This window comes from Musa acuminata, chromosome BXJ3-11, assembly GCF_036884655.1.
Source record: "Musa acuminata AAA Group cultivar baxijiao chromosome BXJ3-11, Cavendish_Baxijiao_AAA, whole genome shotgun sequence".
NCBI lineage: Eukaryota > Viridiplantae > Streptophyta > Magnoliopsida > Zingiberales > Musaceae > Musa > Musa acuminata.
The window spans coordinates 21,173,191-21,243,847 of record NC_088359.1 but is presented as its reverse complement, the minus strand read 5'-3'; the positions used below and the strand labels follow the sequence as shown (position 1 = coordinate 21,243,847).

The following is a 70,657-nucleotide window of genomic DNA, read 5'->3' as shown; positions in this document are numbered from 1 at the left end:
TTACTAAAGTTCTTTTATTAAAAACCCGAAAAGCTTTAGAAACGGAAGAGTAACCAAGAAAGATGCCTTCATCGGATTTAGCATCAAATTTTCCTAAGGCATCCCTTTCATTTAAAATAAAGCATTTACAACCGAAAACTTTAAAATAGGAGATGTTTGGTTTTTTGTTATTCCATAATTCATAGGGAGTTTTTGATAAGGATGGTCTTATTAGGGCTCTATTCATGATGTAGCAAGCCGTATTTACGGCTTCGGCCCAAAAGTACTTAGGTAAACTATGTTCATTCAACATAGTTCTTGCCATTTCTTGTAGGTTTCTATTTTTTCTTTCAACTACTCCATTTTGTTGGGGATTTCTTGGAGTGGAGAAGTTGTGATTGTATCCATTAACTTCACAAAAATTTTGAAAGTCATGGTTTTGAAATTCGCCACCATGATCACTCCGGATTGATGAAATCATGAAACCTTTTGCGTTTTGAGTGAGTTTACAAAATTTAGAGAAGCACTTGAAACAATCACTTTTGTGAGTTAAGAAATAGGTCCAAGTGTATCTAGAGTAGTCATCTACAATCACAAAAGCATATTTGCTTCCACCTAGACTTGTCGTATCAATTGGTCCAAATAAGTCCAAATGGATCAATTGTAATGGTCTAGTGGTGCTAATTTGATTTTTTGGTTTGAAGCTTGTTTTTATTTGTTTCCCTAGTTGACATGCATCGCATACCTTATCCTTAATAAACTTCATATTCGGAATCCCTCGGACTAATTCTTGAGATGAGATTTTAGATATTGTTTTCATGCTTGCATGACCTAATCTCCTATGCCAAAGCCAAGCATCATCATTTACGGCGGAGAAACACATTTCATTTCTTAGTTCATCAAGATTGATGGTATAGACATTATTTTGTTTTAAAGCAATCATAATCATGTTAAGATTTGGTTTTTCAATAATGCACATATTTGATTCAAATCTAACGATATAGCCTTTATCGCATAATTGACTAATGCTCAATAGATTATGTTTCAATCCATCAACTAGTAACACATCATCAATGGAAAAACTTGATTTGTTACCTATGGTTCCCTTGCCAATGATTTTGCCTTTGTTGTTGTCTCCGAAGGTGACATAGCCTTCGTCCATGCTAGTGAGCTTGGAGAATTGGGATGGATCTCCGGTCATATGCCTTGAGCATCCACTATCAAGATACCATCTCTTGCTCCTAGCATGTGATGGTGTATGTTTCTACAAGAAGGAATTATTTTTAGGTACCCATTTACTTTTGGGTGCCTCAAAAACTAATCTAACTTGTTTATCATGTTGCATAGACTTGATCATGGTTCCTTTAGGAACCCAAATCAATTTGTTCGGACTAATTTTCTTGAATGGACATTGGTAAGTTATATGTCCATATTTGCAACAAAAGTTGCAATTGCTTTGGTGTTGAACATGTAAGATAGGACATTTAATAAAGGTGGTTGGATTTTGGTGAGTACTTCTCACAAATCCGATTCCACTCCTTTTGGGAACGTGACCCTTATTTGTAAGGATCATGTTTAAGGACTTGCTACCGACCTCGAATTTCTTCAAGGTATCTTTAAGTACCAAGTTCTCAATTTGGAGAGTTTCTAGATTATGGCATTTAGCACATGGAGCTATACTATCATGATATTCAGTTTTTAATTTATCAAGATCACAAGTAAGGTTATCATGCTCCTTTTTTAGCATTTTGTACTTTCTACTAATTGTCTTACATTCATCAAATAACTCATGGAAGGCATTTAATAATTCATGATAAGGTAAATCTGCATTAATTAAATCCGTTACCTCTTCTTCGAAGGCCATTAGGGCGTAGTGAGCAACTTGCTCGGTGTTGGACTCCTCTTCTTCGGACGTGCTTGAATCATCCCATGTTGCCTTGAGCGCCTTCTTCTTTGATGCTTTCTTTTTGGCTTGTGGACAATCGTTCTTGTAGTGTCCCGGTTTCTTGCACTCATAGCAAATTACTTGGTCCTTCTTGTGTTCGAATTTATTTTTTGTATTATTTTTAAATTTGTTCTTTCTTAAATATTTTTTAAATTTTTTAGTCAAAAGTGCAATGTCATTGTCACTGTCCTCATCACTTGATGTTCCTTTCAAGTGGTCTTCTTGTGATGTGAGTGCCATATCCTTCCTGTTCTTTGGAAGGGGGTTCTCAAGCTCGTCATGAGCTTGACATGTCATTTCGTAGGTCATTAGAGACCCAATGAGTTCTTCAAGAGGGAATGTTTTAAGGTCTTTGGCCTCTTGAATGGCCGTAACTTTTGGATCCCAACTTTTAGGGAGGGATCTTAATATTTTAGTTACTAGTTCAAAGTTAGTAAAATCTTTACCAAGAGCTTTGAGTCCATTGATGACATCCGTAAACCGGGTGTACATGTCTCCGATGGACTCACTTGGTTTCATTCGGAAAAGTTCGTAAGAGTGCACAAGAATGTTGATTTTGGACTCTTTCACTCGGCTAGTACCTTCATGAGTGACCTCAAGAGTTCTCCAAATATCAAAAGCCGAATCACAAATTGAAACACGATTAAATTCATTTTTGTCTAGTGCACAAAACAAGGCATTCATAGCCTTTGCATTTAAAGCAAAAACCTTCTTCTCCGATTCATTCCATTCGCTCATCGGAAGAGAAGATTTTTGAAATCCGTTTTCAACAATAGTCCAAAGCTCGAAATCCATAGAAATGAGGAAGATCCTCATCCGAGTCTTCCAATACGTGTAATCCGACCCATTAAACATAGGTGGACGTGTGATAGAGTGTCCCTCATGCATGCCGGAGTAAGCCATCTCTCTTGGGTATTAAACCAAATATGAGAGTGAGCCTCGCTCTGATACCAATTGTTAGGATCGGAGCGGCACTAAGAGGGGGGGGGGGGGGGGGGGGGTGAATTAGTGCAGCGGATTAAAACGTTGATTTCGACAAAACTTTCGTACGAAAAGAACGAAACTTGAAAAGCTTAACTTGAAGGCGTATTCTTAAAGTTGTGCAGCAAAGATAATAAGGAACTAAAGCATGTAAGAAGGTTTGCAATAATGTAAATGGCAATAATGAAATGCAAACCAAGGATGACGCCGATTTTAGAGTGGTTCGGTCAAATGACCTACTCCACTTGCGAGGCCCCTCTTCGATGAGGCTCCCACCTTCCACTAGCAAATCTCTTGAAATAGAAGGGTAAATACCCATCTTACAACCTTTTACAAGCAGTTCAACCTTTTACAAAATTTCAGCAAGGAAGAATGAGGAGAACTCTCTAACAAAATGAAAACAAGACTTGCTAAGACTTTCTAAGACTTTTTTTCTCAATCAAATTGCTTCTTAAAAGTTGTAATCTCAGCTGAGATTTGAGGGGTATTTATAGGCCTCAAGAGGATTCAAATTTGGGCTCCAAATTTGAATTCTCGTGGAGTTCCCGATGCTGGCGATGCTACCGCCTGTCAGTGGCGGTTCCACCGCCTGTCAGTGTCAGGCGCTGACAGTGCTGGGCGGTGCCACCGCCTGGCTCTCGGGCACTGGGCGGTGCCACCGCCTAGCTCTCGGGTGCTGGGCGGTGCAACCGCCCAGTCTGGCAGCGCCACCGCCAGACTCTTTGGTTGACTGGTTGGGCTTCAAACTTAGCCCAAACCAAGTCTAATTTTGGGCCCAGTTGGCCCCTAACCAGGATATAGGATTATCTCTTAATCCTAATCCTAATTACAAGTTAACTACATAACAAAAAAATACCTCCTAAACAAGTTTTTCAACCGCGAACGTCGAGTCTTGTTCCGGCGAGCTTTCCGACGAACTTCTTCCGACGGGCTCCAAGCACGCTCCCGAACTTGTGATGACTTTAATGAGTAGCCGAGCCTTCTCGTTGATCTCCGTGAACCTCCGACGATCTCTTCGGCGAACTTCCGAAAATTCCGACAGGTTCCCGATTTCTTCTCGGTTGGTTCCGGCAGCATCTCCGACGATTCTTCGAACTCTTAAACGTCCATCGAACTTGACTCCGGTATACTTGCTTTGTGTTTTCTGATTTATCGTAGTTAACCCTGCACACTTAACTCAATAATATGGATTAGATCAAATAACCCATCAATTGATTTTATCATCAAAATCCGAGATTCAACAGGGGGGGGGGGGGGTGAATTAGTGCAGCGGAAAACTTTCGACGATTAAAACTGCATTCATACGTTGAAATCCGATTCTGACATAAAATTCATTTCGTGCAGATAATAACTTTGAAAGCTTACGGAAACGTATTTGAAGTAAAGGAAGGCAGTTTGCAGTTAAGATAGAAATCAGAATGTAAGCGCAAACTGAAATATGATGTTCGTATGATAAAACCTATTTCCATCTTAACGCCGATTCAGAAAATACTTAACTATGAAACACGTTCGTAAATGAGCAGAAGGTAGTAAGCTATTGAGGAGGTTTGCAGTAAAGATAATATGCTCAAAGTAAATGCAAACCGAGATTTAGAGTGGTTCGGTCAATCTTGACCTACATCCACTTTTGACTTCCTCCACCAACGAGGTCACCAACGTCCACTAGAGGCCTTTCTTCAATAGGCAAAGGCCAACCACCCTTTTATAGTTTCACTCCTTTTGACGGGCTTAGGAGACAACCCTTACAAACTTTTCTCTCCTCTCTTGAAAGATCAAAACTTGGAAAAAGAGAGAGGAGAACTTCTAGCCTTTAGAACACTTTTGAGCTCTAAAAATCATATAGTAAGATTGGATTTTTCAGTGCCCTTTCATGCAGGAAAGGGTGGGGTATATATAGGCCCCAAACTAGTTTGAATTTGGAGCTCAAAGATGTCTTTTCCCGGATTTTCGGGGTCCTGGCGGTACCACCTCTTGACTGGGGCGGTACAACCGCCTGGCAGCTCGGAGACTGAGCCTCTGGGTGGTGCCACCACCTAACAGGGGCGGTTGCACTGCCCAGTCTCGCTCGGAGACTGAGCCCTGGCGGTGCCACTGCCTGACTAGGGCGGTTGCACCGCTTGGCAGAGCTCGGAGACCAAGCTCAGGTGGTTCCACCGCTTGTCAAGGGCGGTTGCACCACCTAGTCTCGCTCGAAGACTGAGCCTAGGCGGTGCCACCGCCTGCCTGGGGCGGTTGCACTACCCAGCTTTCCTGAGAGACCCTCTCCTGGGCGGTGCCACCGCCTAGCAGGAATTATGGTTCGAATGTGTTGATCTATTCGACCCAATTTGGGTCTATCAAGGGCTCAATTGCCCCCAGATTAAGTTAATGGGATCACCTCCCATTTCGAACTTAATCTACATGCTAACTACGACATTTCTTAAGACATTTACTACAACTTGCTCCGGTGCGTCAATCGCTTCTTCCGGCGAGCTTCCGGCGAACTTCCGGAGAACATCCGACGAACCTTCGACGATGCTCCGACGGACTTCCGGCAAACTCCTGGACTTGCGACGATCCACTTGGCGAGTTCCGACAAGCTTCTTTTGGCAAGCTCCTGGACTTCTCGGATTTCTTCCCGCAGAACCTCCGACGACCGTCTGGACTTCCGTCGAACTCTCGAACTCCCAACGTGATCATAGTCTTGACTCCGGCGCAACTCCTACTGCATGTCTTACTTTCATCGCAGTTAATCCTGCACACTTATCTCAACATATGGATTAGATAACAAATGACAATTGACTTCATCATCAAAATCCGAGATTCAACAACCTTCGGTGTTTTGCTAGTGACCGGCCAAAGGAGTGGGCGAAATGGCTTCCCTGGGCTGAATGGTGGTATAATCCTACATATTATTCATCTACAAAATGTGCTCCTTATGAGGCACTGTATGGTCGGCCGGCCCCTATGATTCCAAAGTATGTAATTGGCTCAGCCAAGGTAGATCAGGTTGACCAAGAATTGATTGACAGGGACAAACTCCTACAATTGTTAAAGGATAATCTCTCGACCTCTCAAGCCAGAATGAAGCAGCAAGTCGACACATGACGTAGGGAAAGAGAATTTTCAGTAAGAGATTAGGTTTATCTTCGCCTATAGCCATACAAGTAACTCTCCATCAACACATGAGTCTCCATGAAGCTATCACCATGTTTTTATAGGCCTTATCAGATTACAGAACGTATTGGAGTCGTGGCTTACAGACTTAAATTGTCTAAGGATGCTAAAATTCACCATGTTTTCCACGTGTCATGCCTGAAGCCCAAATTGGAAAAACACGAGTCATCTCAGATCCAACTACCCAACACCACTGATGATGGAGATATTCAAGCCCAACCACAAGCCATCCTCGATCGCAGAATCGTGATGCATCACCGACGTCCCTCTACTGAAATGCTAGTGCATTGGAATAATCTACCACTTGAAGACACCACATGAAAATCACTAGTGGAGCTAAAGACTTGGTTTTCTGAGTTCAAGGAACCTCAGCCTTGAGGATAAGGCTGATTTGGAGAGGGCGGGCTTGATAGGACCCTAGCAGGGTTGGGTCCTACTCAACTAAGAAGTAGCTAATAAAAGCTTGTGAGATTGTAATAAACCCCACTTAGTTGCCTCTATCCTATAAAGAAGAGTGGCTAGGGTTTATATTTGGGCCTTTGGGCTTACTAACCGTCGCCCCCTCTTACTGGGCTGGTTGGTTAGGGTTAAGGGCAAAAGGGATAACTCACTTACGAAGCAGCCCCTACGGCTAGGGTTTAGAGCCCTATATAAGCTTGTAGCCTCCATCTCTTTGGGAATAAGATCTATCTACTATTGCAGCCTTTTGGCCAACTACTAGGAGGGTGCAACCCCTATAGCATTCCAAGGAGTGATCTCCCTCCAAAGATCAATCGACACAGAATTCCTCTGGAGTTCTATCATTAACCTCTTGAATGGTCGTTACTTTATAATCCCAAGTTTTTAGAAAGAGATTGTAAAACTTTATTAACAAGTTCAAGATTCGAAAAACATTTGCCATGAGCCTTTAAGCCATTGATGACATCCGTAAAACGAATGTACATGTCAACAATGGTTTCACATGGCTTCATTCGAAATAGTTCAAAATCATGTATCAAAAGATTTATCTTAGAATCTTTTACTCTACTAGTACCTTCGTATGTGATTTCAAGTGTATGCCAAATATCAAAAGCAATTTCATAAATAGAAACACGATTAAATTTATTTTTGCTCAAAGCACAAAATAGAGTGTTCATAGCTCTAGCATTTAAAGAGAAAGTCATCTTCTCCAACTCATTCCAATCGTTCATTAGAAGAGAAGACTTTTGAAAACCAAATTCGATTATATTCCATAAATCGAGATTCATTGAAAATCAAGAACACTCTCATTCGAGTTTTCCAATATCTGTAGTTTGTCCCATTGAACATGGGAGGATGAACGATAAAAAAACTCTCTTGAAAGCAGAAAAGGGCCATTTTTCTTGAGTGTTAAACCTAACGAGAAAAATGTGGCTCTGATACCAACTGTTAGAAACAAGTCGGCACTAAGAGGGGGGGGGGGTGAATTAGTGCAGTGGATAAAAACATGTTGGTTCAAAAATATTCTTAGGATAAAAACCAATTTCGACAAAGTGAGTTTGACTTGAAAGTGAACGGAAGAGTGTAATGTGAAAGTTAAGCAAGTAAGACAGTTTGCAATAAATGTAAATAGTAAAGTATAAATGCAAACCAGATTTTATAGTGGTTCGGTCGTCATGACCTACATCAACTCCGCTAATTCCTCTTCCGTCGAGGCTACCAGCATCCATTAACGATCTTCCTTTAATGGGCAAAAATCAACTACCCTTATAACTCGATTCTCCTTTTTGACATGTTCAAGAGAGAACCTTCACAACCCTCCTTTACTCCTCTCTTAAACAAGACTAATACTTTAGAGTTCATAAAATATTACAACAATGTTTTCTTTTCTTTTTTTTCTCTCAATTGTGTGTATGTTAACCAGGGATGAGAGGGGTATTTATAGGCCTTAAGTTGATTCAAACTTGGAGCCTAAAAAGGTCTCATCCCCAGTTTCTCGAGTCCTGGTGGTACCACCACTTGTGCTGGGCGGTACCACCGCTTGCAGCACTAATACTAGGTAGTACCACCGCCCAATCTGACGGTATCACTGCTTGATAGTCTCTCGAAGACTATGTCTGGGTGGTACCACCACCTAGACCGACGATACCACCGCTTGACATAGTCTTAGAGACTGTGCCACAACGGTTTCACCTGTTGGGTTATTGTTTGGGCCTTTTCACTTGGCCCAACATAGCCCAAACTTGAGACCAATTGGCCCATAATTGAGTTGTTCCAATTCCAACTCAATTATGTGCTAACTACGAATTATAAGGCATACACTAAGCTAAATAAGTCCGGTAAGTCTAGGTTTCTTCCGGTGAGCTTCCGGTGATCTTTCTGTAAACTTTCGACGATCTCTCGGCAATGTTCCAACGAACTCCCGGTAAGCTCCTGGAGTTCACGACGAGCTTCTTGGCGAGTTCCGACGAGCTTCTTGGCAAGCTCCTAGACTTCTCGGTCAATTCCGGCAGAACTTCTGATAAACTCTCGAACTCCCAATGAAATCTCGTTCTTGACTCCGAGACTTCATTTTGCTTTATGCCTTGATCGCTATAGTAGTTAATCCTGCATACTTAAAATCTACTTTGATAGACAATTCTTATAAAGCTAATTAAATGTTGTCTGACATGTCATTGGTTTATCGGCGCTTTATCTGAATCTTCGGCTCATCATCCTCTCTTGTTGTCTATTGCCCAATTGGCTAGTTGACCTCCGCAACTTTGATGTCCTTAGCGCAATTTCCACTCTTCTTGGCCCGATGCCCGAACTCATGGCTCGAAATCTTCTGTCGATACGTCAACCAATCCTTCGGTGCGACATCCAATCTTGTAACATATTCTATTCCGGCCCAACATGATTTCAATTATCTTTCCTTGATCTAAGCTTCCTGCGTTTCATAAACACTATCAATTGGTTTCATCATCAAAATCCGAGATTGGTATCAATAAAATAACAAAGAAATATGATATAGATTAATATTTGTTGAGAAAAAAGAGAAGAACTCAAAAATCAGAAGAATATCCAAAGATTAATAATAAAAAATATACCAAAATGTGAATGTAAGATTTAAGGTAGCTTGATAACCCTTACCAATATCTATAGAGAAAATCAAATTAATCTTCATCATATGATATTAATTACAAGACTCTTCATTTATTCTCGTTCAAACATAATCTCTTTGTATGTTGTTTAATACAAATAAATTTATACATTTATCTCATCTTCTCCAAAAAAAAGAAGAAAAAAAAGAAAAAAAAAAAGAAACTTAGAGAGTCCCTAAAGAGAACCCCACGAGTTTTCAAAGTATTTTTTATACTCCCTCACAAGTACTTCTTTTCATATTAGGATTTTTTATCATTTTAAATAATTAATTTCAAGAATCTTAAAATACTTATCAATTTTAATAATAATAAACTAAATACATTCGGATCCAAGGCAAATACATCAATTTCTAGTTTCTTCAATATTGTTTCAAAATTCACCTAAAATAATTTTAATGATCCAAAATCTTTTACCCTAAATCAAGCTCTCATAATGGGTAGAAATAAATATGATGATCTTTTACGAGATCAGGAATCCAAACGCCATATATGTTCTTCGAATGACATGACCATCGGTAGAGACTTTTTATATGTGAGGATCTGCTTCTACTGGTCTAGTGTTCTACTATTCCCAATCAATCGTTTTTGATCATAGGCATCGGCACAAGTAATTTCGAGGGTCGCTTCTATTGTTTTCTTCCTTTAGACATTTATTCTCTTTTTTTTTTTCTTTTTTTTTTTTAAATTTATTTTTGGCTTCTCCCTTTGCATTCGCGATTTAGAATATGAAAGACATTCTATAAATAAAAATATGTATATACTTAATAGATATGGTCATAGTTCAATTTGAATCAAATTCAAGCCGGATTGAAATGGAAATCAAGCATATACAATTCTATTTTGGTTCCAATTGCATAAAATTGGAATTAGAACTGTCGATTTCGGGTCAATTCTGATTCCTTCAATTTCAATTTAGATCGATCAAATTAAAAAAAAAGAAGATTCGAATTATATAAAATTAGAATTAGAACTCTCGATTTTGGGTCAGTTCTGATTCCTTCAATTTCAATTCAGATCGATCAAATAAAAAAAAAATGATAAAGGATCAATTTACCCCTCTCAATAATCAAATAAATGATTATTTTTAGGGATATTATGGTCACTTTATAATTTTAAAATAAAAATAAATAAATTTATTAAAATGTATATCTTTATTTTTTTGTTATTAGGTGTATGGAAATACATTCACTTTTATTCGAAAACTTTGATCAAAATTTTCGAATAGAACTACGAATATTTTGTTGCTTTTAAGTTATTTTAATTTAAAATTAAATATAACTTTTATCAACTATTTATTAAGCACCCAAAGGATTGCACAATTATACATTTGCTTAAACGTCCTTCTCCAAATATATATTAAAAAAATATAAATCACGTAGCTATACCGACGTGAACCGAGTGTGATGGGTATCGGTACAACGAAAGTTTAAGCTTCCACGTGGATAGTAATATTGTCATATCAAACATGTGATATACCCAAAGTTCGCTCCACCCGTTAACCCGGATCCGCCACTAAAACGGAACCGCATGGCAGACGATGTCCACGTCACGCTCGAACCCACGTCGTCGTCGATAGACTACGAAGGGCAGAAGTGTTCCGCGGAGCATTTTACCTCGATCACATCGTCCCACATAAGCAAGCATCGGAGATGCGGCCTACGAACTGTGAACCGACTCGGCGCCATCTCCACTCACAGCAATCGACGGTTGAATCCCGAACATGGACAGCTCCGGTGCGCTCGAGGGTTCCTCTCCTCTTCCACCCCGGGGTTTCATACCAATCTCTTATTTGTCTCTGGATGATATGCTGTGTTGCTGTGTTTCGATCAATTCGAATGGTCACTCGTTGTTATCGATCGTCTCTTTCTCTTTTTGATGCCTTCGTAATCTGTTGGAGTTACCGTCTGCGTGGAATTTTGGTGCTCGAGTCGATCCTTGTCGAAGCCGGAACTGCATGGGAGTTAGGGTTCTTGTCCTATAAAATAGGGTGTTGTTGGGATCTCTGGAATGGTTTCCATGAACATTATATCCGTCTTGGTTTTGGGATAAGTGGGTTTCGCTCGGTGGACTGCTCGATTGGATGCTGATGGAAAGTTAACTCGAGTATCTTGATCGCTGGCTAGCTAAATTTATCTTTCTAGGGTTTCGTGGACTTTCTTCACCATGCCCAGGTTTTTCAAGCTAGTGCTTTTGTAATTGAACGTTCGCAATCTTTTGTTTTGGCAACATATATCCTTCCCATGTCACAAATTTCCCGTCCTTTTCTGTGATGCCCATCTTTACTATTGGGTTTTACATCGTGGACTGCTCGATGTATGCCGATTGGAAACAGATGTTGACCAAATTGTGTTTCTTGATTGGCGGATAGCTAATTTCAATGTTCTAGGATTACGTTGATTTTCTTCTCCATGCCCACCGATTAGACTGAAGAGGTATATATTTTTCCAGCATTAGCATTTTTGCAATTGAACTTCTACATTTTTGTTTTCTCCATGCAACATGAGTCCTTCCCAACCACAAATTTCTCTTCATCTCTGATGCACATTATGGTCCATGCCTCTTACAGAAGCAGCCTTCTCTTGCCATAAGTCTCCTCGATCATTTTATTAAAGTGAACTCCTAAGTAAACCTTTTTCTTTCGAGCTAGATCATCCCTTTCTATTATTGTCTCCTTAATTTTTCTTAATTTCATTTGGCTTTTTTGCCTGAAAAGTTATGAAGGGTTTTCTGTGATCACATCTTGGCTCATTCCTCAGTTACGAGTCTCAACTCATCATTCAATCGGAAGTTGTTGTGGCAAAATTTACATCCTAAATAATGAAGATGAAGCACACGTATTCGAGAAAAACCATGAAAATATTTCATCTTGATGTCAGCTTGCAGTATTTTATTCACCCTAGCGGACATCGTGTGTAATCAGAGGATGTCAATGTGGTTGCTTACATGCATTTCTCTCCACAAATAAAGCACATGTGATCACCCTAGTGGACATCGTGTATCATTTTTGTTACATATTGATGCACTCAGCTAATGTAAAATTTTTCCATATTTATAATTATGCCATTAAGGAACTGCCTATAGGTTGATCTCCCTTTTGCTGGTAATATATCTTTAAACTTGGTTTTACTTTGGCATCAAAGATAAATGACTTAGATGCATGAATGCAACAATGCTAATGGAATGCTAAATGACTTAGGACCTGGAAACTACTTTTCATACAAGACATGATAGTAATTGAAATGATGATGAAAAAATAGGGCTACAGAGCAAGTTCTGGAATGCGGAGTCGACCATGGACCTCTTTTTTTGCTGTAAAATTTTCTCTTATTTGATAAATTTAACACAGTCATCTATATTCGAATCAGGAGTGAACTTTTCTTTTTTCCTTTCTTCAAATACTTAGGAGTAAATCCAGCAAATTTCATCATTCCCCCTGTTGAAGGGATTGCTGGAGGAGGGACTGGGTATGGGTGGGCAGATGTTGGTACTGAAAGTTCCAACTTATGCAAAGGTGTAAATGTAATTGATCCGACACAGATTCCATCAGCTGAGTTGTTGCATGTGTGGTGCATGCCAAGCACCGCAAACGTTGGCCAGCAAGAAATGCCTCGGCCTTTTGATCATGTAAGTTATTCATTAACAAGTGTTATTTTTCTCAAATTTATGTTGAAGGTTACAGGTATAACGTGATAGTTATTGCGTATATGTGTGCTTAGGTGTGCATATCAAATCTCTGCATTATTCAGTCTGAATTTTGGCGAAGAGTACTAGATCTCTGTTGATTCCATGTAGGTATTGCTGTAGGGTATGGCGAATGTTCTTTTGGTCTGCAAACGTGCATTTGATGTAGGTTTTAGTGAATTTTCGTATGTATACTTTCATTCTTGTTTATCTTTGATCTTCATACATTAGCAATAATGTAATCTTGCATTCTCAAAATTGCAAGTCTTATCAGAGAAATTGGAAATGGAAGTATGTATAACATTCCCACATTGTCCATTAACTAGCCTCGATGTTGTGTAATGATGTGAGTGGCGTGGGAAACACACATTAATTTTGCTTATCTGCTCTTCACTCTGCTTATAAATCATTTATGGTTTTGCTAATTATGACTAATTTTCTTAATCCTCAAGTGGACAAAGTAATAAAACGTGATTCTATGAGATGACACCTGCATGCATTATGTGATAGGATGGTTTTGGTGCAACTGGTGTTGCCTATTCTTCTTATGGACATCGGGCTGTTCCTTCTCCTGATTGCTTAAGGGAAAGGGGTGCAATCATTTGAGCATGAGGTGAAACCAGCAGGCATGTGCATTTGGAGCTGTCCTAGTGATTAGTGATTAGTGATTAGTGAATATTTCCTTTCACCATAATTTCTTATGAATAAGTTCTCTTACTCAATACTTCCTTTGTCCAATGCTACTAAAGTTGTTCAAGTCTTGATTTCCCTTTTGATGCATTATCAAAATCGTGAGATAGTAACATATAGGAAAGACTTCATTGTACCTAAAGCACATATTAGAAGAATACTGCTAATTGAATAGAAAAAATGACTATGAGGAACAGATTGCTGTGGCAATGTGAAAACGCTTTATTTCTTTATGGAACATCTATACATGAAATGGGAGACCTGGTTTGCATTTCAAACTGTATCACCAACCATTAGGTAGCTCTCAATTCTTTTCCTTTATATAGGATGTTTTAAGTATAATCCAATGATTTAAAAAGCGCTAGGCCCCAAAAGGCACCAAGGTCCAAAAACGCCCAAGGCGCTCGCCCGAGCAAAGCGAGGCGCTAAAATATAAAAATATATAATATAATTATTTAAATAAAAATATGATATTAAAATAAAAAATCTTACAAAATCACAATATCACATTAACAAAAAATCTCAAAATTCAAAACAATAATAATAATTTCAAATAAATAAAAATTAGCAGTATTAAAATCAAAATAATATATTATTAATCTAATAAATAAAAAAAATATTGTTACTAGTATACAATTAACAGTATATTGTAAATATACTATTAATAGTATACTATCGAGTCGATGTAAGAAGAGATAGCAGCGAGCAACGATAGCAGGAGCGGGAGCGGGAGAGGCGAGCGACGACAGTGGCAGCGGGAGCGACAAGCGACGACAGTGGCAGCAGCAGCGGTAGAAGCGAGCAGTGACAGCGGGAGCGGGATTGATGAGCGGTGATAGTGGCAGCGACAGCGGTAGCGGTGAGCAGCGGCATTGTCAGCGGGAGCGGCGATAGTGGCAGCGGTAGCAGTCAGTAGTGGCAGCAGTAGCAATGAGCAGTGGGAGCGGCGACAGCGACAGCGGCAGCGGTTGTAGCGAGCAGTGGGAGCGGCGACAATGGCAGCGGTAGTGGTATCAGCGAGCAGCGGCAGCGACGAGCAGGGTTAGGGTTGGGAAGTCACGAGAGGAAGGCTGATATTGGTGCTTTAGTTGGTTCGATTGAACCAACTAAAGCATCGAAGATCGAACCAGACCTAAAACGCAGGTTCGGTCGTCTGGTTTAACCTGGGCGCTCGCCTCAAGCGCCCGGCGCCTGGGCTCGGGCGAGCACCCAGGTGGCACCTCTTTGAAGCGCGTCGCCTGGAAATGAAGCGAGGCGCTCGCCTCGCCCGAGCGCCAGTGATTTAAAAAGCGCTAGGCGCCAAAAGGCGCTAAGGTCCAAAAACGCCCGAGGCCCTAGGCGCTCGCCCAGGCACTCGCCCGAGCGAAACGAGGCGCTAAAATATAAAAATATATAATATAATTAATAAATAAAAATATGCTATTAAATTAAGAAAATCTAAGATACAAAATCACAATGTCACATTAACAAAAAGTTTCAAAATTCAAAACAATAAAATTTTACATCAAAGTCATTCATCATAATCAATATTATCGTCATTTTCACACAAATCATCTTCATTGAATTCGTCTTCTTCCTCTTGTCCTTCGATTCCTTCCTCTTCATCAAGATATGTTTCATTCTCTATGTCTTCAACAATAGCAGGAGCCGAGCTTGATGCTTTTGCACTCATTTTTCTCTTTGACGTCTGTCTTGTATATGTTTGTAGTTCTCCAGCACTTGAAGCTATTGCCACATCTCCCCATGTCAATCTATCATCTTCAAATACAAGCTCGTCTTCAGCATCTTGCAAGTTAGCACCCATTTCTCCTACTAACCACTCATTTGAATCATCAATATCTTGCAATGAGATTGAATCAAATCTATTTTTCAAATCATGACGAGTCTTCAAAGCTTGATTATACTTTATGTAAACAAGATCGTGCAATCGTTGATGTTCTAACCGATTTCTTCTCTTCGAATGAATCTGTCATGTCATATAATTTAAAAATATATTAATACATATATCTAAATAAATAAATAAATTAAAACAAAAATATTTAGTAATACTTACATGCTCAAAGACACTCCAGTTTCGCTCACAACCCGAAGCACTACATGTCAAACTAAGTACTTTGATATCAAATTTCTGTAAGTTCGGGGTGGAATTTCCAAATAGACTCCACCATTCAGCTGCAAAATTTATGTTATTATTAGCAATAACATAGTAACATAATATATATGAAATTAATTATATCAAATTATTAATACCTGGAGAGGTAGTTGTCCTGGATCGAACGTCAATTGAAATTCCAAAAAGACCTTCAGCATTTTTATATAAAGATAATTCATGAATAATCTTATCTTGAACCTCAAGGCTGGGAACTAATCTTGCAACGCACTGATATAACCCACCCAAAACTTCTGCATCAAATCCAACAGATTTAATCTTATAAAAGAATTCAGGGTTCAAATAATATCCTGCTGCATGTAAGGGACGATGAAGTTGACAATTCCATCTTTCATCAATGATTGTAAAAATTTTCTCATATTTTTCTTCATTTTCATTAAAAGATCTTTTAATCGTCTCCTTTGCTCTATCCATAGCCTCATAAATATATCCCATTGCAGGCTTATTTTCATTATCCACCAACCGAAGGACTCGAACAAGAGGGCCCATTACCTTTAATATATAAACTACATGATTCCAAAAGAATGACATTAAGATGATATCAGCAGCCCTCTTGCCTTTTGCTTCTTTTGCCCATTTGCTTGTCACCCATTTCTCAGAGGTAAACATATTTCTCAGAGTATGTTTTTGACGATGCACGCTCTGTAATGTCAAGAATGAAGTAGCAAATCGGGTAACACTATGTCTCACTAATTCTTTATTCCCTGTAAATTCTCTCATCATATTCAAAGCCCCAATGTGATTATAAAGAAATCCAACAACAAAAATTGCCCTTTCTAAGGTTTTCTTGATTTCTAAGATCTTTCCAATATCCTCCAACATTAAATCAATACGATGTGCTGCACATGGAGACCAATATAAGTGTTGTCTTTTTGATTCAAGCAATTTACCTTAGACAAAGGATAACAAAAAAGATAAGACTTAAGAGTTTAACACACTTAATTAAAGATAAAATAATTAACAAAATCAAAAGATGAATATTACCAGCTAAAACATAGTTGCTTTAATTGTCGGTTATGATTTGAACGATATTTTGTTCTTCAATTTCTTCCACGAAGTTGTCAAGTAAATTATATATCTTGTCTCCAGATTTTACAAAAGATGAAGCATCTATTGACTTCACAAACATAGTCCCTAAAGAACAATTAACCATAAAATTAATTATACTCCTGCGCCTCCTGTCAGTCCAAACATCTGACATAATAGAGCAACCATGTGTTGCCCATGATTCTTTATGACCATTTAGTAAGTCATTTGTATAATTCAACTATTTTTGTAGCAATGGAACTCGCATCTCATAATAACTTGGAGGTTTTAATCCTGCACCATATCTTCCAGTAGCTTCAATCATAGCCTTAAAACTGTCTAAACGAGTTGTACTAAGGGGAAGACCAGCCTGATAGAAGAAGCGAGCAATGTGCTATATTGTTCTTCCTCTTATTTCTTTATCACAAGCATCACTTATATTTGTTTGTCTAAATTTTGAGCCTCCTGCTTGCCCTTGTTGTTTCTGGGATCCTTGAAGCATATATAGATCCATCGGTCCTTTTTTACCTTTCTTAGTACTCATAATTTCTTTTCCCTTTTTGTCGTATACTCTTTTTTCACTTAGGTTAATACTCATAGAATAATCTTTTTCTTCATCCCTGAGATGTTCAACATTGTCTTCTGGTAAATTCCCGTAAGATTCATTCTTTTGTGTCTTCTTTTCATTCATATAACTCAACAACTCTTCTTTTACCTCAGGTGGACATTTTTTGCAAGCTGCTGCATTCTTGAAATTTCCTACTAGATGTTGTTTTGCACGAAAAATACCACCTCTGGTAGTCTTATCGCAGAATATGCAAGTCACTGCATTATGATCTTTCGGATCCTTCAAATAATTATACTTCCATGCAGGATCTTTTTTTGATACCATTGGAGACTCTATTGAGTTGCTCTCTACACTTGCCATTTATGTTGAAACCTAGCAATAATTTCAAATAAATAAAAATTAATAACATTAAAATCAAAATAATATATTATTAATCTACTAATGAAAATTAATCATTTCAAAATTCAAATAAACTTAATATTAAGAGTATACTGAGCCTGACGGAGAAAGAAAGCAGCGGCGAGCAGCGGCGGGAAAGGGAAAGGGAGCGGGAGGCGCGAGCAGCGGCAGGGCTCGCGGGAGTCGCGAGCAGAGGGAAGGCTCGCGGGAGTTGCGAGCAGAGGGAAGGCTCGCGGGAGGCGCAAGCAGTGGCAGGGCTCGCGGTAGTCGCGAGCAGAGGGAAGGCTCGCGGGAGGCGTGAGCAGCGGGAGGGCTCGTTGGAGGCGCGAGCAGCGGGAGTCGCGAGCAGAGGGAAGGCTCGCGGGAGGCGCGAGCAGCGGGAGGGCTCGCGATTGGGCTCGCGGGAGGCGCGAGCAGCGACAGCGATAAGCAGCGAGATCGGGAGCGGTAGCGACGGTGGGTTAGGGTTGGGTAAGGGTTATATCGGTTTAGTTGGTTCGATTGAACCAACTAATAACCGAACCAGGATCGAACTAGACCTAAAATCCTGGTTCGGTCACTTGGTTTACCCAGGCGCTTGCCCGAAGCGCCCAACGCCTGGGCTCGGGCGAGCGCCCAGGCGGCGCCTGTTTGAAGCGCGCCGCCTGGGACATTAGCGAGGCGCTCGGGCCTCGCCTCGCCTCGCCCGAGCGCCTCTTTCAATCACTGCCGAGCGCCTATTGAAATCACTGGTATAATCCTATGGTATGTTCTTCCTTATATATAATTTTTGGTTTAATAGGATTCAGATATAGTTGATGTGCAATGTACGTGGCAAAAGCTAATGTCATGTGATTCCACTTGCTAGCAATTGGATGCTTGATCCAGCAATAAATTTAATAAACCTTTAGTTGATCAGGAATAGGTTCTTTTTTTGAGAAAAGACAAGCATCTTATATATTCGGCTTTTACTAGTGTCAATTGTCCAATTTTTCCATAGAATTTTTTATCCTTCTAGGTAAACTTAAGGAGCTTCAAGTGGTTTTATATAGCAATAAAATGAAGCTATATATTTGACTCAAATGTAATTAATTCAACCACTTGATTGTATCAAAGCAAACTAAAATAAAGCTTCAATCTATTCAAATTGAGTTAGACTTATTTACTTCCATTTTGTCCTTGTAGAATTATGATGAAAGTTAATATGATGTAAGGCTGTTGAAACTAAAAATTAACTTGCAACATCAAGCTGATTTTTCCCCTGATACAAGGTTATGTTTTTTTTCCCTTTTTTTTGAAGTGTTACATATATGGTGTTTTTTTGTTTTATTACCTCCAAAAAATTTATAAGCAGATCCTCTGTGTGTTTTTGGATAAAAGGTTTCTCTTTTGGCGGCAAGAAATGAAAGAGAAAGTGTTCAGATTGCTTTACGCCCCAAACTTTCATGGGCCAGTTCAGGGCTCGCAGGCACTGTGCAGATTCAGTGCACTGATCTCTGCTCTGCTTCTGGTGATAGGTTAGGCTTTACTTGTATTTTTGTTGCATTTTCTATATCTCAAGTCTTTGGTCTTCTTTTGAACTTATTTTTACAACACTGCTGATACAATTGTTTGCAGGTTGGTACTTGGCCAATCCTTGACCATGCGGCATGTGGTGCCCATCCTAGGTGTGCCTGATGCTCTTGTACCTCTTGATCTACCAATCGCTCAAATAAACCTACTTCCTGGGTATTGTTTCATATAAATAACCTGATCTGGTTTTCTACTATCATGACCCAGGTGAACTGTATTTCTTCCAGTGATTCCTTTCCATCATAATATAGTCATTCTTTGTTTCAGAGAAACGACATCCATCTGGGTCTCAGTTGATGTTCCTGCTGGACAACCACCTGGTCATTATGAAGGGCAGATTCTTATCACTGCTTTGAAGGCAAATGCAGAGTTAGAACATACCCTATACAATTCATGTTTATGCTATTTAGTGAAATTATTTGGTGACATGTGGCTTTTGAATGACAAACAACTATTTCTTTCATTTGCAGCAATTAAGAATATGTTGTCTCAGTTGTCATCAGACTTTTTAAAGAATTATTATACCACTTTTTCTTCTCAATTGCAGAATGTCAGCACAGGTGCTATCTAAAGCTGAGAAGTACAATCTATATAGGGAACTTAAAAGCTGCCTTGAAATGGTTGAACCTGTTGATGGAAAACCACTGGATGAAGTAGTAGGTTTCTGATATTAAAATTATTTCCGCAATACTGAATATGGATATCATTTTGTAATTTTTTATGATATCTTTGTTACAATAGGCAGAAAGATTGAAATCAGCTACATCATCTTTGAAGAGACTTCTTCTATGGCCGGTATTCCAGGAGTTCTACAAAGATAATGGATCATGTGACATGATGGATGAAGATGCATTCACAAACATTTCAATCAATATGAAATTTAATGTCACAGTTTGGGATTTTACTCTTCCATTAACACCTTCTCTTCCAGCTGTATTTGGTGTATCCTTGGAATACTAGTTTTTCTTGTTTGTAAGTGTTGCGTATGATATTTTCATTTGATAGCTCATTAATAAAAAGGATGACTTCCACCAATGTGGGATGCGGGAAGGGGGGTCAATGTACACAATCTTAAATTTCCACCTAGGTTGCCAAGAAGCAACCTTAGTGTTGTAATTAGTTCATTTCCACCTAGTTATGCATGTGATTTTTTTAAATATTTTTGTTTTCTTATCCTTTCTTTATTGTGTAACATTGAATTGAAACAAGCAGTCTTGGTGGAAATGTTTATTGTACTGTAGATACACTAATTTGCTCGATTCACCCTAGAACTCTGTACTGCACTAGTATTGATGTATGTTTGCGATGCATTTTCTAATTCCTATATCGTGTCATCTTATTAGCTACTTTATCCACGTTTATGAGTGCAAATTATTATTTTTTAATTTAAATATGGATATTTTTACTTTAATCAAGGCAAACAAAATACAAATAATTTTGCTTGTTTTATATATTTTTAGTTTTTATATTTTTTCTATTGTATTACCTGATATTATCCCATTTGTGTATATGTTTTGACAAAGGAATATAGGATAAGAAATTATTTTGATATCAAAGGGAGATGGTGAGTGGATCAAATTGTTTATATGGTTTGAATATGTCTAGTAAAGTTTATCCAGATACAATTAGTTTTCAATGAGAGAGAGATGCTGTAAGAGGGAGAGGAAGACTAAAGAAGCTTTGGTAGAAAAATTGCTAGGAATGTCTAATGTGGCTGATCTTGAAGGCTTGCTGATAGAGAGTTGTCCAAATGTTCGTATTTGTTTTGTTATTTAAATTTACAATGGTTGACTATTAAATATCTGGATGGTGAATCTTTTTCATGACATAATTCCAGAATCAGAATGGTTTTTGTAATTAAATAATGTAAGCTGTGTGTTTGACGATAAATGGAATATTATTTTAGAGTATTTGACTACAAATCAGATATCTGAAACTGTGATCGAGGACCGCTTTGCTCTGGAACATGGGAGTGAGGGATGGTATGATGCGTTAGATCGTCACTTCAAATGGCTTCTTCAGTACAGGATAAGTCCATACTTCTGCAGATGGGGTGACAGCATGAGAATTTTAGCTTACACTTGTCCTTGGCCTGGTATGCCATCTCTGTTATATTGTTATATGTTTTTCAAATATATGGCACTTCATTGTCAAGATCTAGAAACAATTAAATAAAGAATGCGTTTTGATATTGCATCACTACTGAGTTTTTTCTTATATTTCTTTAGCTGATCATCCAAGATCTGAAGAATATTATTCAGATCCAAGATTAGCTGCATATGCTGTACCTTATGCTCCCATTCTTTCATGGTATGCCAGAAGCTTATCTGTATGTGTACTATGTAGAACTAATATTCTGTCCTTTTTGTTTTAACAAATTGTCATTGTTTTAATAATGTAACAGTAGCAATGAGGCAAGAGATTCTTTGCGTAAGGATGTTGAAATCTTAAAGTCAAAGCCTCATTGGCGAAAAGCTTACTTTTACCTATGGGATGAGGTACCATTATGTTTTACAGTGTTCTATTAGTTCAGTAAATTTTCTTTATCATATAATTCTTGTTGTGAATAAAATATAAGCCATGATCCTGTTATAGTTAAATGGTGTGTCATTTTGCTCGTCTTCTTGTTTGACTAGTAACGAGTCTCTTTTGAGCACTCTTGTCATCTTATTATCAGCTGATTTTCTCCATTGAAGTTGCATTACATATATCTGAGTGCCTTAGTCAAGCTATGCCATTAGCTATTCGTTTATAATGATTTAAATTTTCTTTTACAATTTTCAGCCTCTGAATTCGGATCAGTATGAATTGATTCGTAGCATGTCGAGTGACATACGATCTTATGCACCTGATGCACGCATTTTGACCACTTATTACTGTGGTAAGTCTTTATTTAATAATTTGTAGCTTCTTGTTACAGCAGAGTAATGCATAGAGATGTTATTGATAATTCAGTTAAAGTACTTGTCAATTCAACAAATCATAATTAATATTATCGGTAAAGTTTGTAACTTATTCTTTTGAAAAGTATATTTTATTTAGTGTTTAGTTTTCTGGTAAAAATATGCTCTTTCAAATTGGTTCCTAATCCTCTCTTTGACCGCAATGCTGATTGAGCAACTGCGTAATTCATAAAGCCCATATTAGAATAATCCATATGTGTCTGCCCAAGATTTATCACACCATGCGTATGGGTTGTCTTCAGAACAAATTAAAGGAGCCTTTCTAGGTTTCCAGAGCATAGACTAGATTATGTTTATGGAGAGCGGTTCTCCTACTCTGGACAAAAATTTACAATTGTACATCTCATTTTGGTATCGGCCATAGGATATCTTTGCCTATTAAGATGGTCCTGATAAATTCAATTGCCAGATTTTTAAGCATAGGTATCAGATTCAAACTGGTCTTTGACTCAGCCCTTAGGTGCATTGGGTCACTGAACCAGTGAATCGTTTGGTTGGACAACATATTTAATAAAATATATCTTGAAATAATTCATAATTAATTTTTTCTTTGTTCCTTTCTTTTTCTCTTCTTTTTGTTTCTTTTTCTTCTTTCTTCTCTTCCTTCCTCCTCTCTTTTCTCCTATCTCATTTTCCTTCAATTCTCTTCTTGCTCCCCTTTGCTTGATTTGCTTCTTGGTTTGTTTCTTTTCTTTCTTTTATCTTCTTTTTTATCCTCATTTCTCTCTCTGCTCCTATGTTCTTCTTTTTCTTCCCTTTTCCTTTTCTTCTCTCTTCATTTTTTCCTTTTCCTTTGCTCTTCTTCCCCTACTTTCTTCTCAATTCCTCCTCTTTCTCCTTGACAAACTCTTCTATGATAAATAGACATGGCAAAGAGAGAAGTGGGCAAAGTGATGGGGAAAAATTGCAACGATTTCTTTTTTTAATCTTTGATGTTGATATTTCTGAAACACTCTTGATTTTGGTTTTAATTGATTTAAAAAATTTAAGAATATTATTATCTTTTACATAAATTAAAAAGCTAGTTTATATTTAAAAAGTGGTTTATATTGAAAATCTGGTTGGTTCCGCTAACCCATCTGGTTCATATGGTTTATGAAGGAGCATCTTACCTTTTCTTTTTTCACGTTAATTGTAAAGTATCTACTTCTAGCTTTTATCGTAGAATCTAGATTTAATAAGTTGAGAGTCACTGATGCTGCCATCATTCATTCCTGCTAGATGATATCTATGTAAACTGATTAACCATTTGATGTTTTTTGTGGCTAAATTGTATCATCTATTAATGTTATTCATATATTTTTTTTGGAATCAGTAATAATGTAAATGTTCATTTTGTTTGATTTGTTTTCTCCAACTCCTATAGTTCGTGATGAAATTTTCTCCCGTTGGAATTTATGAAAAGTGTTTCATTTGTCTTTTTCTTATTCTTATGAAACACATCCAAATTCTAGTTAACTTTGCAGATGATTTTTTTTTAGAGCATGGTTCATTTGAGTGATTATCAGTCTTAGGTGTTGGTACAACCTTTTCAAGCTATGTTAATCATAATTTGCATTTGTATGGTGATCCAGTTTCATTCATGTGATGATTTCTTACACAGGACCTAGTGATGCACATGGATCAAGTACTTTTGAGGCTTTTGTTAAAGTTCCAAAATACTTGCGCCCTCATACTCAAATATTTTGTACAAGGTACATGCCACTCCTTTTTCCGATTGTCATAGCTTCTTGGAGTACCAATCTTTTTTCCAGCCACAGCTGATGGTATATCTGTTATTTGATATAATTATATAGCAGAAAAACTAAATGAAGTTTATACATCGATAAATATATTTGTCAGAAAAATGAACAACTCAATTTTGTTTTACTTCTCTTTCATCTGTTATCTACATCAATGCATAGTCTTGCTTTGTCAGCTATTTTCAGGTCGTTGCACAGTGGCATCTCCATTTTATGTGACTACTTTATTATTTTAAAACTTCTCAGCCATGATAGGGATTCTGAATGGCAAAGTGTTGTTAAGTGACTACTAGATTGAATTTGTATAGTTCTTTGTGCTTATTATTTACTTACTATTTTGTTTATGCTAAAACTACAAAGCTCTACTGTCACGGACTTAGCTGGTTTTGCCTAAGTCGTGCGGCACCCTTGCGTGTCCGTCCGCAAAGGTCAACCTCCCCGAAGCCTCCCATGGTCCCTTAGGACCCACAAAAGAAAGAACGGGATAGAGAAAACACCTCACTCGGGATCCACAAGCAAACATCTCCGAAAACATTTCATAGACAATGCAAATTACAAACAGACTTTACAAGCTCTGAACAGTTGTACAACAAAGGGTTAAAATGGTCCATTACAGACCGAAAATCTCTCGCACGTGTCCACATGACACAACCTTTATTTACAAGCCTAAAGCGGCCACCAACCTAACTAAAAATAGAACTATTAAGCCTTCGGCCGTCCCTCTACATGTTGTGCAGAGTATGAACATACCAAAAGACACGGACATACATAAGCATTACATCAAACATCCTGTTTAGAAGTTTGTCCGTGACACTACGGTACTTGTAGGACTATTGAATTCTTGTGTACAACTTTCGGGGGAAAAACTTAAACCAACTAATAGTGTTTGAAATACCAACCGGACCAGTATGTACTGACTGGTATTTTACTAATCCAGCCAGTAATTGGCACGTGGATCGGACAAACTTGTCTGGGGCGTTCAAAACAACCCCTACCATCCAGTTTAGGTCAAGAATCATGGTTACTGCATGGCTTTCAACCATTGGAGCCAGTCTTCGAGCCAGTTCACTGGATCCAACAGAGACCCATTAAGGGTCTGCTTGGACCTTTGGATGCACTTTCCCCTTGTTTCCTACCCTCCTGAATCTCTCTTCACTCCCTCTCTCATCCCACTCAAATTTCACTCAAATCGTCACCCAAACTCACAGAAATGCTCACCCAAACTTCAAATTTCTTGAAGGAAGCTCTATCTCACAAATTGAAGCCTTATTCTTTCGATTTGAACTGGGTTTTTTTCAAAGGAAATTCAAAACTTTTCTTATATACTAATCACTCTCTAGTTTGTTGCAAGAAGTTTAGCTTTAGGTTTCTGTTGTGAGATGGTTATTTCATGAACCCTAGGTTTTCCTTTATGAATTTGGGGCTAGATCCATGATCAAGCTCCGAACCTTGTAGATCTAGACTAGAGATGTGAGGAGCAACGCTTGATTAAGATGGATTTACAGAAGATTTTCTTGGATCTAGGCTAGATTTTGATATATCTAGACTTCACCTATGCAGATATATTTGCACTAGATTTTGCAGGTCTAGGCTAAATTCATGATGGTGTCACATTGATCCTTGTAGATCTAGGCTAGTTCCACATGGCTTTAGGCTACATTTTTGTAGATCTAAAGTTCTGCAATGATCTTGCAAGCAACAAGCTTTAAGTTAATTTTACTTATCTGTGACTGTGAACTGCTTAATTGACTACCATAATGGATCTGGAACCAAGTTGGTTTTGAGATTTTTCTAGTCATTAGATGACTACATATGCTCAATCTTTTAAGTAGAGCAAATAAACTAAAGTTTGGTTCAACTGTTTATTCAATCACAGTGATTAAATTGTTATGCTCGAGTCACTTGGACTTTCTCAGAGATGGGTACATGAATGAAGCTGTTATAAGAGTGGTTTTTGTTTATTCTGAGCAACTTGATTTGTATTGAAATGTGAATGATTCATCCTTGATTATTTTACATAAGTCAATTACTCATTGTATAATCCACAGTTACTGCAAATTGTTATGCCTTATCTTAAGCATACTCTTCTGTTTTTATTTCTTCTCTTGCAGTGAGTGGGTTCTTGGTAATCGGGAGGACTTAGTGAATGATATTACTGCCGAACTACAGCCAGAGAATGGAGAGGTAATTGAATCTTCATATCTGAGCTAGCTGTCCAAAAGATCTGTTTGCCTTTTCCTTGAGCATAATCAGACTTTTTGTTTGGCGTTAATATTTGTTGATTTCCCATGACTTCATTGTGATACCTTAGCACTATTTGCTCCATGAGGTTGGATTCAATTAATAGTTGGCACTTGGCTGATCTAGTGAAAATTTATTTAAAATAGTTGCTTGTGGAGGTTTGTAGTTAATCAAATGATATTACTTCCACAAGTACTTGTACATTCTCTTTTTGAGCAAAATACTCGCTAAATGACTAGATTTTCTATAAATAGGCAATCATGGATTTTTAATGATAGCACATCCTATGGTCACTTGGATCATGGTTTGGTAAGGTATGTGATGAGTATGGGTATGTGGCATGATTTATAGTCGATTCGCTGCCTCAGGATGTGGTTCTCTTAGGTTGTTGTATAATATACACATGTATATATTATACTTCAAATATATTTTAGTATTTTAGAACTGTCATTAATAAAATTTATTATCTTTATTTTTATGAAAATATTTATTTTCCTCTATTTTCTCTTTTCTTTTACTTTTTAATTATATTTTCTTCTCATCTTCTCCCCTCTTCTCTCCTTTTCTGCTTTTTCCTATTTATGCTTTTCTTTTTTTCTCTCATCTTATTTATTTCTGCTACTATTAAAAACACATCTTACGTGTTCCTTAACTTGGTCATAGGTGGAGGAAAGCTTGAACTGAGGAGATGGAGAAGAAGTGGCAGCCAACGGGTTAGGGCTTAATAACATATCGTGCACAGGGAGAGAGGGAGATACACATATGTTTTTTTTTTCCCCGAGGTTGAGTTTTGGGTGGTTGGGGGGGGGGTGTTTAATTGATCGAGTCGAATCAATTAGGCTGAGGAGGGGAGACCAGTGGAGGAAGGCTTAAGCCGAGGAAAGACTCAGAGGGGAGCAACGACGATGGGGAAGAAGCGGCAGCAATCAGGTTAGGGCTTGGAAATATATCGTGCACAGCGAGAGAGGGAGACAAATGTCTGTTTTGGGGCGAGGAGAAGGGGGGGTTTGGTTAAGCGATTTTAGTTGATTGAGTTGAATCGATTGGGCTTAGTCAAATCAACCGGGCTTTTAGGCAAACTCAGATTTGGTTCATTGGATATGATTTAGGTTTGGTCTAGCTGACCGGACTGGGCTCAATACACCTGAGTTGCCCTACGTGAGTGCTTGGGCTAACCAGTGGCCAGCCCAAGCATGTGAACGCTTGCCTGGGTTGCATCACAAGCGCATGGGCCTCCATCGCCTGGGGCCTAGATGAGCGTCGAGCGTCCAATGATAACATTGGTCTGTCTTCTTTTCATGCACCTTTTCTTTTTCTTCAAGCCATTCACGGATCACTAGTTTTTTGTGGGCCATGATGATGAAATCCTGTGTCTTTCCCTTTTTGATTCCTTCCAATGTTCCAAGCCTTACCAATTTTTCACGGTAATGTGTGGGATAGGTTGCAAAGGCCAAGACATGCTGGTCAGATATATTGGAAGCAGGGTCTGCAGTACCGAACTGTACCGCCCGGTACGGGTGGTATGTACCGGTCCGATCGGTTGCCGGTATGCGGACCTGTTACCGGTCCGAGTGCACTGTAGCACTGTATACCGTACCGTATCGGTACCGAGCCCAGGTCGGCACACCTGAGTACTCGGCACACCTGAGTATACCGCTCGGTATACCATACCATATCGGTACCGAGCCCAGGTCCAAGTGCTATAGTGCTACAGTACTCGGCACACCTGAGTATACCGCTCGGTACACCTGGGTGTACCGCTCGGTATACCGTACCGTATCGGTACCGAGCCTAGGTTGAAATACCGGTACGGTACGGTATTGCGAACCTTGATTGGAAGTATTACGAGGCTTTATGGATAGAGCCACGGGTTTCTAATATTGAAGTCAAGGACATGAACTTTTATACATAGTTTTTAATTTCGAATGATACCATTCGGTGCCGTCGATTGAGGTTGTTTCAGCCCCGTTACCACCCGAAATCAGTCGGTGACGGTCGATTTCGACCGTCGCCGCCCGCTAACGGGCGGTATTAGCCGAGGGAGAAGGAAGAAAAGGGAGAACCTGAAGATAAGACCCTTAGGTCTTATCGTAAAAGAAAGAAGAGAAAAGGGAATGATCGCTTCGAAGGGATCGACCTCCTTGATCACTTCGAGGGGATCGACCTCCTAGGGTTTGTCAAAAAACTTAATAATATTTCATTGATTGATTGATTAAAAGAAAGGGTTACATCACTATTTATAGAGTTCCACCTAGAGTCCACCAAGACTTGGACTCTTAATAATAATTAAATATTAAATAAACCTCTATCCGACTCTAACTGAACTAAACAAACTCAATAAACAACTAAACAAAACAAACTCAATAAACATTATTCAAAAGCTCAGAAAAAGGATCCTAACAATTCCTCCCTCTTCAAATCAGCCTTGTCCTCAAGGCTGAGCAGCATCAAACTCGGGGAGCTTATCTTTTAGCACTTCAGTCATAGGCTATCTGCAACGCATCACAATCCGTTGATCAAGTAAGTATGATCTCCACTTTTTGATAGTGTAAGCAACAAGTCGGTCTTTCAGTGTAGTAATCGTTGCAAGAAACTCTTGGCCCTGTATAATCAATTTTATCTTTGAACATTTCCTATCACAAGTTAAAATCCGTCCATCAGCGATCTTTACTTCGAATCTATCATAGGCTTTAATGTGGTAAGCTAATCGGGCTGCAACTTTCCTATCCATAAAATTATTAGTGCTACCTGTACCAATCAAAACAGTGACAGGCTGATGCTTGAAAGTTCCTCCGATTTTCATAGTTTGTGGGTTAGCGTAGCCAGCCAATGTATGCACTGTATGTGTTATGGCTTCAATATCTTCATTAGTTTCCACACCTTCATGATCGGAGTCCTACTCTTCTGCTTCTGGTTCCTCTCCAATTGGCTCAATCATCAGAAGTTCCCCTTGCTTACATTGGTGCTCTATACTCCACTTTTCATCATAGTACAAATTCTTTGTTGATCTTTCCTTGAGTTCTTCTTGGGTTAGTCTTCGGGTGTCATGGCTTTGGTTGGAAATAGATGGGGCGGGTGGCTTGCTGATCATCTGGTTGTTGTCACTTCTATTTCCATGATTTTCCCTATTGATTTTTTCCTCATGTAAACGTGCAAATGATATCGTAGCGATCATAGTGCGGGGTTGACGAGCTTTAACTTCACACCGGATATCTAGATTAAGCCCTTTAATAAATGTACTCATCAGTTGTTGTTTAGACCAATCTCTGGCTTGATTTGACAATCGTTCAAATCTATTCTGATATTCTAACACTATAGAAGTCTGAAAAATTTTGGCGCTTGTATTTCTAGATCTATGCAACATAGAACTTGAGTCCCCATTTTGTTGAAATTTGTTGAGGCTCTCCAGGAGGCTCTTTTTGAAATCATTAAGTGTTTCATGCAATCGGTTCTCAATTCTGATTTCCAATGTTTCCATTTGTGTTTTCACTGAGTTATCGGTGGCCATTGCGTAAGACTGCAAATTTGTAATCTCAACTCCGGTTTCTAGTGTCGGGACTAGAGCATTAATCATTGTCCTACTCGGTGCTGCTGTTATGATGCAATCGGTGGCAGCACTGTGGGAATGAAGGGTTGCTGCGAGGATGTAGTTGCGTTCGCTGCGTGGGAGGCAGCGATGCTTGCTGTGGTCGCTACGTGGAGGGATCGATGCTGTTGAGGGCTGGGAGGCAGCGATGGTGGTGCGGCTAGGGGCAGCGCTGCCAAGGGCTCGCCGCTGCAGTGGTTGCGAAGGCGCGGATGGAAGGTAACGTTGCTCTGTCTCTATCGCACTACGGAAGGAGGCGCTGGTGATGCCGAGGGTTCGCGTGCAGTTGAGGACACGACGGTGCCTACGGCGATTGTGGTTGCCTTATTTTGATCACCGCGAGGAGGGATGGTCGAGGGACTGCGGCTGTGACCCAAGAGAAGGCAGCGATGGTGGCGTGGTTGGGGCCAGCGTCGTCGACGGTAGATACGACGAGGGGGTTGGTACGCTGGCCGAGAGTAGTGGCAAGGGAGAGCGGCGTTGAAGCGGTCGAGGTTGGGAAGAGGGAGTCGGTGCGTGCGTTGTCGGGTTGAGGCAGGGCCACGCAAGAACTTGCTGCGGTTGTTGCGTGTGCTGCTGGAGGGCGACTGCGGCAGCGGTGGTCGCTGGCCGGAGCGTAGCAACGGCAGTGGAGAAGGAGGCAGCGAGGGTCGTGGCAGGGATTGACGGGGGACTGCGGCAACAGAGGAAGCTATGTTTCTGCAATCGTTGCAATGAGGGGCTACGACAACCTGCGACTGTGACTGAGACCCTAGGGTTGAGGTTGGGAGGCGGGCGACGGTGATCGAGCAGTCGGGAAGCAGCGACGGCAGTGGAGAAGGAGTTGCCTTGCAGTGGCAGTGGGGAAGAAGGGAAGCAGGGTTGCGGCGGGCTGAAACAGGGGTGCGGGCTGCCGGGAAGCAGGGGCGGCGGTGGGGGTCGAGTGGCCGGGAAGCAGCGGCGGTGGTGGAGAAGGAGTCGGCGATGTCACGGTTGGGAACAAGGGCAACCGGTGAGTTGCCCTGTTTCTGTCATTGCGGATGCAGAGCAAGGGGGCCTGACGACTGGGAGGCTAGCGGCGTTCGTTGCACGGTGGTTGGCAGAGGTGGTGGCTCGGCAACGAAGGAGGGTGGTGGCATTGAAGTGGCCGGGAAGCAGTGGCGGTGGTGGAGGCAACTGGCGCTCGCAGCAATAGGGGAGACCGACGGCTACGGTAGTAGAGGATACTCTGTTTCTACCGCACCGTAGGGGAAGCCGCTGGCGATGCTGAATGATCACGACCGGCTGTGGCTGGCAGCGGTGGTGCGGCTAGGGCAGCGTCGCCGATGGGCGGCTATGAGGGGTAGTCCGCTGGTTGGGAAACAGCGGCCGCGACCTTCTTGCTCGAGCGAGATGGGGAAGCAAGGAGGAGAAAAGCTCAGAAAAATGGTCCTAACACCTGGAGATCTGGCGTCGCTCTTCCTCGATGATCTTGATCCGTGGCCGCCCTCTCTTGTCGGATGCCACAAATGAGATGTCGCCTCCTCCTCGTCTGAGACGATGTGGTCTCGGCGTCGCCGACGACTTCTCCTATTGCGCGTGGGGAGAAGAAACCTCAGCGACATTGCCGAGGCTTCGTGGGGAGACCTCGGCGACTTCTCCTAATCCGCACGGGGAGAAGAAGCCTCGACATGGGGAGAAGAAACCTCGGCGACGTCGCCGAGGCTTCGTGGGGAGAAGAAACTTCCCACGAAGAAACCTCGGCGACGTTGCCGAGGCTACGAGGTTTTTTTCTCCCCATGTGGGGAGAAGTGGAGAAGAAACGACACGATATCGCCTCGACGACGTAGCCCCTTTTTTATTTTTGAACTTTTTTATTATCTATATATATATATATATATATATATATATATATCGAGCAGTACGTCAAAACATATCGCTTGGTATACTTGTACCATACCGTACCGAGTTGAACTCGATACTCCGGTACGGTACGAAATTACGAACCTTGCTTTTATAAGATGTGTTGACTATTTATGGAGGTTTGTAGTATAGGGCATGAAACTGGTGGTCACGTCCTGGTCTTTGCTTAGACCAACGTATACCATCTGGCATAGTACATCATGAAACAACCGTCCTTGAGGGAAAATTCTCATTTGTTGTCACTATGCTAGCATGGTTGATTAAGTCGCATGTCCTAGCACGGTAACATGTGCAGTAGGACAACCCTGCAGGAGATTACCTCAATGCTATGCCGTATGCTTGATAAAGCAGGCATTGATTTAGTTAAAAATTCTATCTATATCAGAGTAAGATGATGTCTGATGCAATTTGACCAAGGGACTGTTAAAATTTTGGAGAAGTTATCTTGTACCTATGCTTAAATTCTCTCTCCCAATAAAAAGAGGAAAAAGTAAATTTCTGATCTTTCAGACTCATTTTCTGGATCCTCCACATTCCGGTTAATGAAAGCATTGCACAGGCATTCATGTAGGAATAGTTTCTGCAGATTGAGGCTCTTTTCTGGTAAATATTAGAGGTCAAACTTTGTGCTACCATGTGAAGGTTGGATGGGAGCAGCTAGCATCTAATGTTGACTTTGGAACTTGTGCACTGGTTGGAACTGGCACAAAACAGGAGGAAATGAAAGAGAGAAAAGAAGATAAATAAACAAAGGAAAAAAAAGGAAAAGAAGAAAAGGGAAAAAGAACAGGACAATGGTCTGGAAACATACAAGGTATTTGCGCTAACTCATATGGCCAATGAAAATATGATTTTAATTTATCTTGGCCAATCTACAGCCCACTGGTCTGATCTCATCATTCTCCTCAAAGCCAGGTCCCATGGCCAATTCTGAACCTAATTCTGAGATCCCATGATTGATCCTCAATCCTATTCCAATGCCACTGATTGTTAAGTTGATTCCCATCTTATGAACCTCGGTTGTCGTTCCAAGAACCTGTTGGTGTAATTTGTGATTTTTGTTTGTCAAGTAAATATTGAACCTTGAATTGTGGAATGATTGATGTTGGAGACATGGTGGCCACTGTTGGTGAATTGTTAGAATTATGGAAAGTTGGATCTAGGAGAAAGTGAGCAGAAGAGAAAAGAAAGAATTGAAGTTGCGAAGTGTACTTGCTAGTTGCACTTGGGGAGGCTGGCATGTCTATAGAATAGTGTGCTAAAGACGCTATATGCCAAGGAGTGCCATACCATGCTGACTAGTGGTATCGGTCCATTAGCGGACCAGTACATATCCGTGGGTACCAGTCTACTGTATGTCAGTATGCTGGTATGTATTGGTTTTCAGAAAAAAGGTTGGAAAATGATTAGAAATTCACAAAATATCCTTTTTATGTTTTGTATTCTAATTTAATGATACTTTTATTGTATTTAACTAAGAATAGAGTGTATATGAGGCATAAATATGATAAGTCTGTGATTAACCTTAAATATCATCCATTTGGGCCTAAATGTAAGACAATAGACCTATAATTGAGACTAATGGAAGAGAATGGCTTTAATCATGTTTAATCTTTGTAAATATGCATTAATACGCCTCTAATTATATGAAATGACAAATAAAACATAGAAATAAGCTAAATACATTTAAATTGGAGAGAAATTCCACTAGATCTCGAGTTCCAATCCCTCTTTTATCCAGGGTTTTGAATACCGGTCTGTATCGACGTACCGAGCAGATACCAGTCTGTATCGACGTACCGAGCCGTACTCGGTACGGTACGTATCGGTATATATCGTCGGTACGCTAGGTTGTACTGATGGTACACCCTAAAACCTTAAAAATACCTTCACCTACCATATTAGGTCGTACCGATCGATATGCCTCGATAACGGTCGAAATCCGGGGCGGTACCGGTCAAAACAATGGTATTGCACGGTAGAGGATGGTCCGCGTACCGGTATCCTCTCGGACCGGTACGTACCTCCCGGTACACATCGAAATTGAGAACCCTGCTTTTATCCAAATCAATGGATTGATAACCACTAATTGCCGATTAGGAACTTCAATCATAGGTGAGAGTGTGAGAAAGATTGAGAAAGAGAGTGAGAATGAGAGAGTGAGTGAAAGATGGGGCAAGGAGGGGATTTAAAGCCCCAATGGTCACACTATCGGTCAAATTCCAATTGGTATTGACCCATATCGGTCGATACGAGTTTTGATCGTATTGGTTGATACATCACCTGTACTGGCCGATACCTGATCTTTTTCCAGTGTACCATCGGAAATGGGTTATCCATGTATTGGATGATACCTGGTGGTACGTACTGTGTTTTGTACCATTTCGGATGGTACGTCAAACATCGATATATGCCTTAGGGAGGCTGGGCAGGTCTATTGAATAGTGACAATCTTTTAATAAATATACACACCAGACTTTGAACTTAATGATTACTGAGTTAAAACCATATAATGCTGAAATTGGCTGGAACCTAATCAAAAGCTTTTTAAATGATGCATAGTGTCTGAGGAGTTCCCATCAAGTATCTAGGTTTCTCTTTCACAGTTTTGATACTTCTTTTCTTATATTACTCCTTTTCTGTATAGCTTATATATTGAGATTAGAAGAACCTGCAATTGTGGTCTGTGGGGAATAATTTTTAATTTTTATGTATTACAATCAAGGATTTCAGGACTCTTAAAACAACTACATGAAGCACCTGTAAGTTCATTGTACTTCGATGACGATACATTGTGGCTGAAAATAGCTTGTTGAGTTGCTAGTTAGCATTATTCTTTTTTGCTAGTTCCATTTCTGTCTCATCTTGGATTTGAATATATTTCTCATGCCTAGAAATATGCATCCTAATTGAACTGTTTATTTTCTTGCTATCCTTTGTGGATTCATGTTCTTGTCTTGGTTTGGCCTAGTGCACAGCTTATGTGCATTGCTACTGAATAGACTGTTTGGTGTTGACTTGTATTTAAATATTTAAAGAGTGAAAAGTTTATTCCTCCCCTTCTCATGTATGAGCAGAGGTGATTTTCCTTGCCTCAGGTGGCAAATAACACTCTTAACCACAGAGGTTATGTCTTACAATCCATGTCCAGAGGCACATTTAATTAGATATTATACTGATGGATACTCTGTATTACACACACAACAATCTTCGGTCGAAGTTTGAAATGTTAAAGTCAGTCTTGCTTCTTCGATCAAATAGATGTAGATTATCTTTTGCATATTTTGACTGAGATTGTCATGCTTAGTACTTTGGTATTTTGATGCATGAGCAACTTGTTTGTATGTTTCATTTGCATGAATAATTTCTGATTCTTGTATCGTGGAGCGGTTTATAATCTAATCAGTTTCCCAGCATATTGACATCTGAGGTCTATTTTTTACATTAGCATGGTGGTCTAAGTTTCCAGAGTCATTCTCGTTGGTTTGTTAGTTTTGAATCAAAGCTTAATTTAGGCAGTGTATTATTCTCTAGAAATTTAAGTTCTATGATTTGTTTAGTGCTTGTTCATAATTGCACAAGGGTTTGAGTTATAAATGGTTGATTCTGTACCCTTATTTCACATATTATGTGATTTCAATTAATTTTGTTATAGGAATGGTGGACATATGTGTGCATGGGACCTTCAGATCCTCAACCAAACTGGCATCTTGGGATGCGTGGAACACAACACCGTGCAGTGATGTGGAGAGTTTGGAAAGAAGGTGGAACAGGCTTTCTTTATTGGGGTGCCAACTGTTATGAGAAGTCACTTGTCGCCAGTGCTGAGGTACCTACATTAACAGAATCTGTCTCGATATACTATTTTACCATTTTCCTGGACGATGGTTTTGTTATATTTGCTCTCTAATCTTTTTGTACAGAATTTCATCTTCATTTATACTTTTGTATGTGTCAGTTGTTTTTGACTTTTATTCTCGTCTTTAGCATTTCTATGTCTACTCTTACTCGGACTTTTTTTCTCTCAGTAATGTTGTTAATCTTGTTTGTTTAATTGTGGTACACAACGGTCTACGATCGACCAATCTGTCATTTGAGATTTAAAAAACCAGGGAAGCAAGGAGTTCTTTTTAGTGATTAGCCCACTTGAAAGATTGTTAATTTTAGAGAAGCCCACTTTTGCGACAATCACTTGTCCGTAAATTCTTCTCCTTTTGTCTGCAAAAGAGTTCTTTTTAGTGATTAGCCTTCACAATTTCATATTCCTTTTTTCTTGATGTGATGGAAAGCCAATTTGACTGTTAAAAGACAACTGGCTTGTTATTTTTCCTCCTTTGGAGCACTTATTCCCACTTCTAATTTGTCGGTCTAAAAATACCTAAAATCATGATGACATCTGGCTTGCTTCATAATGATCTTGGCCATAGGCTTCACAATGATCTTTGCCTTAGGCTTTGTTTCAACAATATCAATGGGTTCCATGATCCTCTTTGCCGCTGATGTAAGAGCTGTATAAAAAGTACTACACTCGTATAAAATCTAAACATTAATCGCTCCTGTTTACTACACATATTAAAAGTATGATCTAAACAGTGATACTGATAATGAAGAATTTTTTACCAACTTTATATCATGTTTTAACCAACTTAGACTGCAAATTCTCATGGCAGATAAAATTTCGACGTGGCCTTCCTCCTGGAGATGGAGTTCTGTTTTATCCTGGTGAGGTTTTCTCTCCGTCACACGAACCAATCGCATCAATCCGGCTAGAACGAATTCTCAGTGGCATGCAGGTAAATTCTTTGTCCCACCATCCCCCGCACGCTAAAACCCACCCAATAAAAACCACTTGAGATTGTATTAGGTCGAATTCTCAGTCATTCTCGTTGGTTTGTTAGGGGGATGGTGGTCTAAGTTTCCATCCATCCTGTAGCTTTTAACATGGTTAATTGGTTACAATCTTCTTTACAATGGGGTCAGCATATTCCCCTTATTCACTCATATAAAGGAGTAACCCCTTAGAAGTAAACTTCTCCAAATCTTTGTTAACTGCTCTCTAAGTGGTATGTCGGCAAGGTAAAACTACAATATTTCTTGTGGGTGACTAGGGTTGTGCTATTATGTTGTAATAAATGTATTATATGATTTCTATTTTGCCCTTGGATATTTCAAAATGCTCGGTGTACAGCCAACTAGCCAAGCAGATTTGTTATTCCCAAGTTTTCTCTGGTATTTCTGTTAGGTTGCACAATCTATATGCAAGCTCCCACTTGTAAGAACTAAGAAGAATGTCCCTTAAATTGGTTTAGAGATCACATGCTTTGAAGCAGATAGTGCATTCCTTGCACTTGTAAAATGTATATTTTTATACTCAAAAGGCCTTGTTCTTAACTTGGCTTTTATGGTGCAGGACATCGAGTATCTGAAGTTATATTCTTCTCGGTACAGTAGGGAAGAAGGCCTGGCTCTTCTAGAGAAGACTGGTGCTTATCTTAGTCCGGAACGTTATACACTTGAACATACACCAATTGATCTAATGCGAGCTGAGATTTATCGCACCTGTGGAGCTTAAAGAAAATTGGACAGGAAACAAACTTCCCTCTTATGCTACCTGCTTCTAGTGGGTTTTCTTGAAAATTTTCAGGGTGAAAATTGCATTGCTCTATTCCGAAGCATGTTAATTGATTAGGCTGTTATCATTATTTTGTTATTACACTTCCATATGTGTGTTTGTCATCAGTTCCATGTTCTGATTATAATGTTGTATATAGGAATATGTTGTGTGGATGATGCCTAATGCACTTGCATTTAAGGAAGTTTGTATATTCTCAACATGTTTGCTAGGGAGAACTTTCAATTTGGGAACTTCACTTATTTCTTTCTGTAGTAACTCGAGCAATGTTTTTTCTAACATTGCAACGATCAACGTTGTAAATAGTAAGTTTGATTGTCATGATTAGGGGAAGATTACCATGTTCCATGATTTTTTGTTATTAGTCAGATTGATTCATACTGATCAAAATCGTATCATATATGACAATGCAAATCATTACCTTATTATTTTTTGATGATATCAAGTGGTAGGGATAGGTATATTGAGATTGTATTAGGTCACTCCAAGTCATTGACGATTTGTACAAAATATTGAGACTGGTTCTTGATTGCGGAGTCATACAAGAGTTTTATAGTTGAACCCATTTATTATTATGTTGATTCAGATTTTAAAGTTGCTATTCTTTCCGTGTTCAACTCATGTATAATATTGGTTGTTAATTATGAGCATTTTTTTGTATCTTTCGACTCATATCATGGTACTTGCTAATTGTCATTTTAGGATATTTACATTCCTGTCCATAACTAATTTGTCACTCGTTTCAGTTCTGAATACAAGATGATGATAGATAGCTATGCAGATGTTCAAAGAGGTGGGGGTCAAGGAAACAGCTAAAATACTTGGGAATGGTAACTTATAGGGGATTTGTAAATTTCACTCTCTATATATTCAAATGTAAACTTAATTAAATATCGAGGAGTCCAAATCCAAACTCTTATTTTTCCATACTGACTCCGGTTCGCCCTTCACTAATCCAACCCGTGGATCTCATATAGTGTTTACTTTCATGCACAAAGGAACTTTATAGTATTCTTTTTAATTAAAACGAGGCCTAATTCACTGAAGAATTCTTCAAAAGACCCCCATGTGGCTACTTTAGCGGCCCAAGCAATCGGTTTCGAACCGGTCCGGTCCGAGTCATAAAAGTTTCGGCTCTCCGAAACATTAATTGTAGTCTCTCCACCGCTCCCGCTTTCAACGCTTAAACCCAAAGCAAACGCCCCCTTTTGTGTCATTCCATTCCATCCGCATCCTCTCCTCCTCCTCCACGCCTCTTCAGCCTTCACTCGGGTTCTGTTTTCCTCTTCCGCTTCCCGCTTTCATCGAGGTTCGTCTCTGAATTCTTTCTTTGGTGAAAAATTTTCTGGAATTTCTTTGTTTTATTTGCTTTCTTAATGATGTCGCGTGCTGATTCCCCTGGATTTCGTCGATAATATTTGAGTTTTTTTTTTAATGTTCGGCTGCCCTTTCGTCGCCGCTCTATGTTAGGGATTCTGTTGCGACGCAGCTTTTCTTTTCTTTGGAGCCTCATGTCATTTTTAGGGTTTTCATGGTCTCCGTTCTATCGGAGTTCAGCAAAATCCCTTTTCTTTTGGAAGCTAGTGTTTCATATCAGAATTATTTTTGTTGTTGTGGGGGATTAATTTGGGCAAAAATGTGTTCTTTTTCAGGATTTCCATCATAGTTCCTACGAGAATCAGTAAATTGATGGATAATGAGCTTCAAGATTTACCTTTCTAGGTTATCTTTGGTTTCGCTGTTCAGTTCTTAGAGGACCAAGGTTTATACTTTGCTTGAGGCGTCTAAGATGCCAGCGCATTTTCCAAGCAAACTTTTTCGATTCTCCGTTGAGCTTCTGTACAGGCAGAGACACTCGGGCTTGTTTCAATCACATTCATTCTCCAGTCTTGTTGACTGCATTCGAGCTTTTTCCAGTAATGATCGCCCGACAGCAGAGTCTATTGTTGGAACATTCTACCGCATGGTTTCTGTTCCTTCTTTGACTGGTGCGTCTTGGTACTCTTGCATACATAACGTCGGTAGGCTGGTTTCCGAGTCCACTCGAAGTTCGTCTTGTGTCCTATTTGAGAGGAATATGGCATTTTCTTGCAATTCTTTACCTGGTGGAGCTGAATGGGTTACACATCATCAGAATTGGAAAATGCTTGGTTCTTTCTTGAGTTTTGATGCTTATTTTTCACATGGAAACTTTGATTACTGCAGTAGATCATGCAAGACTCTGAGAATTCAGGAACTTTCAAATTCTACTGCAGTTTACAGGCATATCTGGTCCAGTGCAATCGGTGAAAGCTTTAATCTTTTTTCACCAAATGGCATTAAGGTGTTATCTTCATCATTCTTCACATCATTTTCTACTGGAGCAGCTTCTGACATGTCTCTTGGTGGGTCTCCACAAGAAGAGCAACTTGATAATTCTTCAAGCTCATCTGATTCTGACCAGTATGCTGCCCTGCATCTTTTTCTATCCTGTTGGTATTCAGTTGTCGATATTGATATGTGATATGTCATCTTACAAACAATTTTTGAGCTTTAGTGATACACATTTACAACTCTGATTTAGTAGATTTATTCAAGTTGCACGCTGAAATGATACTATTTTTTGTGCAAATTTTTGGTTGCATAGAAAAAAAATTAAAGTAACCTTTTGATAGTACATATTGTCATTTTGAGACAGCATTTGATGATTTGTACATGTTTATATGATACTTCATGTCATTTTCTCAGTTTACGATATTAATGTATTGAACATCATATAACACTATTATACTAGAGACTAGGCAGCCAATGGGCATGATTTCGGCCAATTTAGCGACTGAAGAGGGATAAATTTTATGTCGGAGCTAGAATTTTAAGAACTATGTGCTTAAAATATCATAAAGGACACCCAAAACACAATTCATGTTGCAATTAGATGATGAAAAATTGCTATGCCATTGGAGTAAGGTTGTGAAAATTCCTGGTTAGATGCAAACTCTTTCCTTGAGTTTGGAAGTGCAAAGGATGCTGTAGTAATTTAGGTTTTTTCTAAGCTAGTTTTCCATCTCTGTACATTTACTGCAAAGTTTGTGTTCATCTATCTTTTCACATAATAAAGATAGAAATTTATGTCAATATTAGTGGTTATTTGTCTACTTTAAGCATTAAATTAGCTGCATTGCACAGGAAAAAGCCGAGTAACAGAGCATTGAAACTGCTGTCCGGATCTTGTTATCTGCCACACCCAGATAAGGAGGAAACAGGTGGTGAGGATGCACATTTTATATGGGATGAGCAAGCTATTGGTGTAGCAGATGGTGTCGGTGGCTGGGCTGATCATGGTGTTGATGCAGGACAATATTCTAGAGCACTTATGTCACATGCATCAGATGCAATTGAAGAAGAGTCTAAAGGGTCCATTGATCCGTTAAGGGTGTTGGAGAAAGCTTATCTAAGAACTAAAGCTCAAGGATCATCAACAGCTTGCATCATTGCTCTAACTGATCAGGTCTGAGTTCATTATTCACCTCTTTGCATTACTCTCTGCAACTTCTTTTTAGTTCTTTCCTGTTTGTCCTCAAACTTATGGAGAATCTCATATAGTTTAAAGTTGATATTCTGCAGGAAATAAAAATCCGTTGTAAAAGAAACCAATCTGCATTCAAGTCTAGCATCTTTACTAGCTTCATCTCCAGATTGCTAAGAGGAGTCTGGTTTTCATATATCTTTTTTTTTTCCGAAATTCGATGTTGCTTTTTTTCCAATCTGTTGATATCTTTCCATTACTTTTTGTTTCCAAAATTTGATATTTCTCTCCAACCTGTTATCTTTCCAATACTTATGTGCTTCTTTGCTTCAGAATGAATGTTCAATGGCTTAATTGGTAGGAAGCCATATTTCTTGCATACCACACTTCCTGAGTGCATTTTTTTCATCTTAAGCTTTGATGCTATAAATTTTGATCATGACAACCTTTTCTAAGTGTAAATCTGGTTATACATTTACTAGAAACAAACTTTCAAGATATCTAAGTCACCATAAGTTGGTGTGTGAAATTATAGCAGGCAGAAGATGTGATAATCTTCCTTGCTTATATTGTTCAACAACTTCTACATGCCTCTTAAATCATTTTGAATAATCAACACAAGGCCTTTTCCATGTTAAGTTTCTGAATATCTAGCTACAGGTTAGTCAGCCATGAAAGGGATGAATTTTCTCCATCTGTGGTTTCAGTTTTCCAAAAGCTTACCATTTCTGACAGTGTTGATAAAAACTAGATCTCACCTAATGTGTTTGATTTGTATTCTTTGATGGTCCCAAAGTGGGAAGCAATAACACCTGATGAGTCAGATATAGGCATGTTGCTTGGGGATATTTGGTATGTCATTGCACGTCACCTTGGGTTTCAAAGTGGTATGAAAAGTCAGTCTAGCCAATGAAGCCTGAGACTTGATACAAAGTCAACCTTCATATAGGCTTGAGTAAATAGGAAATATCTACTCTGTATCCATCTTTCTTTTAAGCATTTTTCTAAAGTTGGTTTGTGAGTTTTAGACTTGACTAGAGTTGCAATGCCTGTTTGGTGCCCCTTTTATTTTTAAATAGAATTGCACTGCCGCACTGATTAAGAAAAAGTCTTTTTTGTTTTTGATTTTTTTTTTGAACTCTTTAGTTAATAGTGGCATACTTCAGAGGCACTTGTATAAAATGGCAGAGTTATGAGCTTGAACATATGAAGTTCTTTGTACATATGGTCACATCAGCTTCATAATACTGTACTTGAGAAGCATTCATAAGATTAATTTAGTGAACAAATCATTTCCTCTTATTGGTATCTATTCTATTGAAAAGATGCAGCAATACATTTTCATTTTAATAATAATTAACTTGCCTACCATAACACCGTTAATACTAATCCTAAGCTTTGATGGTTGTGATAGGTCATAGGTCATTGACAACCAGCGTAAAACTGCTTTAAATATCATGAACATGGATCTTAACTGATTTTAGTATAGGGCTAGATCGTGACCAATAAGTGACGTGATGTCACGAACGGTCGTCGCGCACCCGCAACAACTCCGTTCAACGAACCGTTCGTCGCTCACACCCGCATGTACAGCTGCTTGACAGCATGTTTTCTTATGGTTTTGGGTCATTTTGCTTGTAAATATGTAAGTTCGAACAAGCTGCAGCGTTGCAAAGCGACCGTTCACCGAACCGAGCAAAACAGCCCCAAAACAGCCCAAAACGGAGCCATTTTCGCGTGCCGCGGGAGGTGAGCGGAGAGCTGCCTCCGCTCACCAAAATGTCAGCCAGCTCAGACCCCAGGAACCCCCCGGGTGGCACATGGCTGGATGGGGCTTCGGTTATATACCGGGCGTTGAACACTCTTTCGCAAGTTCGCACGTGACCTTTATGGGAACTTGGTGTTGCGTCCGGGACCAGGTGAGCGGCTGTTTGTGGGCTTGCAGCTGTTCGTTCATCCTTGAAAGCCTTGTTTTTCTCCCTCTCCCTCTTTTCTCTTGTGCACACAAGGTGTTCGACGAATTGCTTGTAAAGCTTTTCGTTTCGCGAGACTTCGGGACTTGTCCGTTGCTCGTTCTTTCGATCTAACTCTCTTTCTCTTTTACAGGTCCTTCGGGACCTGCGAGAGGTTACAAAGTGGGCTGATCCTTGCGGAGCAAGATCGCAAGGGCGAAGCGCGACTTAGGCAACGCAAGCTAAGTTCGCGTCTTTGCCGCAAGAGTGACTCGCGACTTAGGCAACGCAAGCTAAGTTCGCGTCTTTGGCCGCAAGGGTGCCGCACGCCTTAGGCAATTCCAACTAAGGTCGTGACATTGTGGTATCAGAGCCGGCAAGCTCTTCGATCGAACAGCGAACGAACTTCGCAACTTCGCCATGGCAAAGCATCGTGGCGAATCAAGCAAGACGGGGCAAGCCGGACCCTTGCCCCAAGCAGCCGCAGGTGGGCTGCATGTGCACACTCGCTCTCATGCTGTTGGAGCCGCTCATGAGGATCGCGGCAGCGAACAGGATGAGCGAGAAGTTGGCAACTCTCCGCGAGCGGAGGAAGCGCAATCTGGTGCGCTAACTGGGAAAAAGAGTCATAAGGAGAGACTCACGACGGCGGAAACCCGCCTGGATGTTCTGGAAGAGAGCATGGAGGAACTCTACCATGGCCAACAAAGACTTGTTGGGGTAGAGAGCTCGCAAGAGGAAGCGGAGTCCAGGATCGACAAGGTCGAGGCCCTAGTCGGCCGACTGTCCGATGACACCAAGGACTCCGTGTTGCACTTACAAGACGTTGTGGCGGAACTCACGGCAAAGGTGGCTATGCTCACAAGAACGCTAAATGCGGGAGGAGGCAACACCCGCGTTGCACCGCCACAAAACTTGAGGGCACCTGAGCCCCATGGATACGGAGGGGCCAGAGATGCTAAGGAGCTCGAGAACTTTCTGTTCGACATGGAGCAATACTTCCGAGCTACGAGGCCCGATTCTGAAGATACCAAAGTTTCTATAGCAACAATGTATCTGAATGGAGATGCGAAACTTTGGTGGCGAACTCGTTAGGAGGAGATCCAACAAGGTCGGTGTCGAGTCGACACATGGGAAGACTTGAAGCGGGAGTTGAGAACTCAGTTCCTACCGGAGAACACAGAGTTCGTCGCAAGAAGGAAGTTGAGACAACTCCGCCAAAGTACCACCATCCGAGACTATGTAAAGCAGTTTTCTGCACTGATGCTGGACATACAGGACATGTCCGAGAAGGACAAGTTGTTCAGCTTCCTTGATGCTTTGAAACCATGGGCTCAGCAGGAGCTGAATCGAAGGAATGTTACCGACGTGGTCGGGGCAATTGCAGCTGCAGAAAGGCTCACCGACTTCGTTTCCTCTGAAGACCCAACGAGAAGGAAACAATCTTCAAGCAATCGCCCTCCAAAACATTCTCGAGGGAAGGAGCTCGGGGGCGAACAGAAGAAGAAGAGCTCTCACAAAAGGCCGAACCCGAAAGGCAAGGCCTCAAAACCGGGAGGATGTTTCTTGTGCGGAGGACCGCACATGGTAAGGGAGTGCCCACAGAAACAGGCACTCAATGCTTTGACGGCTTCCATCCACCCTCCCCGATCGGACAAGGGCAAAGCTGTTGCCCTTAGCTCAAGCAGTTCTGAATCCAGCAGCGACGATGAAGAGTCGCAAGGACCCCGAATGGGAGCAATGCGTTTGTTGAACGCTATGCGGGGTCAAGTGGGGGAGAACACGAAGACGAAGGCACACAAAGCAGGAAGTAGTGAACTGATGTATGTGGACATCAAGCTGAATGGCCAAACGACCCGTGCAATGGTGGACACGGGCGCTACCCACAACTTCATAGCCGATCGTGAAGCACAGCGACTTGGGTTGACATTGGAGAAGAGCCCAAGCCGAATGAAAGCAGTGAACTCGGAGGCCAGGCGAATCTCCGGATTGGCGAAGGGAGTTCCCATTAGAATCGGGACTTGGAGCGGAAACACCAACATGATGGCCGTGCCACTAGACGACTTCCAAGTGATTCTTGGAATGGAATTTATGCACGCGGCGAAGTTGGTGCCGATGCCATTCTTGAATTCCCTATGTATGATGGGAGGCGATGACCCCTGTGTGGTGCCCGTCTCTCGGAGAGGAACCAAGGAGCCCCAACATATTTCGGCATTACAATTGAAGAAAGGGGTGCGAAAGGGCGAACTGACATTCGTGGCTGCTATGAAGCTAGAGCCACTCAACGAAGAAACCATTCAAGAACCTGCTGTGGTGGCGAACGTCCTGAAGGAGTTCAAAGACGTTATGCCACCTGAGTTGCCGAAGACTCTTCCGCCACGCAGAGGCGTGGATCACAGTATTGAGCTGGAGCCAGGAGTGAAGCCTCCAGCGAGACCACCCTATCGCATGCCACCGCCAGAGTTGGCAGAACTCAGAAAGCAGTTAGGTGAACTGCTAAGCGGTGGTCTCATCCGCAGCTCAAAAGCACCTTTCGGAGCTCCAGTTCTCTTTCAGAAGAAACAAGATGGGAGCCTCCGATTATGCGTCGACTACCGAGCCCTCAACAAAGTAACAGTGAAGAACAAGTATCCCATCCCGCTCATTGCGGACTTGTTCGATCAATTGGGCAAGGCGAAATATTTCTCAAAACTCGACCTTCGGTCGGGATATTGGCAGGTGCGCATTGCTGAAGGCGACGAAGCAAAGACTACTTGTATGACCAGATATGGAGCGTTTGAGTTCTTGGTGATGCCTTTCGGCTTAACCAACGCTCCGGCCACATTCTGTACTCTCATGAACCAGCTATTCAAGGAGTATTTGGATAAGTTCGTGGTCGTCTACTTGGACGATATCGTCGTCTACAGCCAGACGCTCGAGGAGCACGTCAAGCACCTTCGGACGATTTTCAAGGTTCTCAGGGAGAACACGTTGTTCGTAAAAAGGGAGAAATGCTACTTTGCTCAGATCGAGATCCTATTCTTGGGGCATCGAATCGGTGATGGCTCCATTCGGATGGATAAGTCGAAGGTGCAAGCAGTTGCGGAATGGCGAACTCCAAAGAAGGTGCCAGAGTTGAGATCCTTCCTTGGTTTCGTCAACTACTATCGACGCTTCATCGCGGGATATTCGAAGCGGGCAACCCCTCTGACGGAGTTGCTTAAGAAGGAGCAGCCTTGGAAGTGGTCTGACAAATGTGAGATAGCATTCCAAGATCTGAAGGCTGCTGTTCTGGAAGAACCAGTGCTCAAATTGCCAAACTATGGAGAGCCCTTTGAAGTCCATACAGATGCTTCGGACTTTGCTATTGGTGGAGTACTCATGCAAGAAGGTCATCCGGTGGCCTACGAGAGCCGCAAACTCAACGAGACCGAGAGGCGGTATCCAGTGCATGAGAAGGAGATGACAGCGGTGATCCACTGCCTACGAGTTTGGCGACACTACCTCCTTGGGTCGCGATTTGTGTTGAGGACAGACAACATCGCCCTGAGTTATTTCCAAACTCAGAAGAAGCTCTCCCCAAAGCAAGCACGGTGGCAGGACTTCCTGGCTGAATTTGATATGGCAACGGAATATAAGCCCGGGAAGGCAAATGTCGTGGCCGATGCGCTGAGTCGGAAGGTGGAGTGCGTGAATGCTGCACAACTGGAGGGCAGAGGCCAAACAAGTCAGTTACACTCCAACTTCCTTTCCCGAATCAGAGATGGACTGTATAGTGATCCCCAGGCAGTTATCCTAATGCAGCTCATCAAAGAAGGTAAGGCACGACGATTTTGGGTCCAGGAGGGACTTGTTTACACAAAAGGGAACAGGGTTTATGTTCCCCGAGTGGACAATTTAAGGCGTGAACTCTTAAAAGAGTGTCACGATTCCCTTTGGGCTGGACATCCCGGCATTCACAGAACTTTGGCTCTCGTGGAGAGGGCCTTCTACTGGCCGAAGATGGGGATTGATGTGGAGGAGTATGTTCGAACATGCCTTACTTGCCAACAAGACAAGGTGGAGCAGCGGAAGCCGGTGGGACTTTTGGAGCCGTTGCCCGTACCAGAAAGGCCATGGGAGAGCATTTCCTTAGACTTCATATCAAGCTTGCCACCTGTAGGGGGACTTGGATCGATACTTGTGGTGGTCGATCAGTTTTCAAAGTATGCAACTTTCATTGCTGCTCCCCTACACTGTTCAGTTGAAGAGGCGGCCAGACTGATGATGAAGGGTGTAGTGAAGTATTGGGGAGTCCCACACAATATCGTGAGTGATCGAGACGCTCGGTTCCTGGGACGTTTCTGGACCGAGCTATTCAAATTGTTGGGATCAAAGTTATACTTCTCTACAAGCCTCCACCCCCAGACGGATGGTCAGACTGAAAGAATAAATTCGCTCTTAGAGCAGTATCTCCGGCACTATGTGAGTGCCAATCAACGAGATTGGGTGAAACTGTTGGACATCGCCCAATTCTCCTACAACTTGCAGCGGAGCTCTGCATCCAACAAGAGCCCCTTCGAAATTATCACAGGACAACAACCGTCGACTCCGCACACTATGGCAATTGGGTATACTGGGAGTAGTCCATCAGCCTACCATTTCGCAAAGGAGTGGCATCGGAATGCCGATATTGCGCGGGCTTACTTGGAGAAGGCGGCAAAACGGATGAAGAAGTGGGCAGATTTGGGAAGGCGACCACAAGAGTTCAAAGTTGGCGATTTGGTGTTGGTAAAGCTCCAACCAGCATCACTCCAATTCTTCAGGAAAAGAGTCCACAAAGGATTGGTGCGCAAGTATGAAGGGCCCTTCCCAATTATCAGCAGGGTAGGCAATGTTTCTTACAAGTTGCAGCTGCCGGCGTGGTTCAAAATTCATAACGTTCTTCACGCCAGCAACCTGAAGGCCTACCATTCAGATCCGCAAGATGCTTCTCGAAGTGTTCCAACTCGGCTACCTCCCATCACAGCCTCCTACGAGAAGCGAGTGGAAACCATTCTGGCGGATCGCAAGATAAAGCTACCCAACGGAGCGGAGCAGACAGAGTACTTGGTGAAGTGGCGAAAGCTTCCCCGAACTGAAGCCAGTTGGGAGCCTGAAGACGCCCTGCGACATGAAGAAGAAGTCATCAACAACTATCAACAAGCGTCGACGAGGGCATCGACAGTTTAAGTGGAGGAGAATGTCACGAACGGTCGTCGCGCACCCGCAACAACTCCGTTCAACGAACCGTTCGTCGCTCACACCCGCATGTACAGCTGCTTGACAGCATGTTTTCTTATGGTTTTGGGTCATTTTGCTTGTAAATATGTAAGTTCGAACAAGCTGCAGCGTTGCAAAGCGACCGTTCACCGAACCGAGCAAAACAGCCCCAAAACAGCCCTAAACGGAGCCATTTTCGCGTGCCGCGGGAGGTGAGCGGAGAGCTGCCTCCGCTCACCAAAATGTCAGCCAGCTCAGACCCCAGGAACCCCCCGGGTGGCACATGGCTGGATGGGGCTTCGGTTATATACCGGGCGTTGAACACTCTTTCGCAAGTTCGCACGTGACCTTTACGGGAACTTGGTGTTGCGTCCGGGACCAGGTGAGCGGCTGTTTGTGGGCTTGCAGCTGTTCGTTCATCCTTGAAAGCCTTGTTTTTCTCCCTCTCCCTCTTTTCTCTTGTGCACACAAGGTGTTCGACGAATTGCTTGTAAAGCTTTCCGTTTCGCGAGACTTCGGGACTTGTCCGTTGCTCGTTCTTTCGATCTAACTCTCTTTCTCTTTTACAGGTCCTTCGGGACCTGCGAGAGGTTACAAAGTGGGCTGATCCTTGCGGAGCAAGATCGCAAGGGCGAAGCGCGACTTAGGCAACGCAAGCTAAGTTCGCGTCTTTGCCGCAAGAGTGACTCGCGACTTAGGCAACGCAAGCTAAGTTCGCATCTTTGGCCGCAAGGGTGCCGCACGCCTTAGGCAATTCCAGCTAAGGTCATGACAGTGAGGTACCTTTGTCATCTAGGTGTCCTGAATTGTGAAGGGTGGACTAAGAGGTAGTTCAAAAGAGGCCCATCACATTGATGTTTGGATGTGATGCAATGAAGGTAAGAGATCTCTCATTGTTTGGGACCCATGCGAGTAAAAGAAGTTAATTCAAGAATAGAAGATTAGGTTAGCAACTTGGAATATAGGAGCATTTTCACAAAAGAGGCTAGAATTGTTTGACACTATGACTATAAGAATAATAAGCATTATTTGCTTATAAGATTAAGTAGTTAAGAGAAAAATATAGATATATCGATAGTAATGGGTTTAAAATTTAGTATATTGGAAAAGTTCAACATAGAAATGACATAAATGGCACAGGAATGCTTGTATATAAGGAGATAGAATTATAGTTTTAAAATTATTCTTACGAGAAGAGGTTTTGCATGTTAGAAGTGCTCATGCCCTCAAGTTGGACTAGATGACTAAAAAAAAAAAAGAATTTTGAAAAAAAATCTTAGAAGATATCATTTAAGGAATACTTAATACCGGAGGAAATTTAAACCCATGTAGGGAAAACATATGTTAAATTTAAAGAGATGCATGAGGGCTTTGGTTATATGGAGATGAATGAAGAGTGTCGTATGACTTTAGTTTTTGTCACTTCGTATGATTTCAGAATTATTAATGCTCAATTCAAGAAGAGAGATGAACATTTGATTACTGTAGTCACAACTATAGTTAGATTTTTTTTTCTCACTAGAGAGTTAGATAAAGTTATATGCAAGAGTTGTATAGCTATACTTGGTGAAAGCTTAAAGAATCAACATAGGTGGCTGATATATGTATGATATTTGTTGTAGAAAATGGTAGAAGAAAAATATAGTAGAATACGATACTAGGACTAGGCGATGGAATTTTAAAGATAATAATGTAAGGATTTTTAAGAATAGAATGATAAATGAGATGGCTTAAAACTTAGATGAGAATAATATTAGTATTATTTGATCTATGATGACTAATAATGATGGTAAAAATATATACTGAATTACTAAAGCTCGAGAAAGAAAGTGTAAGGATTTATGTAATATTTAATATAGTAAAGATGAAGGTTAAAGAATATTTATTAATTATAATGATATTAAAGAATATATATAGAATTATTTTTATAAATTATTTGATGAATATTCTACAAATGACCTAGCTTTAACGATTGATTTTAGTGATAGATTTAGTAGTCAGAGATTTGTTTGTAAAATCAAAACCAGTGAGGTAAAAGAAGAAGTCTAATAGGTACGAGTGTGAGACTTGATCACATCCATATTAAGGTTTGAAAAAGTTTAGGAGATCAAGGAATAGCTTGGTTAACTAGTTTATTTAACAAAATTTTAAGATTTAGATTGATGTCTAGTGAATGGAGAAAAAGTTTTTTAGTGTCAATTTACAAGAATAAGAATGACATACAAAATTACTCTAGACAATTACAATCATCAATCATATTATAAAATTTTAGGAAAAAATAATCAAAAGCAGGATAAATTTAAAATAAATATCTTCTAAAATCAATTTAATTTCATGCTTAGGATACTAACAATATAAATTATTTATTTATTAAGATAATTAATAGAAAAGTATATTGAGAAAAAAGAAAGATATGAATATGGTTTTTATTGATTAAGAAAATGCCTATGATATAGTTCCTAAAGATTTATCATAATGGATTTTAGAAAAGAATTGCATATTAACTAATTATATTGATGTTATAAAGGATATATATGATAATGTAGTCATTAGTATTAGAATTATGAGGAGTTTGTTTAGTGAGTTGGCTACATCAAGGGTCCACATTAAATCTTTACTTTTATATTGATAATGAATAAACTTATTAATCATTTATAAGATAGACCTCGTAGGTTGCTTTTTTTATGAGATTTTAAATAAAATTAGCTCTAAACTTGAGTTACAGATGTAATCCTTAGAAATTATAGGTTTCAGATTAAGTAGAATTAAAACTAAATATATGAGATATAATTTTAGTAATAATAAGAATAGGCAAGAAGATATAGTGCAATTGGATGACAAGAAGTTTTATTAAGTACAAGTTTTATGTATCTTGGATCAAGTATTCAATAAGATGGAGAGATTGATAAAGATATTATTCACAGAGTATAAATAGGACGATTAAAATGACAAGGAACATCAGGAGCCTTGTGTGCCCATTGCGTACAAAAATTTATAAGGTAGTTGTTAGAGCATCCATACAAAAATTTATAAGAAACAACATATACAAATAATTTGTATTGCTGAGATGAAAATAGTTTGATGAATATATGAAGTTAACAAGAAAGATATACAAATAAATATTATTATTGATGAATAAATAGATATTGGTTCAATAAAGAATAGAATGAGAAAGAAATTTAAATTGGTATATTCATGTGATCAGGAGATCTATAGATTTCAGGAATTAGAAGAGAAGAGACAAAATGATTATTATCAGTGGTATAAGGAAAAATAGAGAGAGGTATAAATAAAGATTTAAATATCCGTAATTTAACTAAAGATACATTTCTTTATAGATCGACAAAAGATCTATATGGTCGACCTCAAATAGTTGGAACTTGCTTTATTGTTGTTATTATTATTATTATTATAATTGACTTTCCTACTATATTTGTCTAGTGGACCAATTTAGCATAGATTCTCATTTTGGCCTTTTAAGTATGCTGAGCTGTATTTGATTCAAGCATTAACTTTTTTACACAAAAGTGGCTTATCAAGAGATGAAAGGACTATGATTCACTTTGTCCTGGACAAAGAGGCTTTTTGGTATCTTTTTAGGAGGATGGAAAATAGGGACACAGAAGTACAAACTGAATAGGACACTAGGATTGAAGGAGAAAAGGAAAGAAATGTGTGTAAAGAGGACAATGGGACTGGTTATCCTAGTTTACTCTTCTTTCTCCTTTATGCTGATGTGATTATGTACCTAATCACCCATTTTCATGCTATTAGAGCTAAGTGATCCAGAAATTGTTGAAAGAGTTCTGTTGACACTCTTTTTGTTTTGTCAAACTCCTTTCACCTTTTCTTATTTAGTGTCGTTGATCTGACTCTTGATACGTAGTTTACTTGGTCAAGGAGCTTTGATATTGTCTCCTGTCCCTCAAACACATGGAAAGGGTTACCGATTTCAATAGAACATTTCCCCCCATGCTCCCTTGGGGGTTTGTTACTTGTCTTGGTTTTCCATGGTTCCCGAAATAGAAGTTTGTACACTCTTAAGTAATGTGCCAGTTCTTATCTGTACTCGAATTTTGATATAAAGCTGGTAAATCAAGCACAAATGATGCATATGATATGCACCAGTATACGATGGTTTAATATATGCCCAAAAAGGTGGTGGAATTGCTACACTGAATCTGGTGCAAAGGTCAAATGACTTTAGGTCCTTGACGTTGAACTTGGCCAAAGCAATCTAAGACAATCTTTTGTGCTTGATTCATGGTAATGCCTTTTTTTTTTCTCCTGCATGTAGCAACTTGACACAAGCTTTTTGATTCTTAGTATGTAACTAAGTGGTGTTTTTGGTTGCAATTGGCCTTGTAGGGCATTCGTGCTGTCAATCTTGGTGACAGTGGTTTCATTGTTGTTAGAGATGGGTGCACTATATTTAGGTCACCAGTGCAGCAACATGATTTCAACTTCACTTATCAACTTGAGAGTGGCAATGCAAGCGATCTACCTAGTGCTGCCCAGGTTAGTTCTGTTTTACTTTGACACCTCCATTTATGGTACTTTTTCATTAAGCTGCGACTAGAGCTTTATGTGGGTTAGGGATTGTATTGGGCGCTTCAGATATGGGGTTCAAATTTTGTAGGTACCCTTCATACGATTTCTATTTTTGAAATGGTTTTAGCTGATACTTTTATTTATTAAAGGAGGAAAAATGGGTTTGTGCTCATATACTTCAACCACTAGTTGTGCTACTCTCTTGTGAAATTCACATTGGAGTGCATGTATTTAGTATTGATCCATTTGATAGTGGTAAATTCAATGTTATCCGTTTGATTTCATTCAACTAACTGATGGAGTTCAAGATTATTTTGTTGGGTGTCAAGGAGCAGGAATAGACGGGCTTTGAATACAGGAATTGGTTGGCTTTTAGTCCCCTTTTGGCTGTAGGTGTTTGGGAGGATGATAAAGTCCAAACCTGTCTTCTTCATCTTACTCTGTGTAAAATTAATTCTGCTAGCAACTTATCAGTACTTATTTTAGGCCTAGCCCTACAAGAAACAAGCTGAGATCTTACGGATTAGTCGTGCGGCTGGACCAGTATGAAGCACCTGTCAATTTTAAGCCTAGCTGAGATTGTTGTTTTGCAAATTTTGTGCCACTCTTGGCCTAGAATTGTTTGACATAATTCGTAAACAAGTTTCGATTCCAAACCCTAGTCTGTCTCTGAAAGAACATTCAGGCTCAAGTGCTTACAAGTGCAGCTCCTTGATCCTAGCTGTTCTTTCGTCTTTTGACATGGTACATCTTTGTCGATAGACATCTTGGATTATTGTTTAGGCTCATATATGCCGCTTACATTTTGTGTGCAGGTGTTCACTTTCCCAGTCGAATCAGGCGATGTGATCGTTGCAGGGACAGATGGACTCTTTGATAACTTGTACAACAGCGATATCACCGCTGTTGTCGTTCACGGCATTAGAGCTGGTTTAGGACCTCAAGTGATGGCCCAGAAGATAGCTGCATTAGCTCGCCAACGAGCCCAGGATAAGAACAGGCAAACACCCTTCTCGACTTCTGCCCAAGAAGCCGGCTACCGCTACTATGGAGGCAAGCTCGATGACATCACCGTCGTCGTCTCCTACATCACTGCCTTCGGCAATTAGAACTCATTGCGCCTTTGTACATAATCCGTTCAGCATCATGGCAAGGCATGTGATGGTCACTTTCTTTTAGGTCTCAGTTACATGTTGATGAGAAGAAATGTGAGACTCATAGCAACCATCTCTACCAGCTAGCGTATGTTTTCTGCTTCTGAGTTATTACTCGTAAAGAACTTAAATGCTATCGTCTCAAATTGTATGGTCTCTGCTTGATGGTTGTTCAGTTCTGGTTATCAGGCAGGAGCGGCATCATGTTTAATTCTTGATCTTGTAAAGTAATCTGAAATCGCAGAAGGTATGTTTTTGTTCCAGCGTTGGGAGATGTTTGATGAAATTGAACTAGAAATATAGCCATTTCACCTTGGCATTTCTTTATCCTATATCGGTCACAACATTGCACTTGGTACTAAAAAAACTTCATGATTTGAGATGCGTTCAACTATATATCTACCAAACCAACTTTTATTACAGATTGTGAACTCGAAACATTTTCTACTTGGCTTGGCTTGGCTTATTTATGTAGCTCTCTTTGGACTTGTGACTGTCTGGCTTTTACATTGACATCTGGTAGATCCACAAATGTCACCTACAGCCAAAGCTTATTCCCACAACATTGAAGATAAGAACACATTCAAACTAGCATTCCAAGCATCCGCATCTCCCTCTCGGCCTCTCTTCTCGCCTCTTCATCAACCTTCCAAGCTGCTCTTTCTTCGTCGTCATCATCTTCTTCTTCGTGTTCCTCTTCACCCTTCGATTGATCCTTCATCCTCCCTTCGAGTTCCTCGGCACACGAGGTACACGCAAGTATCGTGGACTCAACTCGGGCAGACAAAAGGCCTTCAACGATAGCTGTCGGCACGTTGAATGCCATGGCCATGACCTCCCTGTCGAGGATCCGAAGCACCGATCTCTTACCCCCGAAGAACTGCGGGCGGTTCTTCCCCACCAGGTTATTGAATCCGACCAAGATGAAGCCCTCGTCGTTGTAGGACGTTTGGGTCACCGGGTGAAGCCTCGGCACCACCACGACATCCCCTTCCTTGGCCTTAAACCTCGTCTCCTCCGATGGCTCGCCGATGCAAACGGCTTCCACCATTCCCCGCCCTTGGATCACTATGGCGATCTCCGTCGCCTTGGGGTTCCAATAAGGCCCCATCATCGAACTCTTCAACCATTATAAGGTTGATATCAGTCAGTACACAACACATCATGTCTCATCTACCGATTGAACCTTTCAGATCCAACCAACCACAGAATTATATAGCATTAGAGCGAAGCATTGTGTGTTCAAATCATATTCCATCAATAAAAAAAATTTTAAATCATATTCGATCTGTCGATTTAAGCTTTTAGATGCAATGATAAAGAATTGGGACGATACCATGTGATCGTGTCTCATCTCATACTTACCCTGCTCAAGTTCACCATGAACGCCCCGAAGTTGGAGCCCTTGAGAGCTTTGAGGTCCTTGTGACTCAGGGCAGTGCTCCAACCATTGCAGTTCTCCACATCGGGTTTGGCCTCGAAGAAATTGAATGCCTTGGTCTTCTTCTTGTTTGTGAGTTTCTCCTCCTCGGCGGTGAGACTTCGGATCCCTCTGAGAGCTCCAAAGGATACTGTCTTCGAAGTATGCGGAAAAGGAATGATGGCCGGAGGCTTCTCAACCCATTTGATGGCCAGAATGGTTTCCTCGGAAACCTTAAGGTGAAACAACGCATCAAAGCCATGCACTGACACGAATCTCTTCTACTTACATAGATGGATTCATCACCATGACTTACCCCAAATGCCATCTGGAGTACTTTGTCCTCGAAACCTCCGACCAGATCACTGATGTTTGAGTAAGCTGCAGCTGGTAGTTCCTGCATGAAGCCATGAATGATCATGAATCTTCTTGTGTGTTGGCAGATTGGGTTAGAGGGATGATTACCACCTTTGTGTTGTCCGTGTCTACTGCATTAAATATGGCATGAATCCTTAGGTTGTCTCTCGTTGGGTCCGGATGGCTCTGCACGTAGAACATGCTGCCTTTCTCCAACCTGTAGATGTCACCACGCACCACATCGATGTGCTCGGTCTCATGGTTCTCGTCCTCTTCGACGTATGTGACCCTTCCGCTGCCTGCAGAAACCAAGATTTGATGTAGGCGTCCATCTTTTCTCGTGTTGAGCTGTTTCGAGATGTCATACCAGACTGCACGTAGAAGACCATGTCGGTGTGGAGGAGAACGGGGAGGAACAGCGAGCTGGGCGCCATGGTGATGAACTGGAGATGGTAGGCGCCACCGTAGCCATCACGCACGTCGACGGCCGTGATCTCCCCGGACGCTGTGGAGGCCACCGTCCTCCGGCTCTCTTTCCTCACTAGAAGCGGACCAACGCCGGGGAACTCCTCTCCCCCTCCGTCGACGGCCACAAAACACCATAGCAGCAACAGCGGCAGCATCGCTCCTTTCAAAACCACAGCTTTGGGCTTCATCGTTTTCGCCGCTCTCTCTGATCTCTGATCTGCCTTCTCTCCCTCCTAGGTCGGTAACGGAGGAGGAAGGGTGTCTAATACTTAGTAAGGAGAGCTCAGTGGGAGGGATGCGTGCATGGCGGCCACGTTGCATGGGCGACAAGGGACGTGACTCAAATGGGGCAGTGGAAAGTAGGCTGAAGCTGCAAGACGTGGGAGATCACCATCGTGATCAGCGGCCACAATCTCAGTCTTGGGATGGCTGCTAATCCAGTTTCATCATGTCAGAGATGATATGATTGTTTCTGTCGATTCTCTTATACATAAGTCGGAGGTGAGCCATTACAACTCCTTTTGCTCGTTCCAAGAAAGCCACTCCATTACAACTCATCTAACTCATGTACATGGGGTTAATTATATATTACTATCCTTATTAGTTATTTTTAATATTTTAATATTTATACTTTTAAAAATTATATTAAAATTTTTATATTTATGAGAGTGAATTTTTTTTATTTTATTAATTTTATTAATAAAATCATAGTAACATTTATCATTGAGCACATATTGACTCTATTAAAAACGAGATTAAATATAATATAAGGATCCAATATAATTTTAAAAAATAGAAAGATCAAAATATTAAGTATAATTAAATATAAAAGATAATATATATAATTAACTAGATCGAAATATTAAGAGCAACTAATTATAAGAGATAATATATAATTAATTTTAGTATATTGATAACTCAATAGTCCGGATTTCTTAGGGTATTAATTTTTTAAATAATTTAAAATTTTAAAGATATTTTATTTTATTTTTTATAATGGGAACGAGAGAAATATAGAAATAAGGAATGCTATGTGGAAAAACTTGAGGACTCTTCCGTACGAATCACCCATTATAATTTCCTTTGATTGGTTTATATCTTGTATTTGGATTTAATTTGAAGTGCTGACATTTACTGCTACATGATATTAGATCCATGAGAAACGCGGCTGATATGAGATCCAATATCAAGATTTAATACCACGATTGATATTGTCTTGCTGACTTTACAAACTGCAACACCAAAGCAATCAGACTGCTAGGGAAGCTCACGGTGGAGAGATCAAGGTCAGGAACCACTCCATTCGATTCCAAAAATGTAGAACGGACCAGACACTGAACACTTGGATATCTATCTGATACAGAGAACAACAAGACGAGAGTGACAAATATTGATTCAGGGCCTTGACAACCCTTCAAACATTACAAAAAAAAAATCTGTCCGCACACAGCAAATGCCTACGATGATCCCATGTAAAATGGAGTAGAAGATGAAGAATGGCAAAGAAATCCACTTAAGACATAACTGTAGGCATCGTGGAGTGACTACGATGATCAAATTACTAAAGAATAATTAGGAACGAGATGGACATGCGTATGTGAAGAATAGAATTAGCTCTTTGTCTGCCCCAATTCAAGGTCAGATTTGGCGAGCCCATTTACTTTCTCCTTCAGGAGCTTTACATCCTCCCCCTCCGATTTGCTGTCGGCAATTATATGCGTCGCCCGGTTTACCTGCTTCTCGTGCTCTACAGCCCAGCTGTAGACCACCATGCCTAGCACCGCAAGCAACATTCCTAGAATGTTCTTGAGAGTGAGAGCTGAATCAAAGAGTATCCATCCTAGTATCAGCACACAGACGGTCTTCATATGACCCAAGACTTGGAAGGATGTTGCAGAGAACCGGCCGATGCAGAGATATTGGCTCATGTTGCAGAAGACAGCCAGGGAACACGAGAGAAGTACGAAGAACTGCAAAAAGAGGTCAACCAGGCTAAATGAGAAATCAGTAGATGGCACATCTAAAATGGAATGTGTATCCAACAGAGGCAGTCTTCTTTCGTAAAGATGACATTCTGATGCAGAGCTTGACTGTAACTACAATCGATACAACTTACCAAATAGCAGTTTGTTGTGTTTCTGTCTAGGGTCTCGCACAATGTTCAAATAGCAGTCATCATCATATCACATGTGCAACTCGCAGGTAATATGTAACTAGTTAGAAAAAAATATATACTCAAATTTAGATAATAACCAAATGCAGAGCTTCTAGAGTGATAGCTGCACTCTTTAAAAGTTAATTGAATGATAAGTTACAAAAAATAGTTAAGGTTTTACATAATTAAAACTACTAGGTTATTTGCATATGTGATGCACATGCCGATAATTTAATTTAATTTTAGTTTCAAATATGTTAAAGTAAATAAATGCAAAACATGAAATGTTTTGAGAAAAACAAAAAACAAAAAAGAATACAAAAATTTCCAACCAGAGAAGGCCATATGTCGTAATTCTCAATCTAAATTAGCTATTTGATTAGGTACCTTAGAAACGGAATAAGAGAAATCAACAAATGTTACATAACCTGCTCCTTCACCTTTTTTATCAGAATAAAAAAATGTCCCTCTTCTGCAATAGGGCATGATAGTCTTAAACTGATAGATAGTTGGGGTCTGGTAACTTAAAATACTCAAATTAAACTTCCACTGCGTCTGTCCCAAGACGTGCAATTTTAGTTCATTGTGGACCTGACATTTCTATACATCAATTGCAGTAGCTCCTCAGCCAGGGCCATGCGAATTATATAAATTAGATATCTTCATGGACAAAAATAATTTCCATTTGATTTATAGAAGAAGAATATAATTTTAGACAGAATAACAATGAGTCAACATAAATTGCATGTGACTACATTTTCTGTACCTATGGGGATTGCATATGAATCTGTATAACAATATGTGGCCGTACGCATGGCATATTGCAAAACATGTGCAAGTACTTGGTTATAGAGAGTTCCAACAAGTATCCAGTGATCTTTCATGTTAAGCTTATGATAGTTATGTGGCTGTAGTTTATGATCAACTGCATGAACGAGATTAGAAACATATAATTGGATTGTAGATGTTGTCTCAAACAATGGAAAATAAGTTCAAGTTAGATTTAATCTGCGCAATCAGAAGTCCCATCCGACAATAGAAATATTGATATGGAACTTACAGTTGCCCCTGAAGTAAATCGGTAGTCTAAGAGAGAGCGGTGGTTGAGGTAGTAGTCAGCAAATGGGCCAACAATAAGAAGTGAGGCTGCCTGTACTGGTGCAGTTTTGCTTAGGAGCTCAAAAGAACCAATATTATATTTTTTCTGGAAAGACCCAATTGTCTGTAATAAAAATAATACCATGAGATAACTAACCAACTAGAGCTACAAATAATCGGTCTAGAGAATGGCTAAATGCATTGCTGCAAACAAAAATAGAGACTAAAAAAATGAGATGAATCCTGCTGTATGACAAAATATAGAAACCAAGCTGTATTTACACAGCTCCGACAAAGTTACCTGCATCATGATACTAATTTATTAGTTTGACAGAGTAACTGCATTTAAATCTCACATAAAGCAAACAGGCTTACAGTTTTCTGCATCTAAATCTTATGTCATGTTATCATATAACATGATCCAACATAAATCTGATAAAAAAGAGTCCATCTCAATGAGCATAAAAAATGAAATTTTCCTAAAGTTTATCATTAGAAGAAAAAAAAAAAAAAGCATAAGGACTAATGGAGATTATTTTCCATGATCATGATTTTACAGACTATACTTCTTTGTGCTTCCCTTTATTCAAAGAACCTCTAAACACACAGCTAGAATGAAAATATATGTGAGACCTCTTGATGGCCCATACATCTTTACCCTAAGTTGGAAGAACAAATAATATGCTAGAATAATTGAAAGATAATCTCCATCAAGCCAACACAATCAACCAATCAGTCATCTGGAAGAAAAGCGACAAAACTGCTATCAGCAAAGCTTATCGACTTTATTACCAGAGATGGAAGAACGAAAGATCTGTAAAAGAGGATCCAATTCAATATGTATCTTACGATGTAGGGAAAAAGGAGAGAGCATAGCCACAGTTTTTGCACAGTGGACCTGGATCACCAAAGCTAACAATACCAACATATTAACACTCAATGAATGGTTGGAAGAACTAAATTTGGATGCGCAAGAGTGGGCATGAGAAAATAAATATGATATAGTTAGGGAGAAAAGGAGACAGCATAGTGATTGTTTCTGCAGAGAATCTTAATCACTATGGCTAAAGATCAGAAACATATAATACTCAAATGAGAAGAATTCACCTTGAATTTAGTGTCTTTATTTGTCCCACAAATTTGTTTATCAATGGATTTGTCTGCAGATTTAAAGAACAAGATATAGGTAAGGGTTTGGCTGCACATACTTTGAGGCTATAATTATCCTATTGTTCATTCCTGAGTTCAGATTCTAACAATCCTGATTCACCAAAATTTTTACTTTGGAGTTGTTTATCTTCTCATGGAAATGTGTGGTAAAGCAATCATCTTTATCTTGCTGCTAAAAGTTTCATGCCCTTCTTAAAACTACAAATTTTCAAGTACTAAAATTATTGTTTAATCTGAGTCAACTCTCTAAAATATACAGAACCTTTAAAATCAGCTGGTCAAAGAAAGCTATAAAATTCCAAGAGCTTAATCAAACAGTTTAAAGGGAGTTCCATTTGTCATTTATAAGATATCTACCACAACCATACATTTACAAATAGGGAGCGGAGCATGCAAATTATGAATTATGAACACATCTGCACTTTCATATTCAGTTTTATCAATTGGTACAAAAGATTGAATGACCGTGTGAACACTAAATAGTCCACATTAATTCAAGTGGTCACTCGCTAGGAAACTGTACAACACAAACAAATAATAATTGAACAACTTTAACGGACGATACTGATACTTCAAAAAGCAGTTTCGGTTGAAAAATATTCTCATATGGAAATTAGCATAAACATAAACCACCGAAAGGCAGAGAACATTAGCTTATTAGAAGTTTCACCTAAAAATAGAAGAAATAAAAGAAGGGATTGAAATCAACATAATAATTTAACCACAAGAAATTTTATTTAAAAGTAAACAGCCATATGCCAACCTAGAAAAAAACGATGCATCCTAGTAGTGTTTCAAAGTGAAAGTGAAGGCATAAGCTAGAGATCCAAAGCATGGTTCACTGAGAAGAATAATAGGAAGATATACAAGCAAATGAATGAACAAACGAAGCACCATTCCGCTCAAAGTGTCCTAACAACTACTTTTATTGTTCTTTGGTATTGTTGCATGCTTATACAGAAAAACTAAGAGATAGAATATCCTTGCATGAAATTTTTAACTTGTAAGCATCTAGTTGTTGGTAACCTAGGAACATGCTGTCAAATATTAGTTAAGTAGAACATTAGAACGATGAATCTGACCTCATCTATAATCATCCAACCCTCGGTTTCAGTATGATACACCTTAGGTTCATAAGATTACTAGTCGTTAAGCTTTAAAAGCAGTTCAACATCGCAAAGGCATAGTAGCTCAGATAAATGTTGACAGTCAACATCTTGTAAGAAGCAAATTTGGCATATAACTGGTTTCCAATGTGCATGTCTCAGAATAAAAAAGACAGAGGGGCAAAGAAAACATTTTGGACATGGAATTTAATCATGCTCAGTCAGAGTAGAGATGCTCACAATTTGCTGCAATGATGTGCAAAAAACAGCCACACAGGCACAAAGTAGACCCTTTGCATTGATGTCCACATCAGTGACTGTGCAAATACCAACTCCTAAGGCCACAACTGCAACGGCCAGAATCACTTGCCGTGAGTAGTGTTTGCTGTGCAACAAAAATTCCATAAAGCAAACCACGGGTATAATGCTCAGTTTGGAGATCTGCATATTGTAAAAAAGAGACCAATCGAGTCATATTTGAATCACACATTCAACCATATCATCTTTCACTACACAAGGCACAAACTTACAAACCTGATAAAATCCAACAGAGTTCAACATGAGACTGAGATTCATCCCAGTAATTGACAGATTCGCGACTATGGAGAACCAAAAGAGCTCCCAAAAAGGAACATACTTGGATACAGAGAGACCGGTTGCATTTGAAACCCAACCAACAAGGGCAGTGACAATGAAATGAAACCCTGTCAGCGTTGTTGCTGCATAATATAAACTAACATCAATGAAATTGAATGAAATCAAGGAGTCCAAAAAAGAAAAAGACAAACTTGGGATGTTAAAAAAAAGTAACTTTTCGAATCCACCACGTAATTCCCCACAATTTAAGAGAAAAATAATTGACTGTGACAACGCTTATCACATTAAGCCCCGACCATGACTTTTTACATTAATCATAGCTTCAGGATCCTTTAATTGGGTCTTTGAAGCCTAGATCTACAGCGCAGATTCAAGAAAGACAGACCCGAAAAGGTCTCCGATGAAAATTTCTTATGCGAGGTTTCAACTGAACGCCAATAGGCCATCACTGCTAACATCTGCCACAATATCAATATCGCCCGTGGATCTAAGGCGGGTTAGAACATTTAACTTCATATCTCTCTCTAACACGAAAATCTTTCCTTTTTCTCAGAAAAGACAATTCGACGGCAGCAATCCTTCGTTTCCAACAGAAAGATCAAATCGTTACGCCCTAAACTTCAATTCCCAACGCGAAGAACCAAGACAAGAATCAGATCGAGGGAGGAGAGTACCGAAGCCGAAGGCATAGCCGTTGGGCGACATGAGCTGCTTGTTGGCCATGATAATGCCGACGGAGCTGACGACGTTCATCGCCCATGCCCCCACGTCCGACACCACGGGCTTCTTCTCCAGATCCATGGCCGGCGCCTTCCCCCTCCTCCCCCTCGAGTCCCTAATCCCCGAAGACCAAGCGAGGGCGAGGGCTTCTGCTGGTAGCAACTCCCTCGATCTAATCTATATATAATACGAATCCGAGAAAGGACAGAAGAGAGGAAACGAGAAGGGAAGAGGAGGGGAGGGAATAAAAGGAGATAATAAAGGAATCAAATCACAGAAGCCGTTTAGTTTTTGGTGTTCGGGGACGGAGTCTGGTCTTTAAATTGGTGTCGTCGTCGTTGCTTCGGCAATCGAGACGATACCGAGTGGAGAGAGAGGAGGCGTTATAACACTAGCGAGGACATGGAGTGGGCGGCTTCCCCTACGCATCCTACAAATCGGGAACTTGTGCGGGTCCCACCGATGACGGTCACCGCTCTCCACGAACTCGATGCGATGCGGGCACGCCGTCGGGCTCTTCCTTCGGGGTAGACGTCGGACGCGGAAGTCTGGGCGTGTTTGCTATAGTACCAGGGGGCGTACTGTACCCGCCGAGACGAACAGAGAAGCTACCACGGGACCCACTGACGGACTCAGTTTTGCGTGCGGGGTACAGTGTGTTGGAGTAACAGAAGATTGTTTCGGTGGGGGAACGGGAAAAGGACTGTTTCGAGGGGAGGTATCGGAAGCGCAAAGGGAAAGCCCACTCCGTCGGCTTCCCAGTGATGGCGGACCTGTGTGGTGGGGCCACCGCTTCACGCAATCACAACGTAGGTATTGTTGAAGCATAGTTTTCAGCGCGCATTATTTATTTTTTCCTATTAATTTTAATCAAATTTCGATCTGATATAATAGGTCATGTTCGATTTTTCGTTTGATTTTAATTTATTTTCATTAAAAGGTAATCCAATGTCATCATCGAACTTGAACGATTCAAATCATGGCAAACTTGAACAGCATTACATCACACCGGTTCATCTTAACCTAGAATAATAAATATATTTTAATTATATATGTGTATTATATGAAGTAAAAAAAAAAAAAAAAAATTACATGTGAAGATTCGAGAAGCCATTGGGATGGTTAAAAGAATCGGTATCATATACTCGCTTTGATGTGCTGATGTCGACATGACATATCGTGTGGCGTCAGATGAGGTCGATACACACATGCCACTCGGCCAAACATGTCGTCGGCCATGTGGGTGTGAGTGCATGATGAACTCCCACTATGAAGCTTTGTGGGTTAGATTATAACTTCAACCTACATGGTGGTGGCTTGGTGAATTAAATGTTTCCGAGCTTCAATTCAACACACATGATAGTCAATTTGAATTAAATGTTTCCGAGCTTCAATTCGACACACATGATAGTCAATTTGGATTACATTCTAAGGGACCATTTCGAACTGCTCACTGGCGAGTAAAAGCTTATTATCCATCTATATTCGTAATTCAATGTGAAGCTTTAGCAATCCGAGAAGGGCTCAAACATATTTCAGTTTGGACCTTTCAACACCCAATTGGAAACTGATTTATTAATCATCAAGCAGGTATTAGAAGGAAAAATACTCACTAAAATACATAACGTAAACTAATCGATATTTTTTTAATTATAAGAAAAGTAATAGGATGTTTCAAGAGTTCATTACATCGTAGTCTATGGAAAACAAATCGTAACACGTAAAATTTATATCATTTTAAAATAATTTTACGTAGCCTGACAAGTAATCATCATGTTTTGTTTATAAAAACCTAATAAAAAGATACAAAAAATAGGTAAAATACAATACCAAACAATTGTAAAAGCAAATATAAATGATAAACAATCTATTGACAAAAATATTACTGATATCCGTAACGAAGATATTTTATGCTTTTATAGAATATTAAAATCATAAGAGATGATTTTTTTAAAAGAAAAAGGAAAAACCACACACACATTTGTTGCTATTTAGTAAGCGATGGAAACAACCCAACTGATCTTATTGTTTCTTGCAGGTCAAAACCCATGTCCGATGCAAACAAATCCCTTCTGTCCATGGTTTGAACATGATGGATGGAGTGACGGTGTCACCGGCGCTTTGAGAGTGGTCCATGAAGAAGTGCCATGTAATTGGATTAGCAAGCATTCCATCATCAACATAGATAATATTGCTAAAGAGATCGACTACCTAACTAGTTTACAACTCAATAAGGTTGGTATAGATAGTATAAATCAATAGGATGATCAATAAATTTAATATGGTATCTAAGTGATGTTTGCTTTGTGTCAAATCATCATTAAAAAAGAAAAGCAACTAGATTGATCTTGTCCTTCCACAAACTCTCTCGTCAGGCGAATGAATGTTCAGAATATAAACTAAATATGTTCTATCGTATCTATTCTTTTAAGCTTTTAAAAGGACAGGATGAGATGAATAGACAACAAATAGCAATCAACATCACACGCCAAATATTCGATCGACTGGATCTAATAACAAGTCTCATATCAGATCTGCTACTGCCTTTAATGAACTTTGCACTCCAAGCATATACCTCACTTGAGTTGGAAGGCATCGAGCACCTCCTACCTAGTTCGGGGGACTGTTGTTGTATCCGAAAACAAGTCGTCACATGGCATGTCTGTCACAGAAAGGAGATGGTTGATTGCTCTCTGCATTTGCTTTTGGTTGCTACCTGGAACATGACACTGTCTTTTTTTTTTTTCTTTTGTTTCCTTCCATCAAGAACCAAGTCCCGATCACCATGCGGTGCGGTGCCCATACAAGTGCCACATCTCCCACAAGACATGATGCTTGCTGCATGGCCTTGTGGTCATCGTCTTCTCATGGCTATGAACACTTGCTGTCCCTTTCAGACTTTTACCGATGGGTTGTACACGTAGATTTGTGTGATGTAATTCTTTCACATACAAGTAAAGAAGACTGCGAAAATTATTTTTGAACAAAGATTTGTGTGATGTAATTCTTGCTCAACAGAAAGGACTTTTGCATCTGTGCAAGATCTGATGCTCCAAGGATCATTAACATAAATTATTTTTGGACCATGTATATATATATATATATATATATATACATGGATCTGATACTTTAGTTTCAGGTCTGCAAGATAGCTTCAAGAGCAGCAGCAATGGCTACAAATGCTCTCTTGGGATACCTGGATCTTCAAATTCTCCTTTTCACTCAAATGTCAGGGAATCAAGTGAAAACAAGGGGAGAAGTAAAAGTTGAGAGTAGATATTGATGGATTTTTCAACTCAAGGATCCTCCGACTTGACATGTTCCAACTCATATGGATCCATCTTAAAATCTAACAAGACATTCTGATGTATTTATGCAAGTAAACTAGCATGTAAGTGAGAGAACTAAGCCATGCAATTCAAAGTTGCATTTTTACGCATAATTTATGTTTTTTGTTCCTCCATAGAACCATCAAGCTGGAAATTGCTAATAATTATTGTGCAGTTCCAAGCGTCCATCCACACTTTAAGAGCCGTGCACAGGCTTGATTGACGCCTTTAAGATCCGCGCTGGTTAGACCTTTGTGCATTACTATTGAGAAGCTCACGCTTCACGTGCGTCTCCTAAAACGTCTCATCGACTCATCATCGGATCGTCGATGATAACACGTCGCACTTTCCGCTTACGTTTGATCTTACCATCCCAACGTTAGTTTGGTCTCTACGTGACGCCAAGACGATGCGCTCGCCCTGAAGGAAGCCATTGTAACGGGTCCTATAAAACGTCCGTTATGTTATATATCACCCTCGCTTGTACTCTTTTTTAAGTCTTAAGCCGCTGCCTTCCTCTGCTGCTCTTCCGAGTCATCTCTTCCCCCCCTACTCCACCAACACCCACTGCTTGGTCTGTTCTCGGCCTTGATGTGGAGAACGAAGCATCACCAACCAAAATGATAATGGCGATTAGCTTATACAATTCACATGCAGCGATTAGCTTAATCCGAGTCTCGACTGTCAGGGTTGCTGACATATATGAATGAATTGTTGCTTAATTCACACACAAACCTCTGCTGTTGCTTGGCAGACTGTGCTAACCTAGTTCATGTCATGTTCCAATGAAGATGAGATATATGATACACCAAAAATTGTTTCACTGCTCTAGTATGGAATCAAGAAAGAAGCTACATGGACATGCAGGTGATATAGGATCAAACAGGGACATGCTGATGAAGAATGATTCAGCTGAGATTTAGAGTCAGATACATTATCATCAAGCTAATAATTTAGATTTATCTAAAAATATTTTAAATATTTAAAGTTTGATAAATAAATATGATACATCACTACACCCTTTTTCTCTCTAGCAAGACAACCACCTTTCTTGGCATCTTCTTCCCCAAACTCCATTTTGCTTTCTTCCCTATGGTTACTTTGATATTCTCACTCCTTCTTTTGCCACCCTGCTTCAGCTTTGCTTCCCGCGTCGCAACTTTAACCAAAATGTGTGTGTGCGTTCCGGGAGAGAGACACAGATAGATCACTCCGTTTGCCACCTCCCTCCTCTTTCCTCGTTTCTCATGCGTGCAAGGCATCCACCGGACTCTTCCTCCTCGTGCACTTCTCTATCTCTTGAAGCAGTAACCTCCTCGTCTTCCACACTGCTCTTATCCGCATTGCTCTGCTTCTTTCCCTTATCCAATCTGATCTTTTCTGATTTATACTTGTGGAAGAACACCCAGCTCTTCCGTTGTCTCTTCTTTCTCGGTGCTTTTGTTCGATTCAATCAGTCTCACAAGTTCTTCCGCTTCCCTTTCCACCAAAGCTTTGATTTTTTTTATTACGTTTACCTCGAAATCCAACAAACTCCAAAGTTTTCGATCTGGTTTGTGTTGATTTATTCCCAAAGTTTCGATTTTCCGTCCATTTTGAGTGGTTTCGGTCGATAAAAATCGCAACTTTAGCTTTAGTTTGCATTTGATTCTTAGATGGGCGCTCACCAGAGCAGGAGGCCTGACGCGCCACCGGTCCTCTTGGTCGACGGTGGCGGCAGCTCCAGACCGGCGGCCGGGGAGGCGAGCCATGCGAACATCCGGTACGTGGCCGAGCTGAGCTCCTACGCGGCCGCCTGCCGCCTCGACCCTGAGCTCCAGACCTTCGATACCACGCTCCAGCAGCGCACCAGCCGCGCCATCTCCACCCTCGCTCTCGGAGTCGAGGTCCGCTCCCTCTCCCTCGACTCCCTCCGGGAGATCACCAGCTGTCTTCTGGAGATGAACCAGGAGGTGGTGAAGGTCATCCTGGCCTGCAAGCGAGACATCTGGAAGAGCCCCGAGCTCTTCGACCTAGTCGAGGACTACTTCGAGAACAGCCTCCAGACCCTCGACTTCTGTACCGCCCTCGAGAGGTGCCTCAAGAGAGCTCGCGACAGCCAACTCATCATCCACGTTGCGCTGCAGCGCTTCGCGGAGGGGGAAGACGAAACCGAAGCCGAGGACTGCAACAAGAAGTATTCCAGGACCTTGGACGAGTTGAGGCTTTTCAACACGGCCGGCGACCCCTTCACGGAAGAGTTCTTTCGGGTCTTCCAGTCCGTCTACAGGCAGCAGCTGCTCATGCTCGAGAAGCTGCAGCTGAGAAAGAACAAGCTCGACAAGAAGCTGAAGTCCATCAAGGCATGGAGGAAGGTCTCGAGCATAATCTTTGCGGCCACCCTGGCCGCCGTCCTGATCTGCTCAGTGGTCGCAGCTGCTGTTTCTGCGCCGCCAGTCGCTGCTGCTTTGGCCGCTGCTGCGTCGATCCCGATCGGGTCGATGGCGAAGTGGATCGACTCACTGTTGAAGGACTACGGAAATTCTGTGCAGGGGCAAAAGGAGGTGGTTGGCTCCATGCAAGTAGGCACCTTCATCGTCATTAAGGACTTGGATAGCATTCGGGTGTCGATCGACAAGTTGGAAATCGAGATCGTTTCGCTTTTGGATAATGCTGATTTCGCCATCAAGGATGTGGAGGCAGTGAAGATTGGGATCGAGGAGATCAAGAAGAAGTTGGAGGTGTTCACGAAGAGCGTGGAGGCTTTGGGGGAGCAGAATGATAAGTGCAGCAGGGACATCAGGCGAGCTCGGACTGTTGTACTGCAGAGGATCATTAGGACTCCTAAATGAATGAATGAATAATGAATAATGAATACTTAAGCTGAAATTATTGCTCTCGTTCATACTTAATTCGATTCTATGTTTTTGATAGTTGCTATGTAGCAGTTCTGCATCCACTCCACCCCAATAACATCGAGAAGTTGGAAGCCAATCTTGTGCATGGTCTCATGTCCACCATTTGTTGCTTCTTTCCTCCTCAGCTGTGAGACATTTTATATTAATAAAAATAAAAAGTGGTGTAACCCTTTCGTTGCATAAGAAAGGTGGACCAGATTGGGGATAACACTGGAAATGTGCAGCAGTATTATGACCTCTTTGTACTCATCATCAAAGCCTTTTCTTTCATCAGTATGTTTTCGGATAAAAAACAGACTTGATAAAACTTTATCCCCAGTAAAAGCTGGTAACTATTTCCTAAGCATCGTGAGGTTAGGTAATTGAGAAACTTGCATAAAAGACATAAAAAGGATAATTAAAGATGTAGGGCGTTACTTAGATATGAAAAGTCCTCCAAATGAGTATTACGACTAGTATTATCATTTGTTTTGTCGATCGTACGAGGTATTTACCTATTGTATTAGGTTGACGAGGCATTCAAATAGTCGTTATATTTATGAGGATTATCCAAAATTTGATCCTCCATCTAATATATATTTTATTTTGATCGACACTTTAATTCAGTTTTGATACATATAGTTAAGAGGATATTATCTTTTAAAAAAATAAGTTCAAATTAGCTACTAGTAATGTTGGGTACAGCCTATATGCGGGCTTGGATAAATTGGATCGTTCGAGCCCAAATCAGAGAAAGAGAGAAAGGGCAAAATTGGGTGACGGCAGTGTGTGCACGTACAGTGAAAGCTTGCGGAGTACGGCGTGCAGAGGAGAGAGAAAGATTAGGTTTCTGAGTTTTTCTGCTTGACGATCGATAGCCAAACGTTGTCAGTTTCGGCCCAAATTTTATGTGGAGAATCCTTGCAGCAAACTCTACAATCATAACGGTGTTGATCTGTAGTTTACACTCTCTAAGGTGCTTTCCTGTTATATCCACTTTATGAGATCTAGAATTCGCTCACGAGGAGATCCTGATGAAGATATGCTATTCTTGAAAGGAGATCCTGATGAAGATATGCTATTCTTGAATAAGATCTATAATCTTGATGTTATTCTGATCCTCTAGTTATTCTAGAGAAGACCTACTGTAAACTTATTATCATTATTATTGATAGTGGAAGTTTGAGGTGGACTATGGTTCTGTGGTTTTTCCCACATTGGGTTTTCCACGTTAAAAGATTTGGTCTCACTGTGTGGTTGATTATTTGCTCTATTGTTTATGCTGTGCTGGTTGATATTTTCATTTGGATATCAAGTTGGTATTTTGATGAGGAACTCATTTTGATACACAAAGAGGGAAAAGAATTATCCCGCTTTAACAGGTTTTTCTCAACAAGTGGTATCAGAGCATTAGGTTGTTTGGTGCTAGTTTTTCTTGTTTGATTGAAATGGAGCAGTCAGATGGTATGATTAAATTGAAGTCATCAAATTATTCCACTTGGAGGCGTCTGATGGAAGATTTGCTATATTGCAAAGATTTATATAAGCCTATCAAGATTAAAGATAAACCTTCTACTATGGACGATGAAGAATGAGAAGTTCAACATAGAAAAGCTATTGCCTATATTAGAAGATGGATGGATATAAACTTGCATGAGCATATTTCAGATGAAATCAAAGCTGATGT

The 70,657-nt window shown here is 40.3% G+C and overlaps 6 protein-coding genes across 9 annotated transcripts; 4 read left to right on the top strand and 2 right to left on the bottom strand.

Annotated features, from left to right (window-relative positions):
- Positions 1-10,759: 10,759 nt before the first annotated feature.
- LOC135652812 (uncharacterized) lies at positions 10,760-37,625 on the top strand. 4 transcript variants are annotated; one of them, XM_065174064.1, is made up of 16 exons: positions 10,760-10,895; positions 12,566-12,786; positions 19,056-19,192; positions 19,293-19,403; positions 19,515-19,616; positions 19,795-19,903; positions 19,989-20,189; positions 21,174-21,342; positions 21,476-21,557; positions 21,652-21,745; positions 22,032-22,128; positions 23,814-23,904; positions 26,064-26,136; positions 35,316-35,489; positions 36,331-36,453; positions 37,071-37,625. In XM_065174064.1, exons 1-16 carry the CDS (start codon positions 10,883-10,885, stop codon positions 37,230-37,232), a joined length of 1,959 nt encoding a protein of 652 aa, XP_065030136.1. In that variant the 5' UTR covers positions 10,760-10,882; the 3' UTR covers positions 37,233-37,625. The 4 variants fall into 4 exon arrangements, with proteins under 4 accessions (XP_065030136.1, XP_065030135.1, XP_065030137.1 ...); XM_065174063.1 differs by having other exon boundaries at positions 10,776-10,931; XM_065174065.1 differs by lacking the exon at positions 12,566-12,786 and having other exon boundaries at positions 10,776-10,931.
- A 581-nt stretch (positions 37,626-38,206) lies between these two features.
- LOC135652984 (probable protein phosphatase 2C 55) lies at positions 38,207-40,785 on the top strand. Its single transcript, XM_065174388.1, has 3 exons — positions 38,207-38,601; positions 38,945-39,734; positions 40,458-40,785. Exons 2-3 carry the CDS (start codon positions 39,082-39,084, stop codon positions 40,783-40,785), a joined length of 981 nt encoding a protein of 326 aa, XP_065030460.1. The 5' UTR covers positions 38,207-38,601; positions 38,945-39,081.
- An 8,056-nt stretch (positions 40,786-48,841) lies between these two features.
- Positions 48,842-53,629, top strand: LOC135652983 (probable protein phosphatase 2C 55). Its single transcript, XM_065174387.1, has 3 exons — positions 48,842-48,847; positions 52,338-52,487; positions 53,336-53,629. The coding sequence occupies exons 1-3, from the start codon at positions 48,842-48,844 to the stop codon at positions 53,627-53,629; spliced, it is 450 nt and encodes a 149-aa protein (XP_065030459.1).
- A 439-nt stretch (positions 53,630-54,068) lies between these two features.
- Positions 54,069-56,101, bottom strand: LOC135652813 (vicilin-like seed storage protein At2g18540). The gene is made up of 5 exons (XM_065174067.1): positions 55,819-56,101; positions 55,563-55,750; positions 55,411-55,491; positions 55,040-55,327; positions 54,069-54,794 (listed from the first exon to the last, which is right to left on the bottom strand). The coding sequence occupies exons 1-5, from the start codon at positions 56,072-56,074 to the stop codon at positions 54,258-54,260; spliced, it is 1,350 nt and encodes a 449-aa protein (XP_065030139.1). The 5' UTR covers positions 56,075-56,101; the 3' UTR covers positions 54,069-54,257.
- Positions 56,102-57,249: 1,148 nt separating this feature from the next.
- On the bottom strand, positions 57,250-63,188 carry LOC103973342 (UDP-rhamnose/UDP-galactose transporter 1). Its single transcript, XM_009387879.3, has 5 exons — positions 62,720-63,188; positions 61,983-62,167; positions 61,689-61,889; positions 59,135-59,296; positions 57,250-57,889 (listed from the first exon to the last, which is right to left on the bottom strand). Exons 1-5 carry the CDS (start codon positions 62,844-62,846, stop codon positions 57,530-57,532), a joined length of 1,035 nt encoding a protein of 344 aa, XP_009386154.1. The 5' UTR covers positions 62,847-63,188; the 3' UTR covers positions 57,250-57,529.
- A 4,245-nt stretch (positions 63,189-67,433) lies between these two features.
- Positions 67,434-68,962, top strand: LOC103973341 (UPF0496 protein 1-like). The gene is made up of 2 exons (XM_009387878.3): positions 67,434-67,646; positions 67,750-68,962. The coding sequence occupies exon 2, from the start codon at positions 67,750-67,752 to the stop codon at positions 68,923-68,925; it is 1,176 nt and encodes a 391-aa protein (XP_009386153.1). The 5' UTR covers positions 67,434-67,646; the 3' UTR covers positions 68,926-68,962.
- Positions 68,963-70,657: the final 1,695 nt, after the last annotated feature.

Excerpts from the sequence above, each read along its gene's own strand:
- LOC135652983 (XM_065174387.1), top strand. Across the intron at positions 52,488-53,335 it reads ATCTACCTAGTGCTGCCCAG|GTGTTCACTTTCCCAGTCGA; the intron begins GTTAGTTCTGTT and ends TTTTGTGTGCAG.
- LOC135652813 (XM_065174067.1), bottom strand. The coding sequence starts at position 56,074 with ATGCTGCCGCTGTTGCTGCTATGGTGTTTTGTGGCCGTCGACGGAGGG. Across the intron at positions 55,751-55,818 it reads GGTCTTCTACGTGCAGTCTG|GCAGCGGAAGGGTCACATAC; the intron begins GTATGACATCTC and ends TGGTTTCTGCAG. Across the intron at positions 55,328-55,410 it reads TACTCCAGATGGCATTTGGG|GTTTCCGAGGAAACCATTCT; the intron begins GTAAGTCATGGT and ends TTTCACCTTAAG.
- LOC103973341 (XM_009387878.3), top strand. The coding sequence starts at position 67,750 with ATGGGCGCTCACCAGAGCAGGAGGCCTGACGCGCCACCGGTCCTCTTG.
- LOC135652812 (XM_065174063.1), top strand. The coding sequence starts at position 10,883 with ATGGACAGCTCCGGTGCGCTCGAGGGTTCCTCTCCTCTTCCACCCCGG. Across the intron at positions 19,904-19,988 it reads GAAAACCACTGGATGAAGTA|GCAGAAAGATTGAAATCAGC; the intron begins GTAGGTTTCTGA and ends TTGTTACAATAG. Across the intron at positions 36,454-37,070 it reads GAATTCTCAGTGGCATGCAG|GACATCGAGTATCTGAAGTT; the intron begins GTAAATTCTTTG and ends TTTATGGTGCAG.
- LOC103973342 (XM_009387879.3), bottom strand. The coding sequence starts at position 62,846 with ATGGATCTGGAGAAGAAGCCCGTGGTGTCGGACGTGGGGGCATGGGCG. Across the intron at positions 62,168-62,719 it reads CGGCTATGCCTTCGGCTTCG|CAACAACGCTGACAGGGTTT; the intron begins GTACTCTCCTCC and ends TATATTATGCAG. Across the intron at positions 57,890-59,134 it reads GATTTACTTCAGGGGCAACT|TTCTTCGTACTTCTCTCGTG; the intron begins GTAAGTTCCATA and ends CTCTTTTTGCAG.
- LOC135652984 (XM_065174388.1), top strand. The coding sequence starts at position 39,082 with ATGCCAGCGCATTTTCCAAGCAAACTTTTTCGATTCTCCGTTGAGCTT. Across the intron at positions 39,735-40,457 it reads AGCTCATCTGATTCTGACCA|GAAAAAGCCGAGTAACAGAG; the intron begins GTATGCTGCCCT and ends TGCATTGCACAG.